The sequence below is a fragment of the Panthera uncia genome, chromosome X, assembly GCF_023721935.1.
Source record: "Panthera uncia isolate 11264 chromosome X, Puncia_PCG_1.0, whole genome shotgun sequence".
Lineage (NCBI taxonomy): Eukaryota > Metazoa > Chordata > Mammalia > Carnivora > Felidae > Panthera > Panthera uncia.
Window position 1 is genome coordinate 93143489 of NC_064817.1, and position 70273 is coordinate 93213761.

At 51.2% G+C, this 70273-nt stretch overlaps 1 protein-coding gene across 6 annotated transcripts; it reads left to right on the forward strand.

The window, feature by feature from the left end:
* The first annotated feature begins 11372 nt into the window (after positions 1-11372).
* Positions 11373-51032, forward strand: LONRF3 (LON peptidase N-terminal domain and ring finger 3). Of its 6 annotated transcripts, XM_049644229.1 has the most exons (12): positions 11373-12677; positions 16446-16564; positions 20292-20414; positions 24322-24477; positions 26511-26760; positions 27534-27624; positions 36727-36841; positions 39114-39235; positions 41088-41246; positions 41905-42067; positions 43096-43245; positions 46143-51032. In XM_049644229.1, exons 1-12 carry the CDS (start codon positions 11543-11545, stop codon positions 46296-46298), a joined length of 2739 nt encoding a protein of 912 aa, XP_049500186.1. In that variant the 5' UTR covers positions 11373-11542; the 3' UTR covers positions 46299-51032. The 6 variants fall into 6 exon arrangements, 5 of the variants coding, with proteins under 5 accessions (XP_049500186.1, XP_049500187.1, XP_049500191.1 ...); XR_007460508.1 differs by lacking the exon at positions 46143-51032 and having other exon boundaries at positions 41905-42647; positions 43096-43183; XM_049644230.1 differs by lacking the exon at positions 24322-24477.
* Positions 51033-70273: the final 19241 nt, after the last annotated feature.

Consider the following 70273-nt stretch of genomic DNA (forward strand, 5'->3'; position numbering starts at 1 on the left):
AGGCAAAAATAGACAAACTGGGCTCATCAAAATTAAATACTTTTGTGCTTCCTAGAACACTCATGAAAGTACAAAGACAACCCACAGAATGGGAGGAAATATTTCCAAGTCATCAGTCTTATAAGGGAGTTGTATCTAGACTACATAAAGAATCCTTACAACTCAATGATAAAAATATAAATAACCCAATTGAAAATGGGCCAAGAATATGAAGAGATATTTCCCCAGGGAAGATGTACGAAATGCCAATAAGCACATGAAAAGTTGCTCAGTGGTCATCAGAGAAATGCAAATCGAAACCACAATGAATTTCATGCCACCTTGTACCCACCAGAATGGCTGTACTAAAAAAAGTCAGATAATAACAAGTATTGGCAAGGATGAGGAGAAATCAGAACCCTTGTACATTGTTGGTGGGTATTTAAAATGATGCAGCCACTTTGAGGGGCGCCTGGGTGACTCAGTCGGTTAATGTCCGACTTTGGCTCAGGTCATGACCTCTTGGTTTGTGAGTTCAGGCCCCCACGTCGGGCTCTGTGCTGACAGCTCGGAGCCTGCAGCCTGCTCCGAAATCTGTGTGTCCCTCTCCTTCTGCCCCTCCCCTGCGCTCAAATGTTCTAAAATTGGTGAAAGTTGCACATTCTGTGAATATGCTAAAAACCATTGAATTGTACATTTTATTTTGTTTTATTTTAGAGAGTGAGAGTGCAGGCAGGGGAGAGGGAGGGAGAGAGAGAGAGAGAGAGAGAGAGAGAGAGAGAGAGAGAGAATCCCAAGCAGGTTCCACACTCAGCATGGAGCCCAACATGGGGCTCGCTCTTACAACCCTGCTATCACGACTTGAGCGGAAATCGAGTTGGATGCTCAACCGACTGAGCCACCCAGGCGTCTCTGAATTGTACACTTTAAACAGGTGAATTGCATGGTATGTGAATTATATCTCAGCAAAGTGGTTAAAAAAAATAAGCCGATGCATTCATAGGGCTCGTCTTGCTTGTTTCTCTCTGGGATCACTGTCCTGTGTTGCCCAATACCTATCATCTTGAAGACTGTTGCTTCACATTGTCTTTTTTGTTGTTGTTTCATGCAGGAGGGTAAATACAAATCCTATTACTCATCGTAACCAGAAGTTAGCAGTCTCCCTATTTTTTTTTAATTGGGGAAACCGAGACCCAACGCAGCTAACTGGCTTGCCAAAGTTCACGTTAGTGAGTGGCAGAGTCAGGACTAGCCGAGACTTCTGGATATCTAATCTGAAGTCGGGACAGGATTGCTTCCTGTCTGTCCAGCTTCTGGGGCAACTTGATGGCAGACGGTTAATTAAGCAATCATAGACAATGTAAATATCTGTGACCTGAGGATCCCCGAAAGGCCCGGATCGGTTCTCTGCCTCCCCCTCAACCAGCAAGCATTGATTGCACACCTACGTGCGAGGCTTGTTTGGGAGAACTCCCTGGGGACAGAGAAGCAGGTGCCATCATCCCTGGCAACAAGGGGCTCACCATCTGTTTGGGGAAAAAGGCTCCACTCTCTGTGGAACATCTCTGTGGCTTGGGCCATTTACCTGTTATATAATAAAATGGCTCACTTCACTTGCAGCCAAGACGATCAGGAGGGGTTCATGGTGTGCGGGGGCTCTTCTCAGGAAAGGTTTCCCAGAGGAGGAAGAATTTGGGTCTCAAAACACAGGCAGCACCCCTGACTGGGTGGGGCACTGAAGGCAGGACATTGTCTCCGCAGGGGGTGTGTGAAAACGCACACAAGGCCGCAGAGGTTCCTTGGCTGTAAGAAAAGCCTGAGTCTTGCAGTGGGAAGGCACAGGGGGGATATTGTACCGGCCAGAGGGCAGACCTGGGGGGTTTGATGGAAGTCCTGCGATGAGGAAATGACTAATAAGGAAGCCCACTGAGAAATCAAATGCGCCCAGGGAGACAGGTTTTTATAGGAAGACAAGTATCTTCCGAGATCACGAAAAACTGGGCTGTCCACTTGAAGTTACAGGACAAAATATTCCAGACCCTCATCATTCAATCACTCACTGAGCTTGTATTGAACACCTACTATGTACTGGGAATTGTGCTGGGGGCTGTGGGTTCACAGGTGCCTGAGACTCGTGGCTTGCCCTAGTTCATGGTCTAGAGAGGAAGACACTTGGATGATGACAGAAGGCGTATTAGGTGGTGGGTTTTCCAGAAAGTGTAAATTCACCTTCTTCTTTCATTTTTTTCTCTCCCTTCCGGTTTCATAACTTAGAGAATTGTACTCCCCCCCCCACACAACCCCACCAAAAAAAGAAAAAAGAAAAAAAAAAACCCTAGCAGTTACAAGTGTCTGAGAAAAATACAAACATACCCACATATCTTGGTTGACGGTTAAGTCTGATTACACTCCACTCAGCAATTGCAGAGCAGATACATACTCCCTGGTGAGCAAACAGTAGAGTTTCAGGGAAAATTTGTAATAACTATGAGCATATTATAGAGTCAGAAACCCAACTTACCAAACAGATTCATGAGAGAGTGGTTATTTCACAGTTTTTTAAAATTTTTTTAACGTTTATTTATTTTTGAGACAGAGACAGAGCATGCACGGGGGAGGGTCAGAGAGAAGGTGACACAGAATCTGAAACAGGCTCCAGGCTCTGAGCTGTCAGCACAGAGCCTGACTCGGGGCTCGAACTCACAGACCGTGAAATCATGACCTGAGCCAAAGTCGGCCGCTTAACCGACTGAGCCACCCAGGTGCCCCGAGTTTTAAGGTATCCTTTATTTTATTTTATATTTTATTTTATTTTATTTTATTTTATTTTATTTTATTTTATTTTATTCTATTCTATTTTTTAAGTAGGCTACATACCCAAGGCAGAGCCCAACATGGGGCTTGAACTAACGACCCTGAGATCAAGACCTGAACTGAGATCGAGAGTCAGATGCTTAACTGACTGAGCCACCCAGGCCCCCTGAAGGTGTACTTATTTTAGAAGAGATTCACAAAGTTACTGAATTTGAGTGAGCATGCGTTTGTTCTATTCCCCAGGGCTTTCAGATAAGGCGTTTATAGAAGGTGACTTGTCCCATCCCATAGCTAATTAGTGGCCGAGCCTAGGAATCCAGCTCATTCTTTCTGAGCCCCAGACTCTTCACTTGAGCTTCCCTGGGATAGAAGGTTTGCTTCCAGACTACTCATTAAACACTAAGTACAACGAAAGGAAAAGAATGTCTTAAAGCTCAAGGGTGCGAAGCCGTAAGTACAGTGACAACCAACTAAAAACTCAGATAAAGTACCTCTGAAATGATCACGTGCTGCAAAGTGGTCGATGGGAAAACAAGACTTGAATTCCTTAAAAGGGATTTACACGTAAAGATCTAGGAACTCCTCAAATAGCATATTCTGTCTCTGGGACCTTGTACAAATCATTGAGCCTTCCTCGTTCTCTGTTACTCATCGTGTGTGTGTGTGTGTGTGTGTGTGTGTAATATTTATTTTGTTTTTGAGAGAGCACGAGAGCGTGTGCACAAGTGGGGAAGGGGCAGAGAGGGGAAGACAGGATCCCAAGCGGGCTGGCAGCAGAGAGCCCCATGTGGGGCTCAAACTCACTGACGCTCCAGCCGTGATAAACTGGTCGCGGTTCCCTAATGAGCCGGCCTCCCTCACCTCCAGGCTTTGCAGTAGTTTTTTCCTCTAGAATGCGCAGCCCCTTCCAGCGCTCCTTTCCTCCCCTCAGCCCTGTAATCCTGCAGAATTTTGTGTCCATATTACCCACCTGAGAAGCCTTCCACGGATCAGAACTCTCCTCCTCTGTGCCCCCCATCAGCGCGCTGTGCGTCTGTCTTAGCACTCATCACCTGATTAAAACTGCCTTTTCCCATGTTGGTCTCTCCCACTCAGTTCTGTAGGGCTGTCTTACTCTTCATCCTGTTTCCAGAGGAGCCTTTCGAATGAATGATGAATGTTTAAATGCTTTGTAAATGGCAACTTGCAACACAAGTGTTAAATATTACGTAACACTACTGTGTTCGGGCTGGTTATTTAATATTGTTGGCCTACTCACCCATTTGATAATAACGAATATCACGTTTCAATTACATCATTCTGGTTCCTTCTTTTTTTTAATGTTTATATCTTTTCGAGAGACAGCGTGAGTGGGGCAGGGTCCGAGAGTGGCCGGGAGGGTGGGGGGAGCGGGAGCGGGACGAAGGATCTGAGGCGGACTCTGAGGCCTGACTCGGGGCTCGAATTCACAAACCGTGAGACCGTGACCTGAGCCAGAGTTGGATGCTGGTTCCTTCTTGAACCCAATGCCCATAAAGGCTACCTCGTAGTGAGTATTTAACTTGGGCTAGGTTCTGTGGTAAGATTTGAGACATATGATCTCGTTTATACATCATCATAGTAATCTTATGAGCTAGGTTCGATTATAAGCATCATACCCATTTTTCAGATGGAAGAACTAAGGCAGGCTCAAAGAGGTTAAGTCGCTTGCACAACATCAAACGGCTAGATTTTGAATCCAGGTGCTTTGAGTTTAAGATTCAAACCCTAATTCTAACATCTCCCAGTTCTGCCAAAGTTTTCAGATAAGAACACTGTCAGCAGTGGAAAGCAACCCACAGAATGCGAGAAGTGGGAGAAAAAAATTGCAACTCACACATCTGATAAAGGATTAATACCCTGAATAGAGAGAGAGCTCTTAAAACTCAACAACAAAACAACAGACGACCCGACCTAAAAAAAAAAAAAAATGGGCAAAGGACTTGAATAGACACTTCTCCGAAGAAGACATCCGGATGGCCAACTGGCATATGAAAAAGTGCTCAAATCACTCATCATCAGGGAAATGCAAATCAAAACCAGAATGAGATGCCACCTCACACCCACGAGGATGGCTTTTATAAAAAGAAAACAACAGAGAATGACAAGCGTTGACGAGGATATGGAGAAACGGGAACCCTTATGTGTTGCTGGCGGGAAGGTGAAACGGTACCAGCCACCGTGGGAAACGATATGGTGGTTCCTCAACAAAAGTAGAAGGAGAATGACCAGCCAGTCGCCACACAAGCCAGCAATTCTCCTTCTGGGTGTACATCCAAAAGAAGTGAAAGCAGGGTCTAGAAGGGAGATTTGTATACTCACGTGTATAACAGTACCGTTTGCAACAGTCAAAACGTGGAAAGGACAGAAATCCTGACGCAGGCTACAACACGAATGAACACTGAGGACGTGATACTAAGTGAAGTCAGCCAGCCAGAAAAAGACAAATACTGTATGACTCCACCGATCTGAAGTATCTGGAGTTGTCGGATTCAAAGAGACAGAGAGTAGAATAGTGGATACCGGGGGCTGGAGAGCATCGGGAAGGGTGGGCTGCTCTTTAACGGGTGCTGAGTTTGGGGTTTGCAAGATGAAAACGTTTCTGGAGGAAAGTTTCTGGGAAGGAAACACCTCTACTCCGAAGGCAGTCAGCACATATTTTACTCTCAACAGTCGGCAGATGGCTGCGGGTCCCTTCTGTTCCCAGCAATCACATCGCGACTAACTGCACTGTGCATTTTCCATCCCTGGTAGCTAAGCCCAACAGTGACGCGGGGCATCGTTATTAATAGGTGAAGGACACACAAAGAGGGAGGGGAAGTGGCTTGGGCTGAGTCACACGGCAAAGTTAGAACTCCGAGCTCCCAGGCACTCACCTCGCTCGCCCACACACCTGGCAGCCGCGGAGACTTGCTCCTTTTTGTACCCTGGGCGACCAACTCTGGCCAACCAAGTGGGTCTGATTTGTCTTGCAGAGAAATGAAGCAGAATCTTCCTTGGGATGGTATCTGGTGATCTTTCTGTTTCCACCGGTTGGCAGGAAAACAGAGACCCCCACCACTTGCTGAATGACCTTGAACAACACATCATTGGAAGTCTCCGGGCCCTCAGTGTTTCCCTTCAGTAGAATGTAGGCAAGAATTATTGTGACCCAGCACCCCGGAGAGAAACTCGGGATGAGCCAGGGAGAGAAGGGTTGGGGTGCACTGACCAATCCATTCTGCACTATCCTTTACATGGATGGACCCCCCAGCCTGGCTGAGCATCAGAATCACATGGGTAGCCTTTAAGAATAGAAATTCCTGGGCCTCGGCCAGCCCAGCTTATTTCTACTCCTTTTCTCCAGCCGTGTGGCCCCTACCGTGAAGAGAACCCCCTCGAGTTGAGAATTGAGGTGGTCCTTAATTTCCCCGGTTAAATAAATCCTCTCCAGCTGGGCTCAAGGGCACCTTCTCAATGAGCTGGGAAGCAGTGGAGTCTGTCTCCTTTGAGCTCCCGCTTAGACTCACTGATCCCCCGATTTTGGCATCTCACCTACCGCCGGTTACTTTTCCTTAAACCTTTGCCTCCCGTTTCCTCAGTTAGCTACGGGAGCACAAGCATCGCGCCATATCCTTCTACTACTGTCCACAAATGCCAGCTCCAGTAAGCACCCAGTGTATGTTCAATAAATATTTGTTGAACTGCAAATCGTCGTAATTCGGAAACCCGAAGTAGCTTCCTCCTCATCTGGGGAGACGTTCTGTCTCGAAGCTTTCTGCTCACACGGAAAGAAGGTTCGACAAAGAGACAGGAGCCCTCGCTTGCAATCCTGGCTGTGCCGCAGACTGCCACTGTGACCCACAGCAAGTCACCCGCTTCTGCTAGCCCTCAGTTCCCTTGTGTGCGAAGCCAGGGCTGATCTGTCAAGTTTTTACACTTTCAGTTTTTGGCTCTGGGTTTTGGCTACTCTGGATCTGCAAGGGGCCTTTTTCCTGTCGGTGCCATTGATGCCCGCGATGCCTTTTTTCTCCCCTGTAAGGACTGCCTAATTGATGGGTCACCCCCAGTTTATCAAAGGAGAAACTCAAGAAAAGAGTAAGTGCGTGCTTTGGCCAAGCTTCCATGCGTAGCGTGTGTGTGTGTGTGTGTGTGTGTGTGTGTAGAGTTGTATAGTCAACTCTTAATTATCTGCGTGCCCGCCGTCTCCTCTCTGAGTGACCCAGGGCAAAGGCATGACCTCCTGGGTGGATGTCCTCTTGTCCCTCTGCACTCTCCCACCCAGGGCCAAAATGTCCACTGCCACGTTCAGTAAGATCTGTTCAAATACTGTCCTTTGAGGAGGAGGTGAAAGATATGAGACACTAGTCTTGCTCTCGTGGAACCTTCCAGTCTGTCTAGGGAGCTGGATGCGTGAAGGGAGTACCCGGGAGCCCAGTGCTGCTTTGCTACCTCTCCAGTGCCTACAACAGGGCCTGGTATAGAGCAGATGCTCGGCAGATATGTAAAAATAGGTGGACATTGCCACGGTTTTCACACTTTTTATTTTAAAGACGGAAAAGCCTGTCTTCAATAAAATTCTATTCAATGAAATTCTAACCCAAAGCTCACAACGAAACAGACAGACAGATGGACGGGTGCGGTGCTGCCCTGGTGGAGGGAGCTAGGGCAAGAGCCTGCCAGCTGTCTCCTCTGGGCCCCAGAGAGGTTTCCCAGCGCCCAGTTGGAAAACTCACTGTAGGCAGTTGGAAAGGAGGTGCAGCTCAACCCTTCCTCTTCTTCCTGGTTAACCTTAGCCACACTGGGTGGGTGGGGGTGGGGGGTGGGGCCTAGCAAAATAAATGGAGGTTTGGAGAACCAGGGGCTCCAAAGGGAATACTTGCATCTGAAAACATGTTGTCAATCTCTTCTGTCCCCTCCTTCTAGGAACTCTAATTAGTAAAAACAGAGGGGAGGAAGTTTTGAGTAGGAGACCTCTGAGTTGGTCCACAAATGTATATCGAGGTAATATTTATTTGTGTTTTAAGTTTATTTATTTGTTTTGGGGGGGGGGGTGGGACAGCATGAGTGGGGGAGGGGCAGAAAGAGAGGGAGAGAGAGAATCCCAGACACGTTCCGCACCGTCAGCGGAGAGCCCGTTGCGGGGTTCAAACTCACGAACCTTGAGATCATGACCCGAGCCGAAAGCAAGAGTCGGATGCTTAACCGAATGAGTCACCCAGGTGCCCCGTATTTGTTTACTTTAAATAAAGAAGGAAAGAAAGCCACTGTGGTAATTCCAGCATTCCATAGAAGCCCATTTCAAAGTGTTGTCCTACAGGCGGTCCTGTGATTTGCAAATACAATGGAAAACTCTCATGGAGTCTGTCTGGCCAGTGAGATGGCGCTGCCCCCCCTTTTTTTTTTTTTTGCACCAGCACACCCTGCATCACCCTGGCAGCTATTAACATTCCTGGTCAAGTTTCTAATCAACTTTGGGCACACACAGATGCCAAGGGGGCTACCCGGTGAGAGCACCTCTCCCCCATGCCTGCAGGACCCCTGCCTGCTGCCTGACTTGGCCTTCTCCTTGTCCCTCCAACCCCGATGGGCAAGGGAGGGAAACCAACCCAGGGGATACTTACTTGTCAAGGTGGTCCAGGGAGCAAGGCACATCTCAGTTCTGCATCAGGAAGACAATTGGCAGTAACCAACATCGATTTTAAAATTTGTCAGGGGTGCCTGGATGGCTCAGTTGGTGGAGCGCTGGACTCTTGATTTTGGCTCAGGTCATGATCCCGAGGTCATGGGATTGAGCCCCACCTCGGGCTCCACACTCAGCTCGGAGTCTGCTTAAGACTCTCTCTCTCTCTCTCTCTCCCCGCCCCCCCCCCCCCCCCATGCTCTCTCTCTAAAAAAAAAAAAAAAAAATTAAATTAAACTTGTCAAAGGGATAAAGATCTTGAATTAAGAAGTTTTCATCATGATTCATCTCACGACCCTTTCATAGAAATCTCATTACCTGCCCCTCAGCCTGTCCCTCCTCACAGGTATCAGAAGGGGCAGACAGAGAATTAATGCTGGGGACCCTGCTATAGACTGAAAGTGTTGGTCCCTTCCCCATTCATATGCTGAAACCGAATCCCCCTTGTGATGGTATTTGGAAGTGGGGCCCTGGAATTAGTGTCCTTATAAAAGAGATCCTGGAGGGATCCCTCACCTTCCACCATTTGAGGACACAGCCAGAATATGGCTGTCTACGAACCAGGAAGGGAGCCCTCGCCAGACACTAAGTCTGCTGGAGCCTTGATCTTGGTCTTGTTCAGCCTCCAGAAGTGTGACAAATAAATTTGTTTCTTATAAGCCACCCGATCTATAGTGTTTTCTTATGGAGACCGGAATGGACTATGGGCCCATTCAACAGCTGGGGAAATCGAAGGGTGAAAAAGAGCTTCCCTTAGTAGGTTACAGGGAGCCCCAGCTTCTCCTCCACTGCCTGGCATGGCCATCTCCTCCCTTCTTGGCCAGTCCCCTGACTTCCAGATCTTCCAAATCTAGCTCAGGCCTGACCCTGATGAACAGGACAGCGGACTAGCCACCCCTGCCCTTTCACTACTACTGCTGACTTCACCCCCTTGTCCAGGTCAACGCCCCCCCACCCCCACCCCAGCATCTGGACTAATCTTGCACTTAAGTAGTTGAGTTGGTATCGTGAAATCCAGTCTTGGGTTAGAACCCACTGAGGGTGAGAGCTCCAAGGAGCCTTGGAGATCAGGAGAAACTAAGGCCTCGGTGGAGGACTTGCCTAAAGTCTCATAGCAAGTCATGGCAAAGCCAGGGCTACAAGCCAAGTTTTCCTATGAGCGCCTTATGCCTTACTAGCTACATCCTGAGTTCCTTGGTTTCTTTTCTTGGTCTCTTTCTCCTCTGTCCCAGTGTCCCTTCTCCCCTCTGACCCTCTCCCCAGGCCTGTCTCGCCAGAGGGAAGCTCTAGAAATCGCCGCACCACAAGGGACCCGTCCTTTGGGACCTTAGCGTTGACTCAATGGGGAGATTAACGATCTAAAGAGACACACGCCCCCGACGGAGCCTGTGGTCCCCAGCTCTGAAACATGACTTGATCGCGACCAAGATCATCCCTGGCATTTGTTCAGAACCCAGAGCGACGCCTCCCAGGGTTTAGGTCATTTGCCCAAGGTCACTCAGCTAAGAAGTGGCCACAGCAGGAGCCAACTGCAGGTGTTCAGGCCCTGGGGCGGCGCTCCGCCCCTGCACGGCCCCAGGAGCCCACAGGCCCTGGAGGATAACCTAGCCAGAGGCAAGCCCAGCCCCCGCCTCCCTGCTCGCCGCCGCGGGACCGAGGGGGAAGTGCGTTACTCCCTTAGGGCTCCAAGCCCGTTTATTTGTGCGTGGGGCTCCCGTCCGAAGTGTGAGGGTGGGAGCCCGAGCGGCTCACACCGGCCTCCTGGAGGTGAGCGCGGCGCCCCCACGGGCCGCCTAGCCACGGTGAGCCGAGCCCCGCGGCCTGCGCGCAGCCCTCCCGTCCCGCGCAGCGCCCCCACCCCGTGACGCGCGGAGGTCGGAACTCGGCACTCGGGAGCCGCGAACCTCGAGGCAGCTCGGGCCGCCGCGAGTTTCCCCGGAGGAGCGCTCTCCGTTCCTGGCCCGCCGGCCGTTCTCCCACGCCCCCCGGGTACCCACCGACACCGGAGGGCCGAGTCCTCGTGGCCGCGCCCGGCCGGCCGGCCGGCCGGCGGGACCCCCCTACCCACCCCCGGGGCCCGGGGCGTCTCCGGCGCTGAGCGAAGGGAGAGGCGAGGAGCGGGGCACGCAGGGCGCCTCCCTCGGGCCTCGGCCGGCGAGCGCATCTTCCTGGCGGCGCGTCCCTCGGCGCTCAGCGAGCGCCACCCAACTTCTGCGCCCGCCGGGTGCGCTGCTCCGCGTGGCTCCCAGCACAGGGGACCGAGCGGCCTCGGATGTCCACACTCACTCCCTTTGGGGGGGTGGCTCCCCGAGAAGGCGGATAGGGACCCCGAATGCCAGCAGCCGGGACGGGGCTCCCAGGGCTCGCGAGTCGCGGCCGGGACGGAGGTGAGGGGCGTGGGCTTCCCGGGGACCCTTCCAACACGCTTCCCTCCGCAGACCTCAGCCGTAGCCCGTAGGCGCGAGAGCCTGCAGCGTCTCCACAGACCTGGCGGACTGCGCACCTCGGGGTACCTGCTTCTCCACCGAAGGGTTGGGGGAGGGGCCCGCTAGCGCGCGGCCGGCAGAGGGGACCTGTTTGCTGGCGGGTTTGGAGGTGGGATGGGGTAGGGTTTGGAGACCGAGAAGCCTGAGACAAGACTTTGGGTTTTTTCCCTCCCTCTCTTCCGAAAAGGAACCACACTGTGAGGGGAAAAATAAGGCGGAGTGTAAACACAAACAACCTCAAAAACGAGCCAAGAAAAGCGAAGCCAAAAGAAGCAAGCGCAACACTGTTACAAAACTGTCTGGTTTTGTAACAATTTCCCTGCCGCCGGCCAATGAGCGGCGTGGCGGCGCGTCACGTGGTGCTGTTTTATATAACACTTTGCTGAGACAAGACAGTTATTAGGCGGCGCGCGGCGGCCGGCCGAGAGCTCGTGGAGGCGCGGCAGCGACCGGCGCGCGGCAGCGCGCGGCTGAGGCCACTCCGATCGGCAGAGGCAGCTCCGATTCCCAGCAGCCCTCGCTCTCTGTTCCGAGTCCCCGGCCCCTAGACGCCTCGTCCCCTCACGCCTGCTTCTCTATCCCTATGGATTCACTTCAGACTGGACAGATGCTGAGCTTGCCCGCCGAGCTCGTCAGCGACAACTTAGAACTGGCGGAGCCGGCGGCATCGGCGGCCCGCGGAGACACGGAGCCCCACCCGGAGGCGGCCACAGAAGGCCCCGCACCTTTAGACGCTCCGGAGCCGGGGCCGGAGTCGGGGCCCGAGCCGGGGCCGGAGTCGGGGCCGGAGTCGGGGCCGGAGTCGTGGCCGGAGTCGGGGCCGGAGCCGGAGCCGGGGCCGGGGCCGGGGCCGGAGTCGGGGCCGGAGTCGGAGTCGGGACCGGAGCCGGGGCTGGAGTCGGGACCGGAGCCGGGGCCGGAGTCGGAGTCGGGACCGGAGCCGGGGCCGGAGTCGGAGCCGGGGCTCGAGCGGGAGCCGGGGCCGCCTCCTAAGACTTCGACGCCGGAGTGCAAAGTCCTGCTCACGAAGGCTGACGCCCTGGCGTCTGGGGGGCGCCTCCGGGAAGCCCTCGAGGTGTACCGCCAGCTCTCCGAACGGCAGCAGCTGGTGGCCGAGCAGCTGGAGCAGCTGGTGCGGTGCCTGGCGGAGAAAGTCCCGCAAGGCGAGGCTCCGGCGCTGGCGCCCCCGGACGGGAGCGGTGCGGCGAGCCGCGAGGCGGCGGCCGAAGAGGCAGGGGCGCCAACCGCCGCCGAGGCTACCGAGGTGTGGGATGGCTTCAAGTGCCGGAAGTGCCACGGCTTTCTGTCAGACCCCGTGTCCTTGTCGTGCGGCCACACCTTTTGTAAACTCTGCCTGGAACGCGGGCGGGCGGCCGACCGGCGGTGTGCGCTGTGCGGGGTCAAGCTCCCGGCCTTGATGGTGGCCGGCGGCAAGGCGCGCCCGGCCCCCCAGCGGGACGGGCAGCAGGCGGCGGCGGCGACGACGACGACGACGACGACAACGACAACGACGCCGCAGCCGCCACCTGCGGCGCCACCGCCGCCGCCGCCGCCGCCGCCGCCGCCGCTGCGGGTCAACGTGGTGCTCAGTGGCCTCCTGGGCAAGTTGTTCCCAGGCCCGGCGCGGGCGTCGCAGCTCCGGCACGAGGGCAACCAGCTGTACCGCGAGCACCAGGTGGAGGCGGCGCTGCTCAAGTACAACGAGGCGGTTCGGCTAGGTGAGCCCCCCGCGGGGCCGGGCGGCGGGGAGGCGGGGCGGGGGTTGCTCGGAGGACCCGAGGGGAGGGGGCGCCGGGGGGCGGGGCCGAGGGGGGCGCGACGGGGGGCGGGCCGGGGTGGGGGAGGGGGCGTCTGGAGTCCGGTCTCTGACTCTGCCTCGGTCGCTACCGAGGCATCGTTTTTTTTACTCTGTGTCCCTGCCCGTGTCTCTGTCGCTCTTTGTCTTTCTCCGTGGCGCCTCGTAGCTTTCATTCCTGCGCCTGCCAGTCGGCTTTCGCTCGGTGTCCCTGTTTCTGGGTCTCCCTCGCTGGTCCCCTCGCGGTTTTGGCCCTCTGTCACGTGCGCGGGGCCGCCGCGGCCGCCCGGCCCCGCTCTCCCTCCGCACGCCGGGGTCCCTCGGACACCTGCCCGCCCCTCCCCTGCCGGCGGAGGAACTTCGCACCCTCCTCGCGCTCCCGCCGGGGCCGCGACGTTCGCTCGGCGCCCGCGGCCGCCCCACTCCCCGCCCGGCCCCGGGGCGGCCGCCGCGGCGGGAGTTGGCCCTTCCGGGGCCGCGGCTCCCGGTGGGGTGGGTCCGGCGTGGAATTAGGTCAGGAGAGCACTGGTTGCATAAGGGCCGCGAGCGGCCCGGGCCGGGCGGCCCCTCCTCCGCGCGGGCGGGCGGGATTGTGTAACGGCTGAGGTAACCGAAGTGGGCCACGCTCGCCTCGGAAACCATCCCGCGAGCGTGTGCGGGGGGGAGGGGAGCGCTCGCGCCCCGCTGCCCTGTGACTCATTGTCACCGCTTCCTATCACAGGATCCTCGGCCGAAATAGATGCCCCCCATCCCCGCCCGCAGCCCGCGCGCCCTCGCCGCGAACCCCTATCCCGTCGGCCCGGCGGGAGACGCGGCCGTCAACTGCGCGGGGATCCCCGGGACCGCGCGCCCGCTACGGAGGGGGCACGCCTCGGACCCGCTGCCGCGCGGCCCGAGGAGCCGCGGCTGCGCTTAGCGGCTTCAAGGGCAACGTGGGAAGCCTCACGGCCGGGCGCCAGAGCTCCCACGCGAAGCGGCTCCCCTCCTCCCGCCCCGCCGCTCGCCCCGGTCCCCTCCGTGTCCGGACCCAGGAAGTGGCCGCAGAGCCGCGGGCCGGGTAGTGCCCAGCTCGGGCCGGCCGCCAGGAGCTCGGCCGGCGAGGCGCGGTGTCTGGCGAAGCGTGCCGGGGAGGAGGCGGCAGGGCCGGGCAGGCAGGGCTCTGGGATCCGGGGGTGCCCTGAGCCCGACTCCCGACGGGCGGAGGAGAGGGGTGGGTTCGAGTCTCCACGTGTTGAATCTCCACCCGAGATTGCAACAGGTAATGTGGGGGGGGGGGGGGAGGAGGAGGAGGAACGAGGGCTGGCTGGGCCAGGCTGGCACCCGAGGGAGAGAGGGACCCCCGCCCCCACCCCCATGCATATCCTGTGGCCTGGGAAAGCGCACTTTGAGTCTCCTCCGGGCAGGCGAGTGCTGCAGAACAAAAGGGAAGCATCGACTGCAAACTCTGTAACGTCTTGAGAGCAAGTAAAGAGCACTCAGGCAAGCCCTCCGCACGGCCCCCGTGGGGGGGGGGTGGACCCCCAGGGGAAGGACCCCCACAGAACCCTCCCAGCAGCTGCAGCTGGAGCTTGTCCCTGGGTCCAAGCAGTAGGTCCCTTAAACCCAGATCTCCAAGGGAGGTTTCATTCCTTTTATTTTAACTTTTATTTATTTACTTATTTATTTATTTTGAGAGAGAGACAGAGAGAGGGAATCCTAAGCAAGCCCTGTGCAGAGTCCAGACTCAGGGCTCGATCCCATGAACCGTGAGTCCTGACCTGAGCAGAAATCCAGACTCAGATGCTTAACCGACTGAGCCACCCAGGTGCCCCTCAAATTTTTATTTAAATTCCAGTTAGTTGGGGCTCCTGGGTGGCTGAGTCGGTTAAGCATCCGACTCTTGATTTTCGCTCAGGTCAGGATCTCACAGTTTCATGGGTTCAAGCCCCACTTTGGGCTCTGTGCACTGACCACCGGGAGCCTGCTTGGAATTCTCACTCTCTTCTCTCTCTGCCCCTTCCCTGCTTGTGCTCTCTGTGTCTCTCTGAAAATAAATAAACTTTTCAAAAACTAAATTCCAATTAGTTACAGCACATACAGTGCAATATTGGTTTCAGGAGTAGAATTCAGTGATTCATCACTTACATACTACAGCCTTACCCTATTAAGGGGCCTCCCCAGCAGGCAAGTATCCATGTGCTGAGAGGTGGCCAGTGTCTCGTTTTTTCTAAGTACCGCACACCCTTCAGAAAAAGAAAACATGCCCCCCACCCTAGCTTCAAAGCTTCAGCGTCTAACTAGCCGTATGACTTGGAGCGGATGCCTTCCCCTCCCTGGGCTTGATTTTCCTCTTCTGAAGAATGGGTTGGTTGAGCCAGGTGATCTCTAAAGGCCTGTCCATCCCTGGCGTTTAGTGATTCAAAGTGTTAGTGAGAGAGGGGCGCCTGAGTGGCTCAGTCGGTTAAGCATCTGACTCTGGATTTCTGCTCAGGTCAGGACTCACGGTTCATGGGATCGAGCCCTGAGTCTGGACTCTGTACAGGGCCTGCTTAGGATTCCCTCTCTCTGTCTCTCTGCCTCTCAAAATAAATAAATAAACGTTAAAATAAAAGGAATGAAACCTCCCTTGGAGATCTGGGTTTAAGGGACCTCCTGCTTGGACCCAGGGACTGAGCTCCAGCTGCAGCTGCCAGATCGGGCTCTGTGGGGGTCCTCCCCCCCCCCGCCGGGGGGTCCACCACCACCCCCGCGGGGGCTGTGTCTCAGTCGGTTAAGCATGATCTCATGGGTCCTGAGATCGAGCCCCATGTTGGGCTCTGCACTGACAGCACAGAGCCTGCTTGGGATTCTCTCTCTCCCTCTCTCTCTCTCTCTCTGCTCCTTCCCCGCTAGTGTTCTCTCTCAAAATAAATAAATAAACGTTAAAAAAAAAAAAAGATTCAAAGTGTGAGTGAGGACCAAGCTTGCTTTATTCCCAGCAGCCTTGTTTACGTTCACGCACATGTGGCCATCTGTAAAGAAAGGATGGAACCTCGCAAGTGCATTCAGAGGAATTTCGTATGTGTGGGACTTTGTAGACAGAGATGTTGCTAATGTCACTAGAAGACTAACCTGGACTTGCCTTTCTGGTGGGTAGGATGGGAGTCACATCTGGCCACCTCCCCTTCTCCCTGCCCTGGCCTGTTTCTTCGTGGGGATCCTCACTCCGAAGCCAGGCTTACAGTTAGCCGTACATAGCCACGAAGGAGGGCGGCTAGGGTTTCCTCTATGTCAGAGCCACTAATGCACCCACAGGCCCTCTAAGGAACCACCTGAGAGAGGAGCAAACGTGACTTCTTCCTAGTTGGGGAAGCTCAGACCCAGAGCGGCTGGGGGGGTGTGGCAGGCAGGGCAATATTCGGGCTGGACATCGGGATCCCCCGTAGAAAAATCCTAGGGGCGCCTGGGTGGCCCGGTCGGTCGAGTGTCTTGATTTCGACTCAAGTCATGATCTCACGGTTCATGGGATCGAGCCCTGCGTCTCTTGGGATTCTCTCTCTTCCCCCCCCCCGCCCTTCCCCCACTCACACTCTCTCAGAATGAATACATTAACTTTTAACAAACTTCCCAGATAACTTGCCGTTTGCTAAGATCCATCCTCATACAGGACTTAATTATGTGTTTGTGCTGGGACCATTAATGAGAGCTTTTTTCCCCCCCCTCATTTTGGCAGCTCCAAACGACCACTTGCTTTATAGCAACCGGTCTCAAATTTATTTCACCTTGGAGTCTCACGAGGACGCACTGCATGATGCAGAAATAGCATGTAAGCTCCGCCCAATGGGTTTTAAGGTGAGTGGGATGGGAGGGCTGGGAATGGGTTGTACTATAGACAGGAAATGGCAGGAAGAGCTGCCTCCCTGGGAGTTTGGGTCACTAGAGCTCAAGCAGAGCAGGGAAGAGGCTTTGCAAAGGAGCTGGGGGTCCCTTGGCAAAGGGTGACTCAAGAGTCTGCAAGGGAACCGGATTCTTCCCCAGCTTACTTCTCACCTGATGGCCTGCCAAGCAGCCTGGGCTTTGTTCAGAACTTGTCCAGAACTCTTCAGAGCGTGGACTTAGCGGTCAGACCACCTGAGTTTCTGTTATGTCCCAGTTCTGCTACTTTTACCAGCCGTGTGGCCTGGGCAAGCTACTTAACCTCTCTGGGCCTTCTCTCCTCGTCTGTACAACAGGGGGATATTCAAAGCACCCACTTTAAAGGGTTAATCGCGAGGATTACACGAGCTTATACATGTAGGGTGCTTAGAATGATGCCTGGCCCGTAGCATTATGTGTCCAATCATCATTTTCCAGGGACAGTAGAGAGGAGCATGAGCCAAGTATGGCTGGCTGGTTGTGTCATCTCCAGTCCTTAATATAATCGCCTGCTGGTGGCCCTAAACGTCTGGGTCACATTGGATGGGTAGGGAGAAAGCCGGGTTAGGCATCTCTCAGGATTCTAGGATGCGAAGCATCACTTTCTGCGTCTCGGGCCTCAGGACCGGTCCTTAGCCACACGTCAATATTTTGTTTGGGAGACTAGGTTCGGGCCCGAGCTCTACTGCTTGCAAGCCAAGTGACCGTGGGGAAGTCGCTTCACTCTCTGGCCCCCAAGTGTCCTTGGTGGCAAAGCGCAGCTATTACTAGTCACCCTGATCGCCTCCTGGGGATGTGGTGAGGGTCACGGGTGAGCGCGGCCAAGGGGCCATGCTGGGAGCGCTACCACTTGCCCGGCCTTGGTGCAGTGCTGTCTCGACGCGAGCCCCAGGATGCCTTCTTCCGAACCCCAACTTAGCCGGGTCCTGATCTGTGATCCCTTATCTGAATCCCATGGGGCCAGAAGCGTTCAGAGTCCAGAATGTTTCTGATTGCAGAAAGACCATATACTACGTGGCACCCTCGGCGAGCTCTGGACAGCGCTCCGCGATCACACACGCTAATATTTCTGCAGTACGTTAGGTGAGAATTCGTGAGAATTCACACTAAGCGACTGTAAGGCAGTCCATATCACTGTAGCCTGGGTTTTGCCACACCTGATGACTTTTGACGGCAGGAAAACTGTGGCTTATCAGACTGTTTCTGGAACTAGGACGCTCAGATCAGGCATTTGTGGGCGTGCATACGGAGCCATTAGGGTCCGAGTGAATCCCGTATGTTCTTTGATGAGAAGGTTTTCGTGGGGGGTGGGGTGGGGGGTGGAGTAGCATATTCTCTTTCCCAAGGAACAGATTTTAAAAGTCACCGGTGTCTTGACCCAAAGGAGCCTCGGTGAGAGCATTTCACACTTCACAGCAGGGGCAGGTCAGCCAGCTGCCTGGGGGTAAGAGGAGTCCTCTTGCAGCTTCTTGCACCCCCACCCTCAACCTAGGGGATGCGGTGGGAAGCAGGGCTGAGAAGCGGTGGACCGTTTGAGATGAACTGGGAAAAGTGACTTCCTCAGTGAAATCAGGGTTGACGGAAGCAGTGAACGGGAGTTTCGTTTCCCCCCAACTGCTGGGGTAAGCAGAGCGCCAAAGCCAGAGAACGAACTGTCTTGGGGGCTGAGAGAAGATTTGAGTGGATGCATACCATTCAAAACCAGCTCACACCCCGATTTGCATATTTCCCTTTCTTTCTTTCTTTCTTTCTTTCTTTCTTTCTTTCTTTCTCTCTTTTTTTTTTTGAAGTTTGTTTATTTTCAGAGAGAGCGCGAGCAAGCAGGGGAGGGGCAGAAAGAGAGGGAGAGAGAGTATTCCAAGCTGGCTCTGCACTGGTAGCTCAGAACCCGGTGCCGGTCTCGAACTCACAAACTGGGAGGTTGTGACCCGAGCCGAAACCGAGAGTTGGATGCTTCACCAACTGAAGCACCCGGGTGCCCCATTCCCGCCATTTCTCTGTGCGGTGCCCCTAGGGCAGGGGCATCTCCCGCAGCCCTTTTCCAGCCAACCCAGCCAGGCGCAGTGGTACTCAGCATACCCTGCTTGTGGAACGCTCTCGGTGGGCCGGGCTGGCTGCCCTGAACAGGTGGCGTGTCTGGGTTGCTATTGGGTATGATCGGAGGGGTCCCAGAGGCCTCTCCAGTCCCCCAACACTTATCGCCTCTAGCCGCCCTGAAATGTCAGGCAAGCCTTTCTCCAGGGGGCCCCTGGTAAGCACTGCTGGGAGGAGCAGTGAGGGAAGCCATCGATACCCAAGTATCAGCCGAAATTAGGCCCCAGGAGTGGGGCGGGGGACACGGGGGGAGGTCCCCGAGAGGATTGGAGCAGGGGCCACTGCTCAAGAAGGCAGATCCCTGCCGGCGCCTGGAGCCAGGCTGGAGCCAGAGGGCACCTCACCAGGGCCTGTAGAGGCATGTTAGGGGAAGCTGGGAGTGCCCAGCAGCTGCAACCTGGATCATCTCCTTCTCTAAGTTAGACTCAGGGTCAGCCATGGGGGCAAGGGAGTGGGGAGCAGGCCCCCGAGGGGCACCCTAGATGACTCAGGAGCAATGCCCTCCCGGCCAAGTTTCAAGGGCCACCTGTCCCGAGGCACAGAGAGAGTATAGCCCTCTTCCCACCTCTTTTCTCGTTCCTGCCTCTTCCCCCAGAATGCTCGTCTGCTCCCTCTAGAGTTTCTTTGCCAGGGCAGTTGGGCGGGGACCCCGAGGAGCCCTAAAACTTTTTATACTTTTTAAAGATGTGGTGAGGGAACAGAAGTGAGCTGAGCCTACAGGACGGAAAGCATTTGCTTGGTCCCTGGTCGGCCCTCTGAAGGGAAATCTGCTTTATGGGGAAAAGCATTCTGGGCGTCGTGACCACGGTTCTAGTTGCTTTGCCACTAACTACCTTGACGTCTTGGAGAGGCCATGTCCCTTCCCTTGGGCCTCTTCTGAAAGATGATCAGCAAGTATGGGTGGTCACTCAGCAGCCAAATGTGAACTAGATCTCTGCTTGATGGGCTAGTGAATAGAAAGGCATATTGGAACGGGTCTTAAAAGCTGGCTAGTAGGTGCTTAAAAGATGAGGGTTCTTGCTGCATTTGGTGATCCCTCCAATACAACAGTGGGGCAGCGGGAAGGTCGTATGGCACAGGGATTAAGAGATTGGACTTTGGTATCAGTAGGACCCAGACTTAAACCCTGATTCCACAGTTTGCCTTCTGTGTTACTTTGGGCACGTCACTTTTCTGGGTCTCAGTTTTATTTTCTGTAAAATGGGCTTCAGACCATTTGTCTACATGTATAGGACTGTAGATAAGGCGGTTCTTTTTTTTTTTTTTTTTTTAAGTTTTTATTTACTTATTTTGAGGGAGAGAGAATAAGCAGGAGAGAGGCAGAGAGAGAGGGGGGGACAGAGGATCCGAAGCAGGCTCTTCCCGATGAGGGGCTCCAACTCAGGAACCATGAGATCATGACCTGAGCCGAAGTCAGATGCTTAACCGACTGAGCCACCCAGGAGCCCCGACAAGAGATAGTTCTTCTAAGCCCCTTCACACAGTAGCAAATACTCACGAAACATTTAGCCAGTGTCAAGAAGTCGATAGATAAATAAGAACAGGATTGAATGCCGATGTTTTCTTCCAGGCACACTTCAGAAAAGCACAGGCCTTGGCCACCTTAGGCAAGGTGGAGGAAGCACTAAGGGAGTTTCTATATTGTGTGTCCCTCGATGGAAAGAACAAAAGAGCAAGATCTGAAGCCCAAAGGGTGAGTTGAGATGGTATCAGATCCAGCTGCCCAGCGGGCTCCCGCTTGTCTGTCTTGTCCAGGGAGGGAGTGAGGGAACTACCCTCCCTGGCATTTAGGGCCCTGAGTGGGTGGCTCCCTTGGTTAAGGGGGCAGGAAGGAGACACAAGTGCCAATCGATTGCTCAGAAACACACCGTCCTCTTGGCGTGTGCGATCAGTCTGAGCAGTTCCTGCATTTTTGTAGGAGGCTCTGAGGCATGTTCTTACTTCTTAAACTCAGGGTCTGAGCTGTGAGTGGGAAAACCACACCAAACCAAATCAAGCCAGAGAAGTTAACAGGGGGATGGAAGATTCTGGAGATTCTGGCTGTTGACCAGAGGTCAGGGGTGTGGGGCTGCCTGCGGTTGTAGAACTTTGCTTTGGCTGAGTCACGGCCTCACCGGACACACAGGACAGCCAGCTCCTCACCAGGAATGTTGGTCACCATCTCCCCTGCTATATGCAGAACTCTAGCCTTCAGCCTTTGCTAGAAATAGAACACACACACTGTCTCACAGATGTAAGTCAGGGACCATTACGGTATAATGCAAGCAGCCATTCCGACGCTTGAGTGCCAGGAGAATGTGGCTGGTGTGTGTGTGTGTGTGTGTGTGTGTGTGTGTGTGTGTTTAATTCATGAGATGTTTGCACTGGTGAAGGGCTCAAGGGTCCTCAGTTCATGGACGTCAGTGCTTACTGTTCTGCAGTGTGCTTTCAGACTGTGTGGCCAACTGGCCTAGAAGTTGGATGCTGACAGACAGTGGTCGCCTCTGCCCTCCTTGTGCCCCTCCCCCTGTTCACCACCTGTCTCCAGTGCCCCTGCCCCGGTGAGGTTTGGCAGAGCCGTGGACGAAGAAAGGGAGCAAGGGACAGGACTGGTTTCTGAAGGCTCGGGAAAGGAATCTTTAGCAAAATCAGTGAACTAGGGGAGCCGAGCTCTGGAGGTTCTGCCCCACACAGATTTCTTCCTGGAAAGGTGCCATGGCCTGGTTTGGGAAAGCGGGCAGGGTGTTCTTGAGCAGAGCACTGGTGGCAGAGAATGTGCTCCAAGCTGTGGACCCTTCCCCGAATCTTAAGTGCCGTCCATGGCACGACTAATAACAATAACAGCTAATGTTTATCGAGCAATTCCCAGTGTACCAGGCACTGTGCTGGGGCTTTCTGTGGGAGATATGATTTCATCTCCACAGCATCCCTTTGAGGGTAGGTGATGTTATTTAATCCCAAGTTACAGATGGGACAGGTGAGGAAGCCAAGGCCGGGAGTCTTTTTCCCGAGGCCACGCAGCTCGTGATTGGTGAAAGGGCAGGCAAACCCAGCTCCGTCTGCTTCCAGAGTCCGCCTTCCTGGCGGCCCACCGTTCTTCTGTCCCAGGAAGACACGCCGGGCCTCTCGGCGCTCACTGGTGGGGTGGAGGGGAGAGGAGCAACAGGGCTGTCCTGTTCTGGGGGCGGGGGGATCGACAAAGGTTGGTTAGAAGAATCTCGCTCTGGCACAGCACCTCGCTGGAGACCCAAAGACTCAGAAGCCACAGCCTCGGTCCTTAAGGACCTCGCGATCCTGCACGTGTTGTACAAGGGAGCCTAGGCCCATGATGAGTGTCCCGGAGTTCTGAAGCTGGGGCGAGAACTTAGAGGCGGATTTCCACGGGCTGTGATGAGGGCACGGCAGCCGTGTACGAACACCGAGGGCCCTCAGCAGTTCTGATTTACTGGATTGTTCCAGTTTTGGGGCTACAGATTTGACAAAGACGGTCCAGGTTCACTTGGCAGTAATTAGTCACCTTAGACACTCACAGGCCTAGGTTTCTTTTTAGTGTTTGCTTTTCCTGCAGATGCTTTTTGCCCCTTCTTGACCCATTTGGGCCTTTCCAAGGCTGACCCTGAGGTGGAATTGACTTTCATTCACGTGGAATGATCATTCTCCCTGAGCGTTGACCCCCACTTTTGTTTTCCAAAGCCACTGGGAAGGTCTAGAATGAGATCTTAGGTAGTAAAGGTAAGAAGCGAAGTGCAGTCGCTGTTTCTCCCTTGTTTCCATCGATTTCTCTCCTCTGCCTCCTTGCCCCCCTCCCCCCTCCATGCTCTGCCCTCTAATCCTCGTACCTTTGGATGCTGTGTGGCTGCCACCGGAGAGCACCACTGCTCTTTTTTTTTTTTTTTTTTTTTAATTAAGTTTTTGTTTTAATTCCAGTTAGTTAACACATAGTGTTATGTTAGTTTCAGGTGTACGATATAGTGATTCAGCAGTTGCGTTCGTCACCTGATGCTCAGCACGACAAGCAAGTATCGTGCTCTTTGGGGGAGGATTCCAGGGAAACTGCTTCAGAAGCGGGTTGGTCCTGTTGGGCCGCTCAGGAGGGCTTCTGAAGGCCAGCTTTGGCTCCTGGGGAGGAGGGGCCTCTGAAAGCTGGCATTTTTGGCCCTGGGCACTGTGAGTACCTCCCCGCCTCCCTCCTTTACCAACTGAGACCTGGGAAGTGGGTTTCCCCACAAGCAGCTGGAACCCTCGGCCTCTCCCTGGGCCCTGGGATGGATAAGTGTCTTAATTCCATTCCATCCGGTGTGATGAGTACGTATCGGACATCTGTGACGTGCCTCCAAAAGCTGGCCATCTGGTCAGAAAGACGTAGGTGTGCGACACCATCTGAGGCTGGCGAGAGACTGTGTAGTCAGTACCAGGTGCTCGATCGTGGTGCAGCGGAGGGCACGAAAGGACAAGTGAGGTCCCGGAGGCCGGAGCGGTGGCACTGGAGCCAGCCTCAGAGGCCGAGCAGGGTTCGGCTGTGTGGAGAGTGCTGACATCTGAAGGGACATGGTGAAGGCCCTGCTGGGGGCCAGCAAGGGAACAGATCAACCTGGACAGGGTTTGCTCAGAATTTCGGTCCGACTCCCTTGATCGGTAAACACCCTGTTCTCCTGAGCAAGGGCACGGAGCAGCCCTTAAGTGGGTCTCCGAGCAGTACAGCGGCTGCCCAGTGGCAGGCACTTCAGCGTGTTTTAGAAGCCAGGCGACCCGCTTTCTCGTGTTCCGTGTTACGTACGGTAGAGACACGTGTCCGCCTGTAACCCGTGCTGGCGCAGGGGAGGATTGAAGCAAGAATGCGGGCAGTCCGCACGAGAACACACATCCTTGCCTCCCAGTCCCTTCTGGGGGTTCTGGGTCTTGGACCTGCCCCGTCCCCCCGCCCCGCACCGTATCCATCTGCAAGGGAAACCAGCCGCGGGCTGGAGCCTGCCTGCCTCCAGTGTTTGAAGTTACCTGACAGTCTCCCCACAGCGGAGGCCGGAATGGGGGAGGAGAGGCTGGGTTCTGCTTTTCCCACCACTTTGCTGTGGAAGGGATTGCAAATCCAAGGAGGACGGTCCGGGGAGGAGGGAGCGCAACGGGCCGGCAGGGGAAAGGCCTATCCAGGAGCCTGGAGGACGTTTGTAGACTTCTGCCCATGGTGGTGCTACGGAGCTGACTGCAGGCCCAGTGATGTTTCTCGCCTGCCTTCACCTCTCTGTCTCTTTCCTCCTAGATAGGTTTTGAATTCCCACTGTAGATATTTCTATGGAACCCTAGCATGGGAGTGACGGTTCTTAACTGGCCGGGGTGACAAAGGCAGCCGTGGTGCCTTTTTGAAGTCCAGATGCCTGGGCTGCACTTGAGACCTGGGGCAGCCAGGCGTGGGAACTCGGAGCCTGGAGAGTTCTTACGCTCCCTGGTTCTGATGCACGCCGAAGGGAGGCCCCTTGCCCGGGCGTGTTGGGGTCTCCGGTCCCACGCTGCTTCCCTGGAGTGTCACCCCACAAGCTGTGCCCCCTGCCCCTCCCACCCCTCCCCCTCTCACCCGAGCACCTGTAGAAAACTCAAGTAGTGAAGTCTTCTGTTTTATGTCACAGCTTCTCCTTAGTTTCTTTTCACCATCAGTCCCGGGGGAGTCTCAGGAACATTTTCCCGATATCCTGAAGTTGTTGGCACCTCACCCTAGATTAAAGGAACACGTAGAGTCAATGGCTACTGAAGGCACCAGTCATAATCTACCAAAGTTGCCACAGGTAAAACTCAACTCGCCCAGCTCGCTCGTGATGCTTCGTTTGGCTGTTGTGTGGGCAGACGTGGGAGTGAGCCCTGCCTCTCCTTCGGTTCCCGAGAAAGAAGAAAAGGAGTCGCTGGTGGCCGTGTTCTTTGCTAGGAAGCTATATTTCTTGCAGATAAAACTGGATTTCAGGCACGGTCCCCGGCTTGTTTTTTGTGGGTTTGTTTTTTGTTTTTTGTTTTTTGTTTTTTAATCTTATTACAGTCATTTTTCAGTTTTTGGTCAGATCCAGCTGAGGGAGAGATTTGACCGAAGTAGAAAGGAATCGGCCCGCTTCCCCTGGAACCATTCATTCAATCCGGGTGGCTTTATCAGCTTGGGGGCGGAGCCTGGAAAGAGGCCTGACAACCCCTCCTTTCCTGCTTTTTTTTGTTGTTTGTTCAAGCTGCTGGTCTTTGAGCACCAGCTGAGTTCCTTGTGCAAAGACAACTCCGTTTGATCCCCAAGCGGAGGTAGTTTTATATTCCCTCGCGATGTCTTACACGTGTGTAGACTTCCAGTATGTATTTGTAGCCAGGAAGAGGGAAGCAATTTGGGAAGCGTTAAGTCCCTGGGAGAAAGATGGGTATTTGCGCCTGTCCTTGAAAACGAGGGAACAGAACGAGAGAGAGATGGGCTCCAGGCCCTCGCTTTCCCAGCAGAGGGCAAGTGGGCGGAAGCCGGGGCTCAGGGGTCCAGACTTGAAGGCAAAGTTTAGCACTGAGCACCGAGGCACCTTGAGGCAACAGTCTCCCGTCCATCCAGGCGGTGTGTTCTTCCCCTGTATGGAAGCCCTGTGATCTCCATGGCAGGCAGGGGCCTTCCATTTTCCCTGCTTCTGTCCCCACCCTGGAGAAGGAACGAAGTGCAGGTGGGCCTGACTTTAAGAAAAAAGAGGGGGAGCAGGACTGAGTACCTCCTGGAAGCAGAGAACCCCGAGTGCATTTCAGTATGTTTGAGATCACTGTTACATGATTGAGAACACTAATCGGGAGCTGGAGTGTCTGGAGTGGCTTCCCATTGCAGCTGGAACAGAAAGGAAGGAAAATCACACCCCTGGCTTTTCCAGGGTGAGCCAGCTGGGAGCGGGGATCCGGCTTCCACACAAGCTTTGCTTTGCAAAGCAGTGTCTTCCCATGTGGATGCCTGGGGCTCGAACCCCTGAGCCCCCCCAGGTTAGAGACTGAGAAAACCCATATCAAGCTCACTGACCTCTCCCGACCAGACGCCCCCCATTTCCCCATCTATCTACCGATTTCGGGGGGGGGGGGGGGGGGGGCCGGGGGGTTGGGGGGGGAAAAAACCCACATGAGCATTTGGACTCCCGGACTGTGGATTTAGAGTAGGGTTCAGGGTTCTCCGGGTGAATCTGCACAAACACCCCCTGGTGTTTGGATTTATTTCTAGATCCATTTTCAAATACGCCCTCCTGGACGGAAATTCTTTAAAAGGCTAGAGACATCATTGGTCGTTTTGCCAAATGAGTTGTCTCTTTTTCACTTTTCGCCCAAAAGCCAGTCGAAAGAGTGGTTTGTCCCTGATTCTTTTGACCCGTATAACACGGGGCTCTGGTACCTGTGGTAACCCTGCAGGCCCTATGCCAGAGCCTTAGCGAAAGTCCTTTTGGAGCTGGGTGTGGGGCTCGCAGATGGCCTGGAAGGGCAGCGAGAGCGACAGGAAGGATCGAGTGACAGGACCTGCCCTCACCGCCTGTCTTTGTTTCCCTCAGGTGGTAACGGGAAAGATTTGGCCAGGAGAGGGCCCGGTGGTGCCACACTCTGCATCTGTCCCTTTTATCGCAGCCCAAGGAGTCTGTCCCCTACATACCCTTCTGTCCTCGCCCAGGGAAGGTCGTCAACTTCACCCAGGCCAGGCATGCCTTTGCTCCTTAAGCTGGGTGTCCACTAAATGATCAGGGCTGTGCAGTTTTCTCTCTGCCCCTGGTGGGTAGCGATGTCAGAGGATGATCCTGGGCCCGAGTTGGTGCTGACATTTGGCTCTTTCTTCGTCCAGGAAAGCCGGGAGCTCCCACACTGCTCTAGTCAGGAGGAAGCAGCGGCCGCGGGAGACCGCAGCAGCCTGGAGAACCCAGTTAAAGTAGAGGGGGAGGGGCAAGAAGGCAACGGGAAAGGCCAGGCAGGAGACCAGGAGGAGAAGGGGGATGCTGCCTCTGCCAAGGCTGGCAAATGCCAAGAAAAGAAAAGGAAACGTTGTCAATTTGGACCCCAAGACCCAGAGGTGCCTACTAAAGCCAGAAAGCCAGGTACTGACTCTACCCAGGGACCAAGGGGCTTGAAGGAGGTGCCTGGGCTCACCGGCATATGCGGGTTCCTTAGCCTCCATCCAAGGGCTCCGCGGGCTCCCTGGGCTCTGGGTGTGCGGCCCGGCTCTGGCACTTAGCTGTGCCGCCTCAGGTCACGGTGAAGCTTCTGTGAGAGCGCACGGTTTGCTAGCATACTGCCGGAGCTCGCTAATAACGGAAAGCCGAGGCCTGAGGTCAAGCCCCGGATCGAGTAGTGACACCTCGTACCCTTGATGGTGTCGCCTTCCAGGCCAACCTGTCCCTACCCTCCTCTCCGTTCCAGGAATGTAGGGGCAGGGAGGCGTGATCAGGCTTCACGCTCATCCTTCCCAGCTGGGCGCCCGCAGGTAGGCAGTTGAGAAGCAGCAGCCACAGCCCGGCGTCTTTCCGAGAGAGGCTGGCGGTGCCGAGGTTCGGTGTCGGCTTTGAAGGCCTCGCTCGGCCCAGGGAACCGCTGCCTCTGTAGGGTGAGGTGCCTGTTGCATTGGAGTGAAGTCCCCAGGGCTCCCGGACGTTCCCTGGTTCGCATCTCTCTTCCCGTGGGCCTGCTGGAAACCTACCAGGGCCTCCCTCAGGGGACCCCACTCCCAGTGGCTCGGGTGGCCACCGAATCAACCCTCTGGGAGGCGCTGAGGGTGGAAAGCTGAAAATCTAGTGGGGTGGTTCTGCCTCAGAAGTGCTGACTGTGCAAGTCAGCTTGGTCTGCCTCTGACATACTGCTTTCTGAATCACAGATCCTCCCGCCGACCAGGGGGCCAGAGCTGCGGTCAGTGCTCCACTCCCGTCCTTTGATGCATCTGACCTTGAATGCTCCCTGTGTATGAGGTATGTGAAGGGTACTATCGCTTACTGCCTGAAGCTGCTTTTTCTGGGGGGATTCTGGACCTTTCAGCCAGTGACCTACCGTTTGGTTGGTTAGCACGGAAAAGCATGGTTCTAACAAAATGAAAATCTCGCTGTTGGTTGTCACACGGGCTGGCTTGTGTCCCTTGCTTACAGATTACATTCCCTGCACTCCTGACTGGGAAATACCTAGACAGTGGGGAGGAAACGGTCCACTCAGAGTCGCAAACTGATGGCCACAGGCTGAATGTCATTAGTGTGGCCTTCACGGGAGTTTTTTGGTTGTTGTTAAATGTGAATGCTCCGAGGCAGGACACACGCTCTCCAGTTGGGCCATGGCTCCCCTCTCCCCCCGCCGCCTGACAGTACCAGCCTGTGTCTCATATTTGCATTACTTTCCTGGCACCTCGTAGGTAGTTGAGTTCCTGACCGTGGAACGAATCGCAACTGCTCGATCAAGATCTCAAAGCTCAGGGGCTAATGTCGATGCCATGGGCCTGTTCTTTGGCAGTCAAGTAGAGGGCCCAACTGGTTTTTGTTTCGAACAGTGTTAGTACTAGGCACGTACTACTCGGCCTGGCATCTCTTCTCTACCCAGTGGGGGGGCAGATTATGCACACATGTGCCCACCCCTCCCCTCAAAAAAAAAAAAAAAGGAAGCCGGTAGAAGCATGGTCTGCGTGCAAAAAATTACGTCCATCTGTTTCATTTCACAGCTGTGACTTTGTGGCTAAGAGGATGAGCTCCAAAGCCAGACAGGGTGGGCCTGAGCCCTGGCTCTGGCGTTTACTGGCTGTTCGGCCTGGAGCAAGTGATCTTCTCTGCCACTGTTTTCTCGTCAGTAAATACGGAAGAGTATTACCTACGCTGTGAGGTTGTCATGATTGAGAGACTCTCAGTTCTCTTATTAGAATAGTGCTTGACATAGAGTAAATACTCCATAAATGGGAACTTCTTCCCTAGGCCAGAAATTCTTCAACTTTAGGCCCCCGGACCCCTGAGGAAGTTCTATGTGTGGATTCTAATAGATCTATGAATTGCCTCAAGTTGTATGTAAAAATGTGTGTGTGTGTGTGTGTGTGTGTGTGTGTGTGGGTATGTGTGTGTGTGTGGGTGGGTGGGTGTGTGTTTCCAGAGCAAGGTCCACAGAATTCAGTAGATTCTCAAATGTGGGTTGTTTTTTTTTTTTTCAACATAGCATTAAAAGAAGACTGAGACATTTGCACAAAAGTTGTTAAGATGGTTGACCCAAGAGATGTCAAGAAAAATCTCGTGGTCTACCACACACTGGGATCCAGCCAACCAAGGATCCTGAGATGTTTTCTTGCCCTTTGCGAGCACGATGCCTTCCATATCAATCACGTGCATTTGTATTCGGAAGGACTTTTCTTGTTTGCATACAAACGAGTAAGGCCGCCATTGCCTGGACATGTACTTTTTCTCTCTTAAAAAAAAAAAAAATTGCGGGGCGCCTGGGCGGCTCAGCCGGTTAAGCGTCCAACTCCGGCTCAGGTCTGATCTCACCGTTCGTGAGTTCGAGCCCCGCGTCGGGCTCTGTGCTGACAGCTCGGAGCCCGGAGCCTGCTTCAGACTCTCTCTCTCTTCCTCTCTCTCTGCCCCCCCACTCACTCTCTGCGTCTCTCTCTCTCTCAAAAATAAATAAACATGTCAAAAAAATTGAGTTGTCAGACTTGCTCCTGGGATCAGGCAGACCTGAAAATGACCAGTTCGGCAGATGGAACGCAGCAGCACCCAAGGAGAGCCTTCTGGATATAATACGGGAGGTTTGGGTGGAGGGGGCGAGAGTGAGGTGGGATATGTAACCGGTTCCCTTTTGCCATCTCCCTCTCCCCATCACAACAAAGCAGTAGGCGGGTCCTGGCCAAGCAGAGAAATGGGCCTTTGCCATCGAGGCTCTAAGCCTGCGATGTGAGCCGCGGTCTTCCAGGTGTCAGACTTCGACAGACTTGGTTCAGCTTGCTCAGAGAGCCCGAGTCCTCGCCGGACTCACCCTCCTCTTCACGCTCCTCCCGACATCCAGCGGAGCCAGCAAAACCAAACACACAGACTCATCCTGTTTGTGTTTTCGCTGAGGACTCACAACCCCGAGGTTGGAGTTCTTTTGTTCTGGTTCCTCCGTTCTCTCCCTTCCGTCTTGTTTGTCCCCGATCTCAACAGGGAGCTTCGGAGAAGGGTTAGAAATTTGCTCCGAGAAAGCATAAGAGACTGTTAAAAACTGAGAACAAACTGAGGGTTGATGGGGGGTGGGAGGGAGGGCAGGGTGGGTGATGGGTATTGAGGAGGGCACCTTTTGGGATGAGCACTGGGTGTTGTATGGAAACCAATTTGACAGTAAATTTCATATATTAAAAAATAAAAAAAAATAAAAAAAAATAAAAAAAAATAAAAATAACAAAAAAAAAAGAAATTTGCTCCGAGAAATAAACACCAGGAGGATGAGACGCCCCCCTTCCGGTTTGCTCGCCCTGAGTTTAAAAGCCATCACTTCCCTTATCCTGCCCCTCTGCTCTGAGTGAGGCTTCAGAACAAAAGCCCATCTTTGTCTGGGGGCAACTGTCGGATAGGCCTAGGAAGTTATAGGGGGACTCCAGCCGCTTTAGGGTGCCGAGAAACCTGCCAAGTCCGGAGAGCGTTTGTGACCTCGAGGCTCTGAAGGCCCTAGCCCTTGGTCAGAAGCACGTAGTTCCCCCTCCCGCAGGGTTTGTCTGCATGGCGGAAATCAGATGTTGACAAGGCTGTTTCACAGACATGGCTTGGTCTGAACACAGCCCTGACAGACTTCCTGCTTCCAACCCCCTAGTGTTTTTTTCCCTTTTTATTGTCATTGGGATCCGTACCGGGTTCTAGCACGACCCTCACTTGTCTTTGGCAGGGGGAGAGGGCGGCTAAGGGTTGAGATATCTTCAGACCATCTGCTGGCTCACGAAACTAGACATTTGCACCTCCTGCGCAATTTCTAGAACGAAATCCAGTCCCGCGGCACCGAATCGGTAGAAGACAAGTTGGAGCGTGAAGCCGGCCTGGCTCTGGAGAGACACTCGGGAGCGGCTTCCGTGTCTCGCAGGGAAAGGGGCGGAAAAGACGAATGGAACGGTAACTGGAGCGTGCGTTAATGAGACACTTGATAATCTCCGAGTCCCGCTGGCTGGATTGGGAGAGCTCCGTCGAGGGAGGCTGCTTCCTAATTCCAACGCCTCAGAACTCTGCTCCTCAGTCTTTAGTGACCGAAACCCCTCCCTTGAGATCTACGGAGGTGGGAGCCTCTCGCCGCTGGGGTGGGGGGGGGGGCACCTCTGGGGCTGGTGTGGAACAGCGCCTTTGGGGTGACAAGGCTATTTCGAGATGTGGAGCAAGCATGTGTGATTTTTGAACCAGTTACCTAATGGCCCAGTGACCTCTTTGTCAATCGCAATGAAAACTTTGTATTTAACCTCGTTTTAGCCACTCGAATAGCTGGGCGTTAAGCAGCCGGTTCCCCACCCCCTCACCGTCTCTCTCCTTCCTGCCCTCCCTCCCTCTCTCTCTCTCTCTCTCTTTCCCTCTCTCCACCCCCTCCTTCTTATTCCTTCTTCACTCTCATTTGATAGCACCCAAAGAACACAATACAAGGATGTAACTGGTGGGCAAAGATAGCTATTTCCAGACAAGCCAAGCATTTTATCCGGGCTGACATCTAACTGAAAGCATTTATTACTATTGTTTACTCCACCGCTGTGACAATGTAAAATGCTTTCTTGTGAGAAAATCCGGCTCTACTCTGATTTACAAATGCCTCCCTGACGTGTTTTCTGAAATCATTACCTAAAGCGGTAAATCAAAGGGAGAGGAATTCGAGTATATTCCTATTTCGAGCTCTCTCTCTATGGAGTTCTCTCTCTCTCTGGAGTGGGGAGAGAGGGGAGGGAGAGAGACAGAGAGGGACAGAGAAAACTATATTGTGAGTACGTGCAGGTACACACGGATAGATGATGTCTGTTCCAGATGTGCACATGCTCACAGCCGTGTCACGGAGTGCAGAGGGAATCAGATGTGACTGTACTTCCCAAGCCCTGCCGCTTCCTAGCTAGCTGTGTGACCTTGGGCAAGTCATCTAACCTGAGTCTTAATTTCCTCAATAGTAGAGCGGAACGAATCCTCGTTACCGCCTATCAATGTACAAAGTTAATTTATATGAGAAACAGTTTGACAGGCACCCAGAATAGCAAGTGAAATCTACTCCACCTGTTCCTTGCCACTTTACTCCGCCGGCCTTTCTAGAGGAGCGGAGCAGCTCCGAAGCTAGAAGCGAATTGCGTCCTGAAAGGTGATACATTCGAAGCATCTGAACTTTGAGTTATTTCAAGGCAATCATTATACCGCATCTGTGGCAGCATTCTTGTCTGTGACCCCTCGATCAGGGCGTTTTGCTCGCAGTTCTTGCTAAGAGTTGCCGTTTCCTTCGGTGTCTGTTTCACCCATCTGCTCATGAAGTGTCAGGATTTACTGCAGTTAACTAGCCAGCGATATCGTTGTTTGACAAAAGGCCCAATTTTGAAATTCTTGGGAAAAACAGTTTTGCAGGTACAGACTCCTCAGTCGTTGCCACCATTAACGTCATCGACTAATGTACAACAAGTATTCGGATTCATAGGATTCAGATTATTGCGGGTTGTGAGACTTTCTCGTTTGGCCGTTCTAGTAGATCACAGCAGTGGTTTCCAAATCAGCCTGCCAATTTTTTTTTAACGTTTATTTATTTTTGAGACAGAGAGAGACAGAGCATGAACGGGGGAAGGTCAGAGAGAAAGGGAGACACAGAATCTGAAACAGGCTCCAGGCTCTGAGCTGTCAGCCCAGAGCCCGACGCGGGGCTCAAACTCACGGACCGCGAGATCGTGACCTGAGCCGAAGTCAGACACTCAACCGACCGAGCCACCCAGGCGCCCTATTGCCAATCACACTTTTGAGAGACATGGCAAAATGTGAAATAAACACTTTGGACAAGTACATAAAAATTAAAAACGTATTCTCTTAACAAAATATTGTAAAGAGGATACTCAGTCAGCCTTTCTCAGTTCAAGAACTAAAACACGGCCAGGACCCCAGAAGCCTTCCGTGTGCCGCTTCCAAATCATGACTCCTTGCCCCCTGCCCACCGAAACCGCTACCTTGACTTTTGTCTCTTCTTTTTATCTTTTTAAGTTGATTTATTTATTTTGAGAGAGAGAGAGAGAGAGAGAGAGAGAGAGAGAGAATCCCAAGTAGGCTCCGCACTGCCAGCGCAGAGCCCGGCATGGGGCTCAAACTCACCAACCGTGACGTCGTGACCTGAGCTGAAATCAAGAGTTGGACGCTTAACCGACTGAGCCACCTGGGTTCCCCCTTGTCTCCTCTGTTTAAAAATAGTTTTACCACCCATGTATGCGTCTCTAAGTGGGGTAATTTAGCTTTACCTATTTCTAAAAAACTTTACGTAAATCGAATTGTCCTGTTTCTTTTTGTTCTGGCTTCTTTACCAGAGTATTAAGGTTTATTTATTCATGTCGCTGCGCGTCGGTGAAGTTTGTTTGTTTTCATTAGTGTATAGCATCCCATTGTATGAACCTACCGCACAGTTTCTTTACCAGTTCTATGGTAGAGGGATATTTGGGCTGTCTCTAGTTTGGGGTTACTGCGGGTAGCATTGCCATGAGCAGTTTTTATGTATGCTCGTGCATTTAACTCTTTGCCCATTTTTGAGTGGGTTCTCTCTCTTTTTCTTACGGACTTATAGGAGCTCTACGTATGTTCTAGATACCAGGCCTCTGTTAGTCACGTGTGCTGGAAATACCTTCTGCCACTTGCGGCTTGCCTCTCTGCTCTCTCAGTGGCATCTTCGGATGAACTTACAAGTTCTCGGTTTTAATGAAAATGATCAATCCTTTCATTTATAGTTAGTGGGTTTTGTTTGCTTTTTTTTTTTTTTTTTTTTTTTGGCCTCCCTTTCCTAAAAATCTTTTTTTTTTTTACCCGGAGGTCGTAAACGTATTCTGTTGTATCTTCTAAAAGCTTTACTGTCTCACGTTCCTCTTTCCAGCCCACATGGAAGTGATTTTTTGCGCGCGGTGTGACAGACAGTCCAACTTCCATTTCCCCATATGGATAGCCCACTACCCCAAATAGCATTTATTGAGGATGCTATTTATCTACTGAAAATCCCGCGCTCTGCTTTGAAGTGCCACAGTTGTCATAAATGAAGAATCTGGATCTGGGTCTTTTCCTGGGCTTTCTATTCTATCCACGGATCTATGTGTCCTTGTGCTAGCCCTACACCGTTTCCATCACTGCTGCTTTATAATAAGGTCTCATGTCTGGTAGAGCAAGGCCTCCCACACTGCTGCTCGTAGAGGTGTCCTGGATCCTCTTGACCCTTTGCCTTGCCTCACACAGTTTAGAAATCAACTTGTCAAGTCCCGCAAAAACAAACGCGTGAAATAAGCCGCCGGGATTTTCATCGGGACTCGACTAGGTCTTCTCTGCTTCCTTTCAGTGAGGCGTTTATAGTTTTTCCCCTACAGAGGGCTCGTACAACTTTTGTTGGGTTTATTCCCGGGTGCTTGATCGTTGAAAGCAGTCGTCAATGTTACCGTGTTTAAAAATGTATTTTCTCATGTCGCTTCGCTGGTGTATGGAACACAGTTGTGGGCGTGCGTATATGTAACTGACATCCTTGCTCATACTAGCAGTTCTTACGGATTCTAAGACTCATCCTGCAGATCCCTTTAGACTTTCCCAGTCCACCGTCGCACCGTGCGTGAATAGGGACAGATTTGGTTTTTTCCATCCTAGTCCTCGTACTTCTCTATTTTTCTTCTCGCCTTAGTACGCTGGTTAGGACCTCCATCATAAAGAGTGCTTTTGAAAATTAATTTTAGTTTTTGGCTGACTTAATAACTGGCGGCGCAAATTAACTGCTTCTTAAAACAGGATTGAAACATTCAAAAAGGAGGAAAAGTGAATATATGAAAAGCCTCCCTCCTACTCCAAACCTTCATTGGCTTAATTTCAACATTTTAGCAAGTTTTATTCGTACAGGCGTGTACTTGCGAAACCTCACCTTTCCGACGTCCTGTTCGACGTCTGTCCTCTCGCCTCCTACAAGTCCGGTGCACCCTGTCCCTGTCACGTGCCAGCGCCTAGCTCCGCGTCAGCACGCAGTAGGCACCCGGAGCACTTTTGCTGAGCGGACAAGCGAGAATCTGTTTGGTGGAGAGCTTGCTAAATCGAAATTGATTTCTCTTAAGAAACTGTTCTTTCCTCTCCCACAAGATGCTTTCCCCTCAAATTCCACTGGAATTTTTTTTTTTTTTTTAAATCAAGAAAGAGGGGAATGTGCCAGCCGCTGCTAGTCTTTTCCTTGGTAGATTTGGTAATTAGGTTTGGAGACCTGTACGGAGGATTTGCCCATGCGGAGATTGGTAGGATTGTGAAATACAGTCATTCGCAATCCTGGCTGCACATTCAAACCACCAAGGAGCTTTAAAAGAAAAAAAAAAAATCCTGATGCCTGGCCTTTGCCCTGGACCGACTGACCCGAACCTCTGCAGGCGTGGTCCTGGCACCTGTAAGTTTTTCAAAGTTCTGCAGGTGATGGTGGGGCACACGGGGAGGAGCAGGAGGTAGGGTTTACAAAGGCACACGAGGAGATGTCTGGGGGCGATGGGTGTGTTCGTGACCTTGGTTGCGGAGATAGTTTCGTAGGTGTGTACGTATGTTAAAACTTATCAGGTTGTACACCGTAAGTACGTGCCGTTTATGGCACGTCAATTAGACATCAGTAAAGCTGTTTAAAGAAAAAGCACCCCAGGTGATTCTCACACACCGATAGGGTCGAGAGTCGCGGTTTTAAGAGAAAGAGCACACGACTGCTAGTGGAAGTTGGATAGACCTTCATGTGCCAACAGATGAGCCGCTTTGTCCCCTCTGGAGCTCAGTTTCATTCTGGTCGGTGGGTTCGGTTTTTCTCTCCAGTACTTTTCAGCTCTGACATTTTGATTCTGCTCAGCCTGGCCGTGTGGGCCAGGCTGTTGGTACACCTCCCGGCCACACGAGGGGGCTGTGCAGCTGGCGGCCTCTTCCTCGCAACTGAACACTCGTGAGGTCAAAACAGGCTGGTCAGGCGTCTTTCCCTTTTGTCTGTCCTCTCGGTGAGCGCCAGCCCCGCTTCTGAACCACCGTCGTCAGCTGCCCCCACCCGGTGGTCCTGCTGCAGGTGAGCCTTTCTTTTTCCAAAAGCAAAGCAAATCTGTGAATCTCTGAATGGGTAGAACAGCTTTTAAAAAGGTTCCCCACGTTGCTTTGAAATTATCCGGCTCCTGTAAAGGGATTAAAATAGGATCTAATTGAAGTGCATGTGTGCATACCTACATATGTTTATACGTATGTGTTCATCAGTAAGCACACTAACAGAATTACTCTACCGCTCCCAAGAAAATGGTCCGTTCATACAAAAGGCAGCTACGTGTTTGTTGCAGGCACAATTTCGGGATCCTTCAGGCAGTAAACATTGCTTAGGTAAAAATGGAATGAAGGTTAGCAAATAAGCCAAGTCTTTTTTCCGTTGTGTATATGATATAAGGTACTTAAATGAATAAATGTGTGAGACGGGGTGTGTGTGTCTGTGTGTGTGCTTATCTGTCTCTGTGTTTACATATCTTCAGGCGAGCAGGTTGGCTAAATATTTTAGAATGTAATCTACTTAGACCCTCTGGGCATTAATCTCGCTTTTTCTGAGACCCGACAGGGAAAAACAATCTGGATGCCAGTCGGAAGAGGCTGACTAGAACTAATGTTACAGAATGATCTAGCTATATCAGAAATGTTGATAAATGCATTATTTTCAAATCCACCTCAGAAATAAAAAGCAAATGCTTTTCTGAAGCACAGCAACTGCAGGGAATTCTGGTAAAAAAGAAAGGACCCTCCCCCACCCTTATACACACGGAATTTTCCGAATAACACTGTAGAACCTTAACATTGAGTAGCTCTTTTATTTTTTTTGTCTGATTGCATCATTTTTCTTCCATCTTGATTCCTAAATTTCAGATTATTCTACGAGCCAGTCACAACACCTTGTGGTCATACGTTTTGTTTAAAATGCCTTGAAAGATGCCTAGATCACAATGCAAAGTGTCCGCTGTGCAAGGATGGTCTTTCACAGGTAAAATATTATTTCTTTCTTGATTAGGTTAGATTATTTGGAATCGGATACTAAAATGGTGTCCTGTTTGCTCCTAAGCCAGTGCACTGTGCTAGGGAAAAATACCCTCTCACGCCACCTGTCTATCTTTCCCGTCTTACGGCTACCCCTCCCCTCTTTGCAAAGCCCTTCAGGAAAATGAGGCGACATCCAGCTTTTTATGAACTGTCAACAGTGAAATTAATTTGTGTTGGAAACAAAAGTATTAAATCGATGGTAGACATGGATCCTGGTGCTAAGCCCATCCATCATGGCACCTGGTTCACTGCCATCTTGGGTGAATCCTCTGTCCTCTCTGGGATTGGACTAGATGAGCTCTGAAATCTTCTTATCATCCATGTTTGTTCTGTGGTTTGCAGAGATCACTCCCAGCTCCCCAGAAAAACCTCGCAGACCTTCAGCGAGGTCCTTGCCCCGCCCCCACCCCCACCCCCCCGGAGCTGCTGTACTTATTAGCAGATATTTAGCTACTTGGAAAGCTCTGGGGCTTCCAAGTCCTTTCAAATGAACCACACGGACTGCCACCATCGTTTTTCAGGTGGACCCAATGGAATTTCCTATAGCACAGGAATGCCCAGGAACCCACCTTGCTTTCCCTCCCCCAAGGACTTGTGTGGCACACATTACAGCCAGTGTTAATGTTCCTTGGCCCTTGTCATCCCTGAGGAGAGCTCAGTGATGCAGGACACCCTCTAGGTGAATGTAGGTCCAGTGAAGTGACATGTTGAGTTTTCCCAACACCTGAACGTTTAAACTAAGAGAATGGAGTAAAATGATCATCCAGGACGACCCTGGGGTGTGTATTGGGTTGGAGGGGAGGGTCCCTGCCATCCCTTGCCTGGATCAAGGGGTGGGATTTTCCTGGCCTGATTGTGGGGGAGAGGCCCACGGTCCTTATACTTAAATATACATCTGTGTTGTGGTAACACTCCAACATCCAAATAAGCAGAAAGAAGAAAAACCTACCCGTATGCTCAGCACCTGGAGAAGACCACCATTAACATTTTACTGTGTGCCTGTCCTGGGTTTTTGTTTTAGCATCAGTGGGGGAGTCACCTCCTCCATGGATTAGCTACCTCCCGAGTCATTGCTTTTCTCCAAAGACTGGGACGGGGCAAAGCAGTGGATCTTCTGCAGCCAGGCTATGGCAGTGGCTGAGAAGGCATCCTAGAAGCAGATGCTGTGGGGTCCCAGAAAATATTCTCGTCTATCTCTGCGTGTTCACACAGGGTCGCACTTACACCATTTCCAAGAGAGATGAATATTTTATTCTAATCGCGTTCACTGCGGAATAGACACACACAGCCCATACTGGGAAAGGAAAAATAGTCTCGAACCAGCAATTTTATACTCAGGAGCTCCCCCTGCTGGGTCTGCGTGGGTAGTGTCCGTAGCAAACAATTCGCAGATGTTTTAACTCCCATGGTCTGGTTCACACAGCTCAATTCCCTCTACCTACGGATCCCTGGATATGCATGAAGTTAGTTAGGGGTGTTTGGGAGGATAGTAATAGTGACACTTGGGCCTGAGTTCGGTTCTGAATTCATGGCTTATAACATAATTTCAGTGATACCTAGATGGTATATTTAAAAAACAAATAGACACAATCCCCAGTATTTAGCTGTTTTGTTTTGTTTTCAGCTAAAGTTAGAGGGGGAAAAATATTTAGACTGGCAATATCCAGAAGCCAAGCATTGAGGTGGGGCGGGGCGGGGGTGGGACAGGTCAGGAAAAGATCAGTGATGGACAGTGGCTTTATCCAGAAGCCAAGCATTGAGGTGGGGCGGGGCGGGGGTGGGACAGGTCAGGAAAAGATCAGTGATGGACAGTGGCTTTCTCGTTCCCTGAACCTTTAGACCACAGACTTCCTGCATATCCCAGATGGAGACCATTTTTGCCAGCTTGTAAATGCAGTGACCAATAAAAGGAAAAGGAAGGGTTTCCCCCCTTTTTTGACAAGAACATAATCTCAACTTGAGTGTTTTGGGAAAGCTAAACTTTTGAAACTTCAATGCGGGTCTTTTCCCCCAGTTAAAGTATTTTTTTCTAATTACAAAAGTAATCGCATGTAACATCCAGAGAATACGTGCATGATGATGTTACCAGCTGCTAATGTGTGGGTCCAAATTACTCTCAATGTGTGGTTGATTCAGCTGTTCTGCTGATTACATGAGAAGTGCTTTGTGGTTTTCTGATGGCTGCATAATGTCTCGGTGCCCTGTTGCCTCTATAGTGCTTGGCATCCAGAAAATATAGCAAAAATGTCATAATGGAAGAGCTAATAGCTAAATTCCTGCCAGAAGAATTCAAGGAACGCAGGCGGCTTTATGAAGAAGAAATGGAAGAACTTTCTAAGTACGTATATGCATCTCTTTTCAGTTTCACTCATAGCATAGCTCGTAGAACTGAATGTGCACGTTTCTCCCTAACTGCTCACTTAGCGATATCGTGCTGGTAGCTTGATGTTGGCCTCAGTGGGCGTATCTACACTATATAGGAATTGGCAATCGCTATGAGCCGGAGCTTTCCACCCGCCGACAGCCAGTTGTTCGGCAGTTGCCAGCACGCCCCTGAAGACGCATAAGCCAAACCACTGACTAGGTCACGTCTTGGCGCTAGTAACTGGGTGTCACTGGTAGGAGCAAACCGAAGCAGCTAGATCAGGGGAACTTACACAGCGCGCGGAAGGTTGTTCGCAGAAGCCTCAGAAGGTGCTGGGAGGTTAAGAACCTTGGTGTCAGCCAGACCTGGGCTCGTGACCCAGTTTTGCCACAAAGCGAGTATCCTTCAGGACCTTAGGCAGGTCACTTGACCTCTCTGGGCCTCAGTTTCCTCATCTGTAGCTTGGGAATAGTTAAGTCCTTACCTCATGTGGAAGATCACATGAGCTAGTGCACAGGAAGCACTCAATACGTGGAAAGAGTAAGGCTGCTGCTTGTTACACGCATCCTCTGCCATGCACATTTGTGGCTGTCGGGCTCCAAGCTCTCTGCCTGGCTGGAAGGACAGACCACCTAGCAGAAACAGCAGGAGGCGTTCTCTCACTTCTGCGTCTCATACCGCTGCCCTCCCACCTCCGGATCCCCAGTAGGGTCCTCGCAGCATTCTGGGGGCCGGGTTCCCGATCGCAAAAGCTGCTCTGGTTTTCTGCCTGCCCTGTAGAGCACATTTCTAAACTGCCACTGGTTCGTTTGAGTGGGCCTCTCGCTTCGAACGCTGTGTTTTCCTGAGAAGCTAGAAACTAAATCCTCTTGTTCTCATTGACTTACAGTAGATCTAGTCAGGGCATCTTTATTTTTACTTCTGATTCTTAAATTCACCGCGAGTCTCTCTGAGCCCTTGTCTCAAATATCATTTAATGCTTTATTAATAAACACTGGAATATGCCAAGAGGGATTTCTCTTTAAAGAAATCCTAAACTGAATCCTCTGGGGGATTTGGGCAGATGGTCTTGTATCCACTGATAAGTTCCAGTATTGGATTTATCAAAGAAGAGAACAGTGATCCAGGAGGAGCTGGCCCCATTGGCGTGGTTTCCCATCAGGCTGTGTGCCTGCTTCTTCATGGACACTCAAAGGGTAGACCCCTGGGTCCCGGCTCCAGAGCTTATATCCCAGTGTCTCTGGGCTGATGCAGCCCAGTTGTCTGGATTTAAGGGCCCCCAGTGATTCTGACGCATGGGAACGTCACTGGGCTAGAGGACACTTGCCTCTCTTGTTGCTCCCTCCTCCTCCCGGCCGGCTGGGGCCTGCCTGCCGAGCAGACCTTCTGGTGGCTTTGCAAATTTGCAATGCTGATGAGACCTTGCAGAGATTTTCCCACCATCCCCCTGGAGAGCTGGGTCCGCTTTTACTGCCAGCAGGACACCTGAAGAGATTGTTCTGAGTAGAAGGCACGAGAGGAAGAAAGAACTATGAGGTTTAACTATCACCCACAATGTGAAGGTACTAGAGGACGTTTTTTAAGCCAAATTGGAATGTACAGAATGTCAGTTTCAATCTCTTAGCTCTTAGGCTAACCTCTGCACCAGTAATGGGACTTAGCCCATAGTGTTGGTTGCATCTCAGTATTTTTTTTTTTTTAATCAGCCATCAAAACCTGAGGTCCCCTGGCCTTACTGTGGGGGAACCACAAAGTGACATTTGACCAACCTTTTTGTGTTCTGCTTCACGGCTTTGAGAAATCTGTCATTTGCTCTTCCTGACAGCTTGAATAAGAACGTACCTATTTTCGTGTGCACTATGGCCTACCCCACGGTTCCTTGTCCCCTGCACATTTTTGAGCCTTGTTACCGTCTGATGATCCGTAGATGCATCGAAACAGGTACAAGACAGTTTGGCATGTGCCTTGGAGATCCTGTCAAAGGGTAAGTGAGGAGCTACGTGAGTAAAGGGAGGTTGGGTAGAGAGGGATTTGGGCTTATTTGGGGTGCCCCCAGGAGATAGGGAGGCACAGCTCCTGAGATTTAGCCAGCTCACGACCGTGAGCACCCATAGAGACCGGGGTCTCTCTGGCCCCTGGTTTACCATGTAACAGGCTGCCTATTTAAAGGAACCCCAAGGATTAATCTTTTGTTAAACGAGTGGTATATACCATAAAACTTGTTTTACTGTAAGACCGTGGGACCTGGAGTCACCGTGCGTGGGTTCATGTTCCGGCTCCAACCCTGAAGCAAGTTTGCCTTTGGGCAAGTCACTTAACCTTTCTGCGACTCAGTTTCCTGATTGGTAAAGTGGGTACAATGATAGTGGGCATGTTGGGAAGATTGGTGCGTTAATGCACGTAAAGCACTGAGCACACCACACGCAGTATATGCTCAATGAATGGGAGCAGTTACATTATTACAGGAAGATTTTTCTTGGCACAGGCGCTGCCTGTGGTGTAGTTGCAGCTGTAGCCCCCGGGACAGGCAAATAGGCAGAAGTCCCTGGAGGCACAGCCCGGGGTTACAGAAACGGCTGGGGAGCCAGGCCGCAGAAACAACTCACCAAAAATTTACTTTCTTACGCATTCCCGATAAGCAGGTTTGCGGAATATGGCTGCATCCTAGAGATCAGAAATGTTCAATTCTTTGCTGATGGCCGCTCGGTGGTGGACAGCGTAGGCAAGAGGCGCTTCAGGGTCCTCCATCAGGGCCAGCGAGATGGTTACAATACAGCCGACATTGAATACATTGAAGACCAAAAGGTGAGGGTGGCCCATGCCAAGAATCCCAGGGCCAGGCTATCCCTGTAGCTTGGCGGGCAAAGGTGTTTGCAGAAGAATTGCTCAGCGCTGTCGGGGGGCCTTGGGATTTCTCACCAAATGGCTGCAGCGACATCGAATGCCGCCGGCTCGCCGTTCGATTGTAGGATGGCACCAGGAGCACCCCGTGCCCTGGCTTTCCCCCTGTTTAGTTGCTGAGTTGTATTCCTGCATAAGAAACGCCAGGCCAGATCAACAACCCTGGGGCCCCGTTCAGCCCAGGGGTTCGGTTTCTGCCAGAGATACCAAGGGATAGATCCGGGAGTGATATCTACACCCACGTATTTTATGTATCAATTCGTTTATGTTTTCAAACGTTTCATTTTGAGATGATTGTAGATTCACACGTACGTTTGTATTTTTAAATGCGCGACCCGGCTAAGGGTTCTTCCCTATAACGCGTCATCCCATCAAGGAGAAAGATAACGTGTCCAGTTCATCCTCGGTTTTCTGGACTAATTGGAAGAACAAGAAGTAAATAATCCCACGTTCGTTTATATTTACATTCACCACATAGGATAAGGTTAGTAAATGTTCGGGCGACGAATGAAGGTATTGGACTTAGGAAATAGAGTTACACAGTGAGAAACAGACACACCTGTGTCCCTCTTCCCAGTGGACACTGGGAAAGCAGATATGAAACGTGAAAAGGAGAGAGGCATAAGCTAGCATAAGCGAGCTCAACAGCACGCCTCCACTCAGGCCAGTTCGCATCTCTGGTTTTCAGTCTGTCTCGCTGTTTCAGCTGATGCGCCCGGCGGAAACGTTCTTCTTCCTCCGCACTCAGCAGTAGTCACACACAGCCCACCCTCTGGCTGAGGAGCCTTTCACACACCACACAGGAGAAAGCTGGGTGGGCGAACCTTCCTAGGGACGCAGGCCGGATGCCCAAAGGGAGTCTGGTGTCAGCAGAAGCTTTGGGAGTGATGGAGAAGGGACAGAGTGCTTCATTTCCACTTTGATACTTTCAGGTTCAAGGAGAGGATCAGGCTGAGCTCATGGGATTACATAACTGTGTCTATGAGCAAGCGTCATCATGGTTTCATTCGCTCAAAACCTCTCTGAAGAATCGGATACTCAATCACTTTGGTCCAATGCCAGAGAAAGATGCTGATCCTCAGGTATATAAAAATGTCTCTCTGTAATGGGCTGCCCCCACCAGATGAGAGAGCCCAGGGTCTGGGATTGGGTGGGTGCATGGTTGCCATTCAGCAGATCGAGTGCAGAGGGGGAGATAGATCCAATCTGGTACTGTTTCACCGGGCAGTGGGCATCAGGGGTAAGACTCAAGGATCTGAAGTCAGAATTGGAGTGATAAAGGAAAGCAGTAGGAACTTGGATCCCAGACAGGCTTTGAGACATAAGTCAGGTGAGAGATTGGGAACATAGACACCATCCACCAAAGAACCTTCAGTGGGAGTCCAGATTCACACCATGGTAATGTGTTGGGGTGACAAGATTCACACAAAGGCCCAGTTTAAGAGAAGGGTATCCCGGGAGCTGAGACTAAAGGCTTCTATTTCATAACCGTCACCCCCATTGCTGCAGGAGCTAGGAGACGGCACCAGTCACCTTACAGGATTCCAGCTGCCAGACCGCAGCACCTTCTCATCTCTGGGTCCCTCCCTGCTTAGCCCCACAGATGTAGACCCTTGTCATTGTCCTCATCAGGGGTGAGCAGGTCCTGAGCAAACAGACCCAATCTTTAAATTTGCCCTTTGCCGAGTTATACTAGAAAGCAGTTGATTAGGTGCTACTGGGTCAAGTCTGTTTCCTGGGGGGACAGGCCCACTTGAGAGATCAAGCTGCAGATCGGAAGCTCTTCAGGAAAGTGGAGATAGTTGAGTTTCACCAGCTCAACTTTGGTTTCCTGATAAATCGGACAATACTGTCTCTCTAGGACGAGGCTGGAGATAACTTAGTCAAGTATTTGCCCACCGTCGCCCTTCCTGCATTCTGAGCTGGCTCCCCTACATCATCACCTCCGTGACTTCCTTGATTCTTTACTTACACTCATTCCTGACTCTGTCACAGTAGTAAGAATGTGTATGTTCTGATTTCGCTGCCAACAGACTGATCCTTACCGCTCTAGCTGTGTGACCTTGGGTAAGACCCGCCCCTTTCCCAACTTGTCTCCCAGCTCTGGAATGAGGGAGGTGGATGAGGCGGTCTCTAACGTCCCCTCTTCCTCTTGCATCTGTGGCTACAGAACACCAGTCTGTTCCCTGATGGGCTGAAATGTCTCACTCTCTCCAGACCGCAAAGGTGGCTCCTTTGCCTCTGTGCAAAGGCATCGTGAATGTTGAAGGGAGCAAGGCCAGTCAGTGCTTCCCAGTGACCCAGCTCCTGGCTCTGGGCCACTATGACTCAGGACTACATCAGAGCTCTGAGCAAGCTCATGATCAAGTTTAATGTTCCCCTTCACCTTCTGGAGAGCATTCTCCCTCAGTCAGGCAGAAGGTAACGATCAGCAATGATACAGCAGCTTTCATAAGAGAAAACACAGATGCCACAGAGTGATTCATAAGGGCTCGATGACACAGAAAGTTGAAATCTTGGTTCATTTCCTTTCTTATTAGAACTGTTCTCACGTTGCTTTGGCAGCAGTTGCGCAAAAAAAAAAAAAAAAAAAAAAAAAAATCATCCAGTTTGATCCAGTCAGTGCTGCAGCCCCAGCGGTGCCATTAATAAGAATGTTCTAAGCCTCAGAAGGAGGCTTCTCAGAAGCAGCCACAAGTGTTAACATCAGCTTAAATATCTTTGTTAATGGCCCTGGGAAAGAAAGTTTAGAATATGTCAGTTTCATATTCAGAACTAATAATAGGAAGGAGAGCCTGTTACAGATCACAGTGAGGGGAAAAAAGGATTCAAATGAAGCTATAGGCACAGAGAAGCCAAGAAGATGGCAAGGTTTGGGAAGAACCAGGTGAACCCATTTGGAGGCAGATAATCCCCTGTGTAGGTGGTCTGACCAGAAGGTGGTTCTCCACAGTCCTAAACCAACCCTCCGGAAGTTGTGATTGTTTCAGGCTCCATAGGAAGTAAGTCACCAGTGTCTTAAAACGTGTGGCTGGGAAGCTGCTGACAGACAGAATTTCGGTGAAGGATTCCTGTGGGATGGGAAAGCTCCTCATTAGAAGGAAACCTGGGGACGTAATACATTTCTGACATGAATGTGTTCTCAAACTGGAATGTTTGCAAAGGGGGGTTGCTGTGCTTTGGGGCTGTGGACCACAGGCTCCGGTTTCAGAGGAGAGGCTCGCTGTGGCCTTGTACAGCGACACGGCGTATGTGGACTGTGTTGCCTGCGGCCAGAAGCAGGGAAATACAGGGCGTTAAGAGACCTGCCAAGCCCAAGGGATCATGGGAATCGAAGGCCCATATGCTGTTAGGTGTCCGTCCCGAGAACCTGAACAGAATCTTGGAAGTGGACCAGACTGAGCAGTGGGTACTCTAGCTCGCAGACTCCCACCGGCTGGGAAGTGTAGCGTATCTGTTAGGACACCGATCTGTTTGCTTCAACAACTACTAAACATGGCCGTAGCTTGAGCCAGGTAGAGGGCTAGGGCAGCTCTGTCCCATGAGATCATTCGGCGACCCAGTCTCCTTCATGACAAAGCTCTACCATCCTTAGAATGTTACCCCTGTCTTCCTGATAGAAGAAGGCCGGTCACCACCGTGCTCGCACGCCAGCTAGGGGCAAGAGAGAAAGAGTGAGGCGGAAGGCACATGCCCCCTTCCCAGAGCATGGCCCTGAGGTTTCGGACGTCCCTTCCCTTTACATCTCATTAGCCGGAACTTTGTCTCGTGGCCGCCCCTCGCTGCCGCGCAGTCTCTGTCTTCTGGGTGGCTGTATGCCCAGCTCAGAGAAGGGGGGGAAGTAGACGTGGGGGTAACTAGCCGTCTGCCCGACACAGAAGCAGTTCCACCTGGGATGTTTGCCTTGCAGCTTGGGAAACCTGCAGGCCAATCTCACTTCTGCGGGAGTGGGGTGAAGCCGTGTGTTTCTCTGTTGTAGGTGAGCCCGAACGGTCCAGCCTGGTGCTGGTGGACATTAGCGGTTCTTCCACTGGAAAGCCGAGCTCAGCTCCCGTTCCTAGCGATGAGGTCCTTGAAGGACAGACTGAATGGGATTCGGCGAGTCCTGGCCTTTATATCCCGGAACCAAAACTAGCGAGAGTGGATCGCTGAGGAGAAGCCCCCACCCTCCCTGCCGGCTTGGGGGAGTCATCTTGTAAATATATCTAACTGCAATAACATCTTAACAGAAGGAAGTATCAAACAGGCATTTCCCTGCTGTTGATAGCAGAGAGGAATCGTGTAGAAAGGCCAGAAGCACGGGGCCTGTTTGAAACTTCCTGGCTGGAGATGCTTCTTGACATGCTGCACAACTACATGCTCAGCAGAGGTGTTTAAGAGCCCAGAAAAAAAAAAAATTCATTTGATTTTTGACATCCAGTTTTCTGGAAGTTTAAAATGGTTTTGCTTTCATTTTCTTTCTTGCACAGATAAATGTGTAGTTGAAATGTGAAGCACACATTCTGGTAACGCTGCTGCGTTATTTTCACGGACTTGGGTTCTCATTCCAGATGGCTTGGGTTTTATACGGCATTGTGTAGAAAAGAATGTTCATCCTTTCCGTTTTCATAATTTATTTTTTTGGCACCACCGTATCCCTTTTTTCTACCTGTCTGTTTGTAACTGTTTAAATGTACGTTACTGAAGAGCCAGTTGCTTTATTTATTAACGCGGTTTGCCATCTACCCAGGGGGAAGGAGCAGTGCTAGCAACGTGCCGTTTCTGCTTTAACCACATTCTGCTGTGTTTGATCCCGGTTCGAGAACCGTTTTTGTATCTGTCCCATTGGATGTGTAAAGGAGGTTCGGGATCAGGCTGAGACCACCGCTCGTCACGGGTTCCATGTTGCTTTCGTTTGGAATCCAACAATACAAAAGACCTAAGCGATTTGGCAGGCGTTATGGAATAGGCCAGGGTGAAGGAAAACAATCCATTTTCTGGGTGGGACGCCGAGCAGGGCCGAAGGAATGATTGCTCTTGAATGAAGAGGTGACTCAGAGGGGCATCGTTTGTGAGTGATCTGGTTTAGGCGTTTATTTTCAGCAATCTAGTCAGAAGGGTCTCTCCCTTCTCCCCAGGGTTAGTTACCTGGCTGGCGCGTATGAAAACACATGATGAAGGGCTGCCTGCCGGTCATTGAAGGCGGAAAGAAGCCAGTAGAGACAGTAGAACCCTTAAAAACACAGACACGCTGTCTTTCGGGTTTGTACATCTTTTTAAAGGAAACAGGCGACGAACCCGTGGTTTTAGCTAAACGCTGCCTTCCCTCCTAGCTGCCGCGGGCCAAAGATTTCAACGTAGGGGAAGAACAGTGGGTAAGAATGTAAGAGGGAGCCCTTGTTTAGCTTGCTTAGTGCTAGTGTGGTTCTGTCAGTGCCAGGAGAACCTGAAAAAGACTGTGGGGGGGGGTGTCCCAACGACGGCGTGAGGAGATTAGGGCAGGCGAGAAGTGAATCACGCATCTGTACCATCGTGCAAACTACCCCCCCACGTGATCCTTGGACGGACCCAGCGCAGCCCATCTACTCCTTCGAGGAGAGGCGAGTGCCTCAGGGAATCGACCTGACTTCTTCCCACTACCTGCAGCCAGAAACGGAGGAGAGAGAATGACGTGATCCACGTAAGCTGAAACCAGATGATCCCTTCTGAACTTGCTAAATGGGTGCTGGGTTGTCAGAGCGTTGTGTTGTGTTACCAGGTTTGATGTTCGAAGCCAGACTGGGCCGGCAAAGAATGGACGTATAGGCGTGGTTACTGCCCAAGCAAGCTCTGCAGGGCTCGGGGAGCAGGGAATTAAGCGTTCCTCTTCCGGCTCGGTGCCCAGCCAGCCAGAAGGTCAGAGCACAGTCCTCGTGAAATAGTTTCCTGTCGTCTCGTGTAAATGCAGCAGAGGAAAGGTCGTAAACATCTGCGCTTGGTAGATGTTTTCCCTTGTGATTGAACTTTTTCTGGGCCCCAGTTTCCTCATCTAGCAAAGGGTAGTGACCAATGCCCCGTGTGGGGATGTTAACGGACATTATATGAGGTAACATACGTAAATCGCTTAGCACAGTGCCTAGCACCTAGGAGACATGCAAAAAATAATAGCTGTGATTAGATTGTTCATAGTTGCGGAGTATCATCAGGGGCCCACACTTGCATAAAACACTGCCTTTCCATGCAGTACCCGTATCTGCCCCTTTAAACTCGGTTGGGGAGATCCCCACCACTGATTTTCGGACCATAACTTGATGCTTTACAGTTAATTCCTTTTGGAGCCACGTCTGTTTGGGAAAACGAAAAGACTCGAGAAGAGATGAGGGTCAGAGACAAAGGAGGCTTCTGGGCCAGCCAGTTTTCCCTGTTCCAATAAGATTAAAAAGCAGTGCTGTCTGCAGGTCTAGAATTCCCAATATAATGGAAGCCTTAAGTTGTAGCTCCATTAGAATAACCAGCTCATCCCTCCTTGCTCTCCAAAAAGTATTAAAAATCTTGGCCGTGCCGGGGTGAACAGGTTTCACAGTCTGACTTCTGTGCTTAGTTCATGGGATTTCCTTATGCTGCCCCAACAAATTTATTTTGAACCTGCTGTGTACCAGGTACTGAGCCAGGCGATTTCACATATGTGAGCTCATTAAGTCACTTATTCTGCACAGCAGCCCTGTGAGATCAGTTATCACGCCCAGTATCACAGATGAGAAGGCTGAGGTTCTGCGATGTTAAATACTTTGTCCAGATAGCACAGTTAAGCAGTTACTAGCATAGCCAAGATTGACGTTGAACCCCTTCCTTTGCATATGTTTAACATTTGAAACAGTTTGTGTTGCACGTAATTTTATTAAACAGGCATGGCAACTGAGTCACCAAAGCTCCCCAGAAGCTCACAGTTCAGATGGAAGCTGCAGGCTCAATAAAATTCAGTTACCTCACACACATTTCTACTTATTCTCGGTAGAAAGGGAAGTTTGATTTTTTTGTCTTTAAATAAAGTTGCACATCCTAGAATGTTCCATGTCGGTAAGTGAGCACCTAACTCCAGCAAACGTAGATCTTGGCTGGAACAGAGTTCCCCTGTACGTTCAGTGGCCTAAATACGCGTTTGGGTTATTTTATAGCAAGCTCTGGTTTCAGCAGTGGTGGGAGGCAGGGTGCAAGGCTAAGCCTTGGCTTTCTGTGGGATGTACCTGAATGGGGCAGTCAGTTGAATGTGGCCATTTTCGCCACTTATGAATTGATTTTGCTGCAGAGCTTGGGTTTGAAGAGAATACGGAGAAGAGACATAAAGCTAAATCTAGGCCAGAAGTACAAGACTTCCCCCTTGGTAGATAGTGCCATTTATTTGGTTAATTTTCCTATCATGACCTAGATTATTTTTTCTGTGTATGTGTGTATATATATATATATATATATATATGTATGTATATGTGTTTGTGTGTGTGTGTGTATATATATATATGTATATGTGTGTGTGTGTGTGTGTGTGTGTGTGTGTGTGTACACATTAGGTACCAGGCAGATACTATGCCTTTCTGCTTTGTACTGTACTACCACTGCTAGCTAATAACCAGCAAAATGTAGAAAATGAAAAAGGATAAAGCTAATTTTCTATACACAACCTGGAGAAAAGAGTGCTTGCCCCTGACTTAATGGGGGCAGAGAACTGACTATGTCAAGAATTTGCCTTTTCTGAAAGCCGACTGCTTCCCGCCCCGTGGGGCCAGTCGAGTCGCTGCGTGTGTGGCGCTTCCAGCTCTGCCTGCGGGGCTGGCCTGGGCTCAGATAATCCCCTGTGACTGGCCGTCGGAGTCGCGGAGCTCCTGAGGCTGGCTCAGAGCACCCAGAGGTCTCGTACTGTCCACAGCCTGCACGCTGTTGATGGGCCAGAATCCACTGGGGACAGTGTGCCCCTTGCCAAACTCCATTTCCAAGATGGGAGTTTTATTCAGGGACTCGTTCCTTGAGTTCCCAACATGTTGACTTTGCATCCGTTTCCTTTTATCAAGGCAGAATCATAGCAGAGGGGTTGGGGCAAGGATGCAAATGGAAGGCAGCCCCCATAGCGGAAAAGAATAGATCTTTCAGCCCATCTGGGGCCTGAGGGATGAGGTTGATTGACGATTGAAAACAGTTCTGAAAAGCAGCCAGCTGCACGGGGCTACAGCTTGGGGCCCTTCCTTAGTGCAGAGAGAAAGAAGGAAATGGAGTCATGTAAGATGTACACATTCAGTTCCTCTTAGAATGATAGCTCCCGCTGTCCAACTGTTTAATAATCTGGGTGGAGCACATCCAGAGTCGAAATGAAGACGTTTTCGCTTACAAATAGGTATTTTGCTACGCGCTACGTTCACCTTGAGAGAGAAGTGCCTGTAATCTCTGTTCCTGGTGTCATTTTAAAGCTTTCGCTTCATGACTCTGTAGCCCTTTAAAAACTTGTCGCAGCAAATGTGATTAACAGAAGTTTACAAAGCGGCACTGTAGCTTATGTGTTATGTTAAAAGTTGCCTAACGTTTAGCTAATGTAAAAGCAGCAACAATAAACAACCACAAAATAAAAGGAGAGCAAATAGGTCAATGTGGCATCATAGGCTTATCTGAGATAAACTAGTTCCATCATTGTATGCAGTCCTCAGTAATGCCCGGATTAAAATATCAAGCAAGGCATTCAAACAGTGGCAAATGTGTCTGTGTATTTGTTATTCCAGTTGTTTGTTAAGCAGCCATTTTACTCTTGCACTGTAATAAACTGAAAGGGGAATTAAGATAATGCTTTCTTCCCCCCATATTGCTGTTCAACTACCTCTATATGCTTGGTTTCTCTTTAGGGTTTTCTTTCCTCCAAATCTGTACAAAAGCAAGATTTCAGCTCTTCTGCGTTGTCATAACAATGTGATATAGACAGTCTCTGTGAAAGCTGTGTGTTCATTAGGAATGTTTCCCGTTGTCTCACTTTGCATCTAACAGAATTCTACCCGTAACCTTAGGGCAAGAATTACCCAAATAGGTATCGTGTTTTGGAAGCCGAATAGAAAGGAAAGCTATCGGACCATTTAACTTGATCTCGTTCCCGTTGCTTATAATACGTTTGACCGGAAGACCTCTGGTCCAAGTAGCCTTGCACTCAGACACTAAGTAAGCTCTTATGTACTTGACAGTGAGGCCGGCGCGAGCTAATTAATGTGACTGATGTGTTCTGAAAACCTTGCCATAAACGGTTTTAAAAAATGCACCAGAAAATCTTGTTATTTACAGAATTTTGTCGAAGCATCTTGCCAATAATCCGCCCCTAGTTTACTTGTTAAGTCCATTCGTATATTGGGTTTGCTTACAGCGGAACGCGCTACCTACTGTGTTTTCTTTGGCATTATAAAACATTGGTGAAAGTAAATGACGTGTTTTTATTTCAGTTAAACTGTTTCTCAACGATGGGCTGTAGCTCAGGCCCAACGCGTGAACCTTTTGACAGGAACACTGGTAAAATTGACGGGGGCAGGGAGCGGTGCTGACCGAGCGGAGTCCAGCAAGAGAGAGTCAGCAATGCCTCGTCTTCTCAGTACCTGTTGTAGTCTCCTGCCATCAGTGACTTTATACAAGTTCTGTTCTGCCCCTGGGGGGGAAAAAAATCCAAGCGGAGCGGGACAATTAAGATAAAAGGATAGCAAATTCCACTTGGGCCTGGCCTTTGTGTAACAGGGTCCTTTGGGTCACTGAGAAAAATGAGAACTCCTGACCAAGTAGGTCCCAGAGGAAATGCCTGGCCCCGTTGGACTTGTGTGCCCAGGCCGCCACTCTCTGGTGGTCGAGAGACAAAGCCCACCTCGGCCAGAGGCACACCCTTCCCTCCCAGGCGGTCCTGCCCAGAAGGCCTGCACGACTCTGAACCACCCTGCAGGCCTTGAGCGAAGCCGAAGCTGACACTTTCTGCTTCCTCTCTGGGATCCAGCCTGGCTGCGCTCCTGTGAGTTCTCTCAGGCCAGAGATGTCTCCCTGGAAGGAGCCCCCAGTCTCAAAATGAGGTCAGAGCAAGAGAAGGAAAGAGCAAACGGCCTAGACCCACAGGCTACCAGATAATTTCAACTTTCCCTTCCTCCCATGACTTCATCACCCCCAGGAGGGGCTGAGGGGGGATGGGAAAGGGCCGGTGTCCGTACCGCCCACGTTGGCTTCTTCCAGGTAATGCAGAAATGCCCCCGCTGGACTTGTCCGCGTTCAGCCCCACGTGAAGGCATGCCCTGGTCAAGGCAGGAGAGTGCAGGCCCCAAGGAGCCCTGCCTCTGGATCTCTGAGCCCCTTTCTCCTCCCCTTTCCGGTTTTCTGTTGCTGACTTCCCCATCTCGGCCTCTGCTCGCATTGACTGGCCATCCACGTTTACCGTCCGCTTTTATACACACATATTAGCAAGTGTCGCTGTTGCGTTAGAAAGCCCCAAGGAACCCTTTCTGCCTACCTTCTCGTAAGTCAACTTCAACGATTTCTGGATGCCACAAGCGCAACAAAATTTTAAGTCCTGAAATAGCCCGCTCGCCCTAAGTCCAGCTTTGCTCTAAAAATCTTGCTTCTCTCACATTTTAGAGGGAACATCACGGGAATATGCAGCAGAATCATGGGATGGGGAGGGATCACTGCCCCTTTGGCCCATCGGGATACCTGTTGCCACTCCCAGCATACATTTTCTGCTCCTCCTACAAGCCCAAACGAGCTCTTACATGAGAGCTGCTCTTCTGTGCAGGCCGTCTGCAGGGATGCGTTCACTTGGAAATGGCTAATCGTGGCGACTGAAGTTGCTATCTTTTCACCTCCCTCTGGGCAGAACTCCACGAATCCTCTCAAAGTGGCTGGATTTGGCCTCCCATCCCGAAGGGGGACGCCGCATGTGCTCGGGAAACATGGGCCCTGTTCTTCCACCCTGGGGCATCCAAAAGCCAATGTCCACCGACTGTTCACTGCATGCCAGGCCCTTTTCTAGTTGGTTTTTGTTTTTGTTTTTGTTTTTGTTTTTGTTTTAACATTTAGCTTTTCATTCTACACCATAATCTACAAAGTAGACCCCTATTCCCATGTTATAAGTGACTAACTGCAGCACAGGGCGGTTATGTGACTTGCCTTTGGTCACATGGATTAAGCCCTGGGCAGTCTGATTCCAGAGCCCACACTCTTAACTGCTACTCTGAGTCACCCATCATGCAGTGGCACAGACCCAGGAGAGGGACTCAGCTCGTGGCTACCCAGGGGGGAGCTTCCAATAATAATGACAACAAAGCAGCAGCCATAGCAGCTCCCATCTGTTGAATGCGAGCTATGCGCCGGCCACTGCGTTGAGCGCGTTCTTATTCAGTCCCGAGGCAGACGCCATCGTTACCCGCCCCCCCCCCCCCGCCCTTCAGTGGGGAGCACACTGTGGGGTCAGACAGCCTGGATTCCGAGCCCGGCCTCCCTCCTCCCTGGCCTCGTGGCCTTCCACAAATTGCTTTCTCTTTCTGAGCCACAAGGAGGAGAGTGGCAGGCCTTGATTCCTCTGTTCTAGAGTATTCTAGTCTAGTCCCCCCAAGACTGCCCCTCTTCTGGCTTTGGAGCCCTCCTCTATGGAAGGCCTGTCTCCCTAGTGACCACACACTCAAGGGGTGCCCCAGTTGTCAACAAGGCTTGCCCAGCTACCTCTTCCCCCTACCCTACCCGCTCCCGTGGCGGCTTGGAATATTCTGTCACCAAAGTATAAACAAAGATCTGGAGATTCAAAAGGTAAAATGAAATGAGAAACTTCAAATGCTGCAACCCCACACTTCTAGAGTCATACATCTCAGAGCCGACAGAGGCCTTAAGGAATGTAGCTCAGTTTCCGGCCTCAGCCGGTATTGTTGTCCGTGAGGCAGTAGCCAACATATTTGATCCACGCTCTACACACTAGGGAGCGCTCCCAGCTGCCCCCCTCACCCCATGGATGTTCGGATGGGGGGCGGCCTGGACATGGAACTTTCACTGGGAAGAACAAGGGATTGATTTATTATTTATTTGGGAAAGAGCACGTGAGCAGGGGAGAGGGGCAGAGGGAGAGAGAGAGACTCTGAAGCAGCCTCCACGCTCAGCACGGAGCCCGACACGGGGCTCGATCCCACGACCCTGGGATCATGACCTGAGCCAAAATCAAGAGTTGGATGCTCAACCGACTGAGCCACCCAGGTGCCCCCAAAGAATTTTGTTTTTAAGCAGCTACATCCTATTTGGTAAGGCCCCTTTGGGAATTATTCTCTCTCTCTCTCTCTCTCTCTCTCTGGTTCCCCCCACCCCTACCACCCCACTGCCTCGCCTCTTCTCTTCAGATTGCTTCTCCACTCAAGGAGCTTTTCTCTCCCACAACCTGCTGCTTGGGAGAAACTTCCACCCCACCCACAGAAGTTTGGGTTCGGTGGGTCTGAGTCAGGCTGCTTTAGGCTGGGCAAGAGGAATCCTCCAGAAGCACGTCTGCCAGTTCAGACACCCCTCCACTTGCAGCCATTTAGACGATCACGAAGGAGTTGAGGTCCATATCCCAGCCACGAATGAAATCAGATTTGGGGATCAGATGTTAGTAAAGTATAGTGGCTGAGAACACAGACTCTAGAGTCAAACTATTTAGGTTAGAATCTTGCCCCCTGCCACTTACTACACATGTGACCTAGCAGGTGATTAATGGTTTCCTCTCCTCATTTTCCTTTGTCCAAATATGGCCTTCCTGGGGAAGGACATCAGAAGGCTTCCTATAGGGGCTCCTGGGTGGCTCAGTTGGCTGAGCGTCTGACTCTTGATTTCAGCTCAGGTCCGATGATCTCATCCAGTGCCTGGTCTGTCTCCATCTTTCCTCCATGTTCTTAAAGCCCCTGAATGAAGCAGCTTCCCCAAGAAGGCTCTCAACCCAGTCCTTCCTGCCAGAGGCCAGATGCCCAAAGGGGAGGGGTTTTGTCGGCCATCAGCAGTACAGGGCTAGAAGGCCACAGACGAAGGAGTTTTCACGGTGGGAAAAAGTGCTTTGCGTTTTCCTTGGAGCAGGTCGTGACGTCTTGCTGGCTCCCTCATTAATTGACGAGGTAAAGAAAAACTGTAACACGTGTTCAAAAAATAAATCAGCAAAGTGGGAAAAGAGTCTTCTGGCGCTCGCGTCCGCCTCCAAGTTCAGATGCCGGGGTGTTCACTGGAGGCCTTTCCACCTGTAGGAACTGCCAGGAAAATAGAGGCTCAGCTGCCATGGCGGTTCCTAGTTCAGGCCCCTCCGCAGGCTGTAATACCTCCAATCCATTCACTTACTAAGGACGCAAGTGTTTACGGGACACATATTCTACGCTGGGCGTGGGGCTGCAGAGACGGGCGCAACACCGTCCGTGCCGTCGAGGGGCTCACAGCCTGGGGAGGGAAGCATACAGCATCACACAGACCATTGGTGGCCCGTCAGAGGAAAGGACCTAATGTTGCCCGGGGAGGGGTTCAGGGAAGGCTTCCTGGAGGAGGTGTGCAGGAGCTGACTCATGAAGGGTAAGAAGTTTTCCAGATGAAAGAATGGAAAGGGGTTGGAGGACATTCCAGGCAGAAGAAACAGGGAGAAAATATCTGGTGGCCCATAGGGAAAGTACTGGCCAGTCATAGGGAATATTGCGAGCAACCCAGCCTGGCAGAGCACGGGGCTGAAGGCTTCACGGCGAAGCAGGGCCCAGTTTCTCTCGCTTTTGTTTTATCCTGATGGAGGCCACCGGCTGGTCTCCTGGGAGGCCTGCGCGGCAGGCTTTGGGGCAAAGGAGAGCCCGGCTGGCTGACCGAGTGGGGATTCTCCGCGTAACCACCATGGGAGGCCTGTCGGCACAGCCTGACTCCCGGTGCCGAGCCCAGCAGCCCCCGCCGGGTTTGGACCGGAGGAAGAGAAAGAGCGATCGGCGGTCACGAGAGCCAACTTCTAAGATTTCAGAAATTTTACAAGCCAGTCGTTCAACACAGCCTTTATTTAAAGAGCAAGTTGTGTAAACTTACAATGAAATAAATTACATTAGACGCAAAGTAGTGAATACCCAAAGCTTGTCACATCCTGATTATCGTACTACTTTTTCCTCTTACGCTATGCTCTTGAAGTTATTTAGGTCCTACTGCGTCTGCAGGGTCAAAACGCCATATAATGGCATGTCGCTGAGCACCCTTCCCAAGTCCACGTTCGGGGACGTCAGGTTGGTAGCAGCACTCAGCCAGGGTGGGAGTATTTGTACCCCCCTAGAAATTACGGCTCCCCTCCCGGAGCGCTGTTGGCTACATTTTTACGAGCACCCCGCCGGCTCTGGGCCTTCCCTCCTCCCTCCCTCTCTACGCTTCCTTCCATCGCCAGTAGCTGTTTTCAGGAAAGAACAATCCTGGAAACAAATTCACGTGGACGCGCGAAGTGCCAGGAGTCCAGATTTCTGGGTTGGGCTCGTAGGTGGTTTGTTCTTTCAGCAGAAGTCTTCTGGAGGCACCACGAAGATACGAGTGAGAGATACTTTTTAGACCCGACTTTTCAGAGGCTGGTGAAATATACATGACAGACTACGATCTCCTATGCTTCTGCCTAAGGTCACCCACCCCTTCAAACCACAAGGCTGAAACTAGTCCTCTTGCCGAGGATTTCAGTGGAATTAAGCAGCTGAATCCCACTCACCCCACTGAGGTCGTGACAAAATGGATTTACATTTTGTCCCCAGCCGGGAACTCCCAGCTAGAGAAGTTTCCTTCCACCACCACTACACAAAGATTAATAATAATAATAATAGCAGCAGCTGATATAAATTGAGTGCTTACTATGTACCTTACCACTCACAGCAGTTCTATAAGGCAAGTACTATTACCGTCCTTGTTTTATTTATTTATTTATTTATTTTTAAGTTTATTTATTTATTTTGAGAGAGAGAGAAAGAGAGAACCCCAAGCAGTCAGTGCAGAGCCCGATTTGTGGGGCTGGAACCCACAAACCATGCGACCATGACCTGAGCTACCTTGAAGTCGGACAATTACCCGACCGAGCCTACCCAAGTGCCCCCGCCCTCATTTTATAGACGAGGAAACTGAGGCTCAGAGAGGTTAAGGAACTTGCTGAAAGGCACCGAGCAATCGAGCACTGGAGGGAGATATGAATGCAGGCAGTTGGTCTGCTTCCAGAACTCTCACTTCTCACCATGGCAGGGAGCTGTCTCCCATCAGAGCTGTCCTCATGGCCCTTCCCATGGCTTGGCTTGGGCTCATCCCATGCTCTCTCTGACCAGCTTGTTCTTTCTCCCTGTCCATTTCGTGGTGACACTCATAGGGGCTTAGCTGTAAGGCTGAACTTGACTGTTACATGAGGAAATCACAGAAGCTGAGAAAGTCCCCCATCATTGCCATCGTATGATCCTTCCAATGTATTTCTATTAATTTTTTTTAAACATTTTTATTTATTTTTCAGAGGCAGAGTGTGAGCGGGGGAGGGGCGGAGAGAGGGAGACCCAGAGTCCGAAGCAGGCTCCGGGCTCTGAGTTGTCAGCACCCAAGCCCGAGGCGGGGCTCGAACTCACGAACCGCGAGATCACGACCTGAGCCGAAGTGGGACGCTTAACCGACTGAGCCACCCAGGCACCCCTGATCCTTCTAATGTACTAAAACAAACGAGGAAATGCCAAAGATAAGTTCACAGAATTTGTGATAATACAAACATTTAATGCAGAGCAGTTTAATGCAATGGAATTTTGCGATTCACAAGAGAAATAGGGCGTTGTTCAATGAAGATAGAGTTTCAGTTTTGCCAGAGAAGAGTTCTAGAGATCTGTTGTGAATATTCAAGAATGTGACTACACTAATACTACAGAACTTTACACAAAGATGGTTAAGACGAGGGGCGCCTGGGCGGCTCATGCGGTTGAGCGTCCGACTTCGGCTCAGGTCACGATCTCACGGTTCGTGGGATCGAGCCTCACCCCTCGACCAGCTTTGCGCTGACAGTGCAGAGCTAAACAGAGCAGTTTAATACAGTGTAGTTTTGGGGCGCCTGGGTGGCTCGGTCGGTTAAGCGTCCGACTTCGGCTCAGGTCATGATCTCACGGTCCGTGAGTTCGAGCCCCGCGTCGGGCTCTGTGCTGACAGCTCAGAGCCTGGAGCCCGCTTCAGATTCTGTGTCTCCCTCTCTCTCTGCCCCTCCCCTGTTCATGCTCTGTCTCTCTCTGTCTCAAAAATAAATAAACGTTAAAAAAAAATTTAATACAGTGTATTTTTACTAGTTACGAGATAAACCCAGGATTTACGTAGCAATTCGTTTGTACCGAGCTCTGCGCGAAATGCTCTGGAAAGGGAACGTGAGCTTTACGTTGAAGGATGAGTGGTTTTGGCTGGTCCGGTGGGTGAACCTCTGTGAATGTGTGAAAAATAGTCTTGTTGCAAGATAACCGGGCACATCAAGGCCCTTCGTGAGTGTAGGGCCTTGATGAATGGCTTTCTTAGCTGCCCCATCCGTGTATTGCGCTCCGACGTAAGGCTTCGGGGAGTGGAGGGTCCCTCAATTCATGGTCAGTCCACTCGGTTTCGGGGCTCTGGCTCTCACTCTAGCTTCCACAGAAGCAGCACAAGCTTGAAGGACCTTCCAGGCCAAGGCAACGTTGTCCTGACATCTGGTCATCTGAGCAGATGGTTGAAACTTATTTCATCATTCTTTTTTTTTTTTTTAATTTTTTTAATGTTTATTTAGTTTTGAGAGAGAGCACGAGCGGGGCAGGGGCAGAGAGAGACAAAGACACAGAATCCGAAGGGGTTCCAGGCTCCAAGCTGTCAGCACAGAGCCCGATGCGGGGCTCAAACTCACGAACTGCAAGATCAAGACCTGAGCCGAAGTCGGACCTTAACGGACTGAGCCACCCAGGCGCCCCTCATCATTCTTTATATTGCTGCGCCTCAGTGGGTTGTCACCACGATCGTGTCACACAAAAATGTGGAACATTATGTATCTGCTGTCTAGAAAAAGGCGCAGGCCTGAGCGCGCGCACACACACACACACACACACACACGCTATTTTGAATACACTTTGCATACCGTTCACAGACCTCCGAACCAAGGAAGTCCATTCGCGTATTCTCTGTATAAGAACTTGCTACGCACTAAAGTCCACAGTCTTTAACAGGAAGTTCTAAGCCAAAATTGTTTGAGGCCACCGAGTTTACCACGAGAGCCCATCATTTTCTAGTGACCTGGTGGTGGGTTAGCACATCAGGACAATATGCTAAGTCTGTACTTGACCCAAACTCCCAACTTGCTCAGTTTGACAAGCTTGAGGACCGCTCCCCCACCTTCCTCTGACTTAGTCTCCCTGGTGGGTCGGCTGTTGCTAGAATCATCTAGCACACAAACAAATGCAGAGACTCAGCAAATCTCCCCGGGGCCGCTCTGCGTAAAGAGAAAACGTGTATAAATTGTTCTGCCTTTGCGAATCAGCTAAAAGCCCTACACATGGGCACGTATATCTGGGGGCCTCCCAGCCCCTTGGCTCGCGTCCATCGTCCGCCATGCCCTATTTGCTCTCTCGCTTCGGACCTGGGCCCTTCTTGGAAACAGTCTTTCTCTGACTCTAGACTACGACCAATTGGACATTCACTTCCTGTTTTATGCATCTGGAAGCCTCTGTCCCTGTCTCACTACACGGGAGCCCTCCTGTCTCGGATCCCTAATCCTATTTCCACCGGTTTCCCTGCCTTGGTCCTTTAGCTGTTATTTTCCTGAGGCTTGTGCGACACTTCTCCGTTCTTTTGGTCTCGGCTCCCCTCCCCCCCCACCCCCACCCCCACCCCCCGAAGCCTCTGCCTGGCCCAGCATTTCCCACAAATGGGCTCTGCCTTAGTCTCCCGAAGAATTTCACTGTGGCTTTTCAACATACATGTGCATTTAGATTATGATTCCCCTAGATCTCAGCTTCGCCACAACAAAGACAAAACCCACGACGGAGACCACGCTTGCCTGGGCGAGCGTCGCACAATGTGTACAACCGTCAGATCACTCTGTTGCACACCTCAAACGAATATAACCTTGTACGTCAGCTATAGTTCAAGAGGAAGTTTTCTTTAAAAGAACCCACAACTCAGCGGGGCGCCTGGGTGGCTCAGAGAAGCGTCTGACCCTGGATTTCGGCTCAGGTCATGATCCCAGGGTCGCACGATCGTGCCCTGCGTTGGGCTCTGTGCTGAGCATGAAGCCTGCCTGGGATTTTGTCTCTCTCTCCCTCTGCCCCTCCCTGCTGCTCGTGCTCTCTCTCTCTCTCTCTCTAAAGTAAATAAATAAACAAACAAACATTAGATAGATAGATAGATAGATATAAAACCCCACAACTCAGGAAGCCACGTTGATACATTTTTAAAGCCTAGTCTGACTAGCGTCCTGTCATGCGCTGGTTTCCCCCATTCAACACCCCTCCGCTGCTGGGAGCATGTCTCCCGACCTCTCCCACCCCCAAAGCCGTGGAGCTAAAGAATAGAACGTTCCGTCTACTTGGCTAAAGGAAAGGAGGTCATCAGATTGAGCCCGGGGGTGTGTATGTGGGGGCTCGTAAACAAAATAGCCTCATTTGATTCTTTTCAAACAGAGTTTTAGCTAGGTCAGGTCTTCCGACAGCCATGCATCGGGGGGAAATGAAGGGCTATCAAGTTACATGACAGGACTACGGACACTGGCAAAATGAGAGCTAGGTAACTCTTGGGTTAATATTCCTCGTCGACCTAAAAGTACATTGCGAGAAGGAAATAGCGTATTTCTGATCATGAAAACATGACATCTGTACCCAGCCTTTTTAGATCAACAGTGGAGCATATACACTGGGCTCGTTTTCAAGGGTGGTGGGGACCACATTCTGAATTATTTTCTCCAGAGCTTGTCTTGAGGAACACGATAGTCGAACGTTCCCAAATATCTTCGCCCATCTGGTCCTTGGGGCACGAGTTGATACTTGTGCAGGAACAAGGTGCCATTAGATGTGCCCATTTGGAATCTAATAGCTCATCTAGAAGACCATACGATCAGGAGGTTTACGAACTCCGGGTGTCTTAATTTGGGGACGTGCCACCGCAAAGCATGCTGGGACCTCGGTAGAGAACTGGTAGAGAAGAGTCGAGCGCCACGTCAAGCCGATAGTGCCCAAGGCAGGGTAGCAGACCTGGGGAAATAAACATTTGTTCCTGTTGTGGGCTGAACTGTGTCCCCTGCAAAATTCGTATGTGCAAAGCCTCACCCCCAGTACCTCCGGATGCGACTGTATTTGGAGATATGGCGTCTAAAGAGGTGATTAAAGTAAAATGAGGCTGTCAGAGGTGGCACCCATCCCATCTGACCGGTGTCCTTGTAAGAGGAAGGGCCACGTGAGGTCGCAGTGAGAAGGCAACCGTCTGCAAGCCAAGGAGAGAGGCAGGAGAAATCTGACCTTGATCTTGGACTTCCAGCCTTCAGGACTGTGTTATTTTGTCATGGCAACCTTGGCAAGTATACTCGGTCCCTCTCTTTTACTTCTCAGACTCCAAACCGCCTTCTTGGGGGACTTGGAGAAGTCTCCACGGACGAATATTGGTGGGAGGCAAGGCCTGGCTAGCTGCAGCAATGGCGGGCATCAAGGTGGAGTTTCCAGTTCAGTGATGAGGGTGTCTAGGGGGCAGGTGGTCATGTTGGGTGCCCAGCGGCGACAGCTGTCCCGAGCGGGCTAGTTCTGTCACGTGCTGGTCGTCATTCTACCTGGCGCTGGCCTGGGCTTGGCTCCCTAGGTCCCCCAGGGACCCTGAGAGCTACTTAGAACCTTTAAATAAACACATTTTCTCCCTTAATCGGTTAGAGATGGTTTCCGGGGCTTCTAATCGAGACCGGAAACCACTATGATTTCAGGCCTACATCCGTATCCCGAGAGTAACTCGACTACAAATACGACGACGAAGCGTCAGGGACAAAGTTGGAAGGGCGGTGGCCTCAAGGATCTCAGGACTCAGGCAATTTGAGCAGTGCTCCGGCCGTGGAAGGTGCTACCAAGGGGAACACCCGCCCTGAGTGAGATGTTTTTTCCTTTTGCCTTCCCTCCTTCCCCTTGTCCTCCTCTTTCGGGTCCTTCTTTTTTATTCCTCAGCCTTGGGCCCACTCATGCTTTGACTAGGCCGCTAAGCTCCACAGACGCTGTTCAGCCCTAAGTGGGGCCCTTGGGAGGATGGGAGCTGTGAGCCCGGCTCAGTCTGGCTTCCCTTGAGAACGAAAGCCACCCCAGGATGCGCCCCCCCCCCCCCCACCCCGCCATCCAGCCCTTCCTGTACTCAGCTTCGAGGACTGGTGGATAATCATAATATGACATCATTTCTGTGTAAACTTTGATTCTCTATTACTTGGAAGCTGAGACACAGGGGCAGCTTTTGTGGCCTCAACCCTTGGGCCGAGAGCCTAGTCCTTAACTGCGAGGTTTTTCACGTGACCTCAGGCTTGTCCCATGTCCGCTACCTGCAACCTTCCTTTGCCACGTCTGATCGGTTCCTCGGCCTTCCTCGCCTCGTTCCAGCCTGCGGAGTGTCCAGGCACGACAAGAAAGTGAGTCCTTGAGCAACAGCAGGTACAGCGAAGGGGTCATTCCTGGATTATTTCTCCTGTTGGGGAACTCAGTGGGAGTATGGGGCCGAAGAACTGTAAAAAATACAAAACAGCGCAAAAAACCCGGGAGACAAATCGAATGTGTCTGGGATAGAAGACTTTGGAGCATTCCCCAGTGCTAGAGAGCACATGCTCCTTAGAGTTTACCCAATCCCTCATGGAATAATTTAACTTAAAAAAAAAACCAAAACAAAACACTTTTTACTGGGGGGGGGGGGGGGGAAAGGTCAGTAAAGCAAAGGTTTCTATAGCACCCTGGCCGCCATACCTCTTGTAACCTATGGAATCGTTACATTACGAGGTACAAGTAGGTCAGAGAAGAGCCTTATGGGAATTGGCTGACCAGTGGTTCTCTAACTGGAATAAGTGGAGGCTAAGGCCGCTCACCAATGAGGAGGCGAGGAGGCATTTACAAATGCCTGAGGCTCTGTGAGTCCCGTCCTGCTGCTGGGAGGGCCTGCGACTGGGGGAAGGCTGCGGGGACTGGGATTATCTTGTGCTGTGTGTGTGTCTTCGGGATGGGGGGCGGCGGGAGGGGTGCCCTAAAGAACAGAAGAATAAATCCCGAGCAAGCAGAAGGGCTAAGGCTTGAGTCTGGAAAGCCTGGTGCTACTTGGTTGGACTCGGTGATTTTCCCTGACGATCTGCTACCCGGGTAAGAGTCGGGCGGGCCTCTTTGTTTTCGAGGTGAGGGAGGCAGATGAGGACATGTGTGGGCAAGAAAGCACTGGAAGGCCAGGATGTAGGAGCTGGTAGGCACACAAAAAACCCACAAACCAAAACCAAACCTAGGGGACCTGAGGGTTGAGCAAGGTTAAAAGGGCTAATCTGTCCAGTGACGCATCCCTTGCTGCCCTCATTCTCCCCCATTCCACGACCTGTGACAACAGCCATAAGGTCCCATTAGGCCTACAAGTGTCAGGTAGAAAACCGATGACTGTGGCGCCTGGGTGGCTCAGTCGGTGAAGCGTCCAACTTCGGCTCAGGTCACGATCTCGCGGTTGATGGGTTCGAGCCCCGCGTCCGGCTCTGTGCGGACAGCTCGGAGCCTGGAACCTGCTTCGGATTCTGTGTCTCCCTCGCTCTCTGCTCCTCCCCCGTGTTCTTGCGCGTGCTCTCTCTCAAAAATAAACTTCAAAAAAAAGTTAAAGGAGCACCTGGGTGACGCAGTCGGTTAATCATCCGACTCTTGATCTCGGCTCAGATCGTGATCTCACGGTTGGTGGGTTTGAGCCCCCCATCAGGCTCTGTGCTGATGGCAGGGAGCCTGCCTAGGATTCTGTCTCTCCTTCTCTCTGCCCCTCTCCAGCTTGTGCTCTCTCCCTCTTAAGATAAATAAAGTTAAAAAAAAATTAATAAAGAAATAGACATTTGGGGGGAAAAAAAACCTCGATGATTAATACAGAGACTTCTAGAAATGAATACCCACCATTAGTTTCTTTTATCGTGGCGACACCTCAGCAAACCAGATGTAAATAGATGAATCAACCCACTTTGGCTTAGTGTGGGCAATTGCAGAGCATTATATAAGGCAGCTATTTGATTTTGCTCCTGCTGATAAGAACAGGATTGGACTTAGAGACAGTTGTTTCCAGCCTGGGTTATACAATGAAGGAGACGCGCACGCGCGCACACACACACGCACACACACACACACTCTATTTCCTCAGCATCCTGTGGGAGGAAAGTCTGTCACCTGATCAACATCAGCCCCATCAAAGGGGCCGGAGTCCCCAGTCTCGCCAACCACGCCGATGCCGAGACCACTTCCCGGACCCTGGGAAGTTGTGTCTTTGCCAACTTGCCCTTGCGTCTCAGAACCCGCCTCTGCCCTCCCCACCCCGCACACAGCACGCTCGCTCGGGCACCTCCTGTGTTGTCCGTGATCACATTTGTCCGAGCGAAGGTAGGGGTGAAGACTGAGAAATGGTTAACTTTGTAGGAGTGCCAGTGAGAGGCATCAGTCGCAGCTAACAGAGCTACCGCACTCAGGCGTTGGCTCTAATACTGAAGTCCAGGGTCATTTCCAGCTTGCTCAGTGACCTTCAGTCTTCTGTGAGTCACAGCTGCAGCTGAGTCATAGGCAGTAGGAGAGAGGCTGTGTTTTCCACTTATAAACCTTCTTCCTTATCTCCTCCCACATTCCTCCTAGTCACTTGAGGAAGGGGCTGCGTCTTCTATTCCTCTTATGACATGAATTTCTAGAACGGGTTTGGAGTCACACAGATCTGTCATTTGCCATCGTTAGATTACTTCCTCCGTCTGCGGCTTAATTTCCTTACCCACAATGAGGGGATAAAACAGTGCCTCATGCTATATCACAGGATTATTGTGAAGTTTAAATGAAATCGGTCCTGTGAAGCATTTGTTCAGAGTCCCGGTCGCCTAGTAAGTACCCAGAGATTGGGAGTCACTATTAAGTCATTCCCCCAAATTATTTTGGAAATCTTTTTGGAAACCCGTCGGTGATGAGCTTGGTTAGTGAGAATTATTTCTTCAGAATCTCATCACCCTGGAAGAGGAGGCAGAGACCCGATCTGGTTTCTGCACCTTAAAAACTAAGGACCAGGGCACCTGGCTGGCTCAGTAGGAAGAGCATGCAGCTCTTGATCTCAGGGTCGTGAGTTCGAGCCCCACGTTGGGTATAGAGATTTCTTAAAATAAATAATTTTTTTTTTAAAGCTACGGACCAACCCTAAGCATGTGTAGATCACATCAAAGGGCACATATCCCACAAAGCTATGCATGAAAATGGGCTTCTCTCCGTCCCTCCCCTGTGCATGGGAAGGAGTGGCCTAGGCTTTACCTACCTTCTGCTTGTGAGACCTCTGATAAGGGCAGAGATATCCCAGCGTATCCCAGGGTTCTCCACACTTATGCTAATGGAATGGTTTGTCCAATCCATTTAGAAAAAATGGTGTTGAAGGGCATCTGGGTGGCTCAGTCAGTTAAGTGTCCGACTTCAGCTGAGGTCATGATCTCGCAGTTCGTGAGTTCGAGCCCCGCGTCAGGCTCTGTGTTGACAGCTCAGAGCCTGGAGCCTGTTTCAGGTTCTGGGTCTCCCTCTCTCTCTTTGCCCCTCCCCCTGCTCGGCTGTCTCTCTCTCTCTCTCTCTCTCTCTGACACACTCAACTTGTGAAACTGGCCAGTCCTCAAGTTGAAGGCTATTTTGCTAGTTTCTTTCTCTGGAAATAGCACAGGAATCAAGATATTTCTTACTGAACTTCTTCCTTCCTTCCTTCTTTCCTCCTTCCTTTCTTTCTCCCATTCTCTCTCTCTCTTTCTCCCTCTCTCCCTTTCTTTCTTTCTTGCTTTCCTTCATTCATTTTTTCCTCCAGAGAAAGAAAAGTCTGCAAGTGAGTTTCCATGAAGTGTTGCTAAGTCTTCCCTACAGCAGGTTCAGAAAGCCAATATCGGGGCTGGTTGTGCTTTTAATACCCTCCCCCCCCAAAGCAAGATGACCAATTTGTCCCATAGCCTTTCAATCCCAGATTGCAGTCATAAGAAATTGACAGGCTTCCAGCCTCCAAAGGCAGCTTCCCCCCACCCCCCCCGCCCCCCAGGAACAAAGCTTCCGTATTGGTTCACACACACACACACACACAGCCAAAGGCAAGATCAGTGCGGATGTTTTAATTGCCCCAGAATCAGTCATCAAAGGACTATTGTGTGGGCGCCTCTGAAGCACCCCCTTGTGTTCCAAATGCAAAGAGGAGCGGCGCATAAATGTGGATAAGGCGTGGGCTCAGTGGCCTCGTGCGGCAGGCAAATGACCAAATGACCACTGGTGCGCAGGTGCTAACCTTCTCCGAAGGGTTATTGCAGGAGCCCTGCGGGCCGCCACCTCTCATAGCAGACGACAGCCAAGGGCTGGAAAGGGCTGCTCGGGAGCCTGTACAGGTTTCCTCTGATAACCTCACGGACGTGTTCTTAAAATGTAGTATATAATTAGCACACAACGTCACATTCGTTTCAGGTGTACAACCTAGTGATTCGACACTCCTATACGTTACTCAGTGCTTGCCGCGGCGAGCCGTCCCCATCCAAAATTATTGCAGTGTTATTGACTCTGCTCCCTGTGCTATATGTTTCATCCCCGTGACTGATTTATTTTATAACTGGAAGTCTGCTGCTTTCCTCTGCAATGGCATTTGTTTGACCTTAAACAATAACAGCTAATATTACGGACCACTCCCCATGTGCCAGGACGTGTGCTCAGCACTAAAGGGCATTATCATATTTTGTCCACCACATAATGCTAAGAGGTGGGGACTTATAGTTCCCCCATTTTGCTATTATTCATTTTAAAAAAAATTTTTTTTTAAAAATGTTTAATTACTTTTGAGAGAGAGACAGAGACAGAGACAGAGTGTGAGCTGGGGAGGGGCAGAGAGAGAGGGAGACACGGAATCCGAAGCAGCTCCAGGCTCCGAGCTGTCAGCACAGAGCCCGACGCGGGGCTCGAACCCACGGACCGTGAGATCATGACCTGAGCTGAAGTCAGACGTTTAACTGACTGAGCCACCCAGGCGCCCCTATTTTTTTTAAATTTTTTTAGAGAGAGAGAGCCCACTCGCACAAGCAGGGGAGAGGGACAGAGGGAGGGAGAGAGAAGGGGGAACGGCAGAGAGAGAGAGGGGAACAGAGAATCTGAAGCAGGCTCCGTGCTGTCAGCGCAGAGCCTGATGGGGGCTCAATCTTGAACCATTACAACATGACCTAAGCCACCCAGGCATCCTGAGGGAGAGAGAATCTTAGGCAGGCTTCATGCCTGACACGGGGCTCGATTCCACAAACCTTGGGATCATGACCTGAGCGGAACATGTCAGTCGCTCAACCCACTGAGCTACCCAGGCGCCCCTCCCCCATTTTATAGATGAAGAGATAAGAGACTCAGAGCCTGGAGCCTGGTTCGGATTCTGTGTCTCCCTCCCTCTCTGCCCCTCCCCTGCTCATGCTCTGTCTGTCTCTGTCTCAAAAATAAATAAAAACATTTAAAAATTAAACAAAAAAACCATACAAGTCTTTTTCTGGGAGGTTCTTCCCCCTTCTGAATGCTCTCATCGACACTCACCGCTACACCGTGTTTAGGAATGGTAACATGATGAGCCATAGCAGGTACGCACAGGTTGGAATTAAGAGCGGAAAGGTAGAGATTAAAGAATTAAAACGTTGACTGAATTAGGGCGCCTGGGTGGCTCAGTTGGTTAAGCATCTGACTCTTCATTTCAGTTCAGTTCGTGATCTCACAGATCATGAGTTCGAGCCCCATGTCAGGCTCTGCGCCGACAGTGAGGAGCCCACTTGGGATTCTCTCTCTCTCTCTCTCTCTCTGCCCCTCCCCCGCTCATGCTGTCTCTCAAAATGAACAAATAAATGAACATTTAAAAAAAAACCACATTGACTGAATAGACAGGGTATCCTGGACCGTTTGGAAAGGCCACATCTTTGTATTCCATTCATTCTTCCCAGTTATTCATAAATCTCCTCCCACTGAATTTCAGTAAAGCCACTTGAATGAAAGCCACTTGAGGTAATGGATCTAGCCTCTGTTTTATTTCCTATTCCAACCCCCCCCCCAAATTCCTTCACACACACCTCCCACTCTCTTCCTCCTCTGCAGTTAAGCACTGGGTGCCCTCTATGTCACCCAGGTAAACCGTAAGGCAACACTTTGAAGCAACTCATTTAATCCCACATTCGGGCGAAAGCCACGAGAGAGACAATGCTAGAATGTACAGGTTATGAGGACCTGTCTGGTCATTTAGGGAATACCTTCTTTGGTACCCATTTGGATCGCTTCAGTCCCTCTTATTTCCGTGAGACCGTGTAGACATTCCACTGTTCTTTCAAAGTGGGGTTTGAGCTAACAGATGGAGTTGGTAGTCTATAGAGTTAGACTCTAGTCTCAGCAATCCTTTCGGAGGCTCAGTTCTCCCTAGATTCAAGACCTCCTTTTCCAACATGCAGAGTGGCTATCAAGGCAATGTGGGGAAATTTGAGAATGTTCCTTGAAAAATGACAAATTTTACAAATGCAAGTTATCATTTGTGATGGTTAACTTTATGTGGCGACTTGACTGGACCACAGGGTGCCCAGATATTTGATCAAACATTATTCTCGGGGTGTCTGTGGGGGTGTTTCTGGATGAGATTAACATTTGCAACAGTGGACAGGGGGCGCCTGGGTGGCTCACTAGGCTAAACGTCCGACTTTGGCTCAAGTCATGATCTCACAGTCTGTGAGTTCGAGCCCCGCGTCGGGCTCTGTGCTGACAGCTCGGAGCCTGGAGCCTGCTTGAGATTCTTTCTCTCCCTCTCTCTCTCTGCCTCTCCTTTGCTCACACTCTGTCTCTTTCTCTCTTTCAAAACTAAATAAGTATTTAAAAAATTTTGAATCAGTGGATAGAGTAAAGCAGATCACCCTCCCTAACGTGGGTGGGCCTTATCCGATTGAAGGCTGAATAGACCGAAAACGTTGACCTTCCCCTAAGTAAGAAAGACTTCTTCCTGCCTATCTGTGAGCTAGGACATCAGTTTTCTCCTGCCTTCGGACTGGAAACATACCACTGGCTCTCCTGGGGTTTCACCTTGCCAACTCACCCTGCCGATTTGCGTCTCGTCAGCCTCCATGATCATGTGAGCCAATTGGCTGGAAGAAATCTATCATCTCTCTCGTTCTCTCTCAATGTAGGTATAGATATATATCTCGTATGTGGATCCTGAGAAACTTAACAGAAGACCACGGGGGAGGGGAAGGGGAAGAAAAAAGTTACAGAGAGGGAGGGAGGCAAACCATAAGAGACTTAAATACTGAGCACAGACTGAGGGTGGATGGGGGGTGGAGGAGAGGGGAAAGGGGGCGATGGGCCTGGAGGAGGGCACCTGTTGGGATGAGCACTGGGTGTTGTATGGAAACCGATCTGATGATAAATTATATTTAATATAAAAAACAATAAAAGCATTTTAAGTTCTAAAAAACAAAAAAGGAAAGGAAAAGAAAATGATGGTGGCTTGGCCTAACGCGGTAGTCATTGAGATGGAGATAAGCGGATGGATTTGGGGTATGTTTTGAAGGTAGAGAAAATAGCACTTGCAAAGATATTGCAGGTGGGGGTAAAACAACGGAAGGGAACAAGGATGACTGTTAGGCTTTTAGCTTGAGCAGCTTGGCACTAAAAAGGGAATTGGAGCTCCAAGAGAATCAGAATTACCGTTTGGGACATATTAGGTTTGGGATATGCCATACAAGTGGAGACCTAGATATACAAGTCTGGAGTTCGTGGAAAAAAGTCAGTTCTGGAGGTAAAATTTTGAGAATCATCGGCAGCAGCAGGATTTAAAGCCATAGGACTGGAGGAGATTGCTAGAGAGAATTTGTGGAGAACAAGAGTCCCTGGGCACTCCAACACTTAGAAAGTGAGCAGAGTAATGGGATCCTGCAAAAGAAACTTAGAAGAAAGGGTTGGTGAAGTAGAAAGAATATCA

What these genes read in the sequence shown, in the direction of transcription:
- LONRF3 (XM_049644229.1), top strand. Translation starts at nt 11,543, where the DNA reads ATGGATTCACTTCAGACTGGACAGATGCTGAGCTTGCCCGCCGAGCTC. An exon ending in TCCGCCCAATGGGTTTTAAG is followed by an intron (nt 16,565 to 20,291) that starts GTGAGTGGGATG and finishes GTTTTCTTCCAG; the next exon opens with GCACACTTCAGAAAAGCACA. An exon ending in ATCTACCAAAGTTGCCACAG is followed by an intron (nt 24,478 to 26,510) that starts GTAAAACTCAAC and finishes TTCTTCGTCCAG; the next exon opens with GAAAGCCGGGAGCTCCCACA.